This window comes from Papio anubis, chromosome Y (assembly GCF_008728515.1).
Source record: "Papio anubis isolate 15944 chromosome Y, Panubis1.0, whole genome shotgun sequence".
NCBI lineage: Eukaryota > Metazoa > Chordata > Mammalia > Primates > Cercopithecidae > Papio > Papio anubis.
Window position 1 is genome coordinate 7,744,575 of NC_044997.1, and position 72,089 is coordinate 7,816,663.

Genomic DNA, 72,089 nt, shown 5'->3' on the forward strand with positions numbered 1-72,089 from the left:
TTCTCTAAGTTTTAACTTTATTTTTTGTATGCCATTCTTATTCAAGGTAAGTAGTGTGTATAATTTCTTATTGTGAGCGTATCCCTAAAGAATCATTTTCTCATGAGAATCGCTTTCAGCCTAGGTTGTAGAAGCATTCATCCAAGTTGGTTTTACGTTTGCTTCTGCCAGGAATTCTTGATGCCCCATGTCTAGGATCTCTTCAGGCAGGAGATAGGGTGATGGTGTAGGAGGATCAATTTCTTGGCTTGCGGATTCCAATAATTTGTTATAGATTTAAACTATGAACTTTGATGACATGCAGGTCTAGGGTTTCAAAATTTAATCAGAGTTAAATACGTATTTTCTTCATCCAGAGATGGGACAAGCTTCCTCATATGCTCGTTCATGGGTGATTTGCATTTTTCCTACTCCATCCTTTTCCTAAGGATTTTAGGGACAATGGCTTTTTGCACAGTACTCATTTCCAGTTGCCACCTCGAGCCCTTACCTCCTGCTCCTAAACATCCACACCTCAAGTTAGAGAGAGTAACTACATTTTGCCCACATCTGGGGGGACCAATCTTCCTGGTTTCCTTAGGGACGTTGTAATTTCTCAGTGCTAAAACCTGTAAGTTCTGGGCAAACTAGCATGACTGGCTGCCCTATAACCCAGCCCCGATATCCAGGGTGGAAGAAAAATCAGTTGAACAAGTCATTGCTCTTGTTTTCAGTTTATTTTTGGTACTTGGAATTTCCCTTCTTTTTTTATGGGTTTAGCTGCCTATTAAATAAAAACTTTTTTTATCCCGCATTAGTAGGTGATAGTATGAGACACTTCTCACGTTATAGAACTCCACCATTTTGCCAGTTCAAAAAGTAACATTTTAATGCTTTCAGTCAGTACAGAAGTGAAGTCTGAGGATAAAGGTGACAGCCACTTAGCCCTGTGTGTATAACAAGGTGCTGCAGTGGTCCCCAAAGTTATGTGATTGGCTCCACCAACTGCCCCACAGCTTGATGCTGCTCTAGGCCCTCGCGCCAACCTTGAGAATGTTTCAGAATTCTCTAGGAAGGCCTAGCATCTTCCTGTAAGGCCTAGATTTTAAAATGTAAAATCCCTGAGCAAAGAGAGATTCTTTTATTCTGTTCACGCCTGCATCTGCAGTACCTTGTAATCACAAGCACTCAGTAACCGTTTCTTGAAAGAATAAACATCCTGAATGTCAAAACTGGCATATTCTTCCATCCAACCCCTTCTATCTCAAACTTGACAGAAAGTAGTCCAAGCTTCTGGCCCGTCTGTCTCCTTCCGTTTTCCAGACTTGTTTCTATTTATTTCCGCAGGCATTTAAAAAGATTTTGGGGTGGATGTGAAGCTAACAGTGATTGTGCTAACCCTGTGCATTCCAGAAGTCATTTTGAAACTACTGCCTAGTCCCATTAGATTATCAAAACTATACCACATATTTCAGTATGCATACTTATTTCAAGGAAGTTTTGGAGGTGATGTGTGTGTCTCTCGGTCCATGTGAGGGCGGTGCCTCCCTGGGACCCCAGGCACTGGCCCTGCACACATGCACGGCGTACCCTGCGTATCGTACACAACCACTGCGTGGGGGACGCCGTCATCCCCCGCAGGCCCCCACCTAACGCCAGCAGGGGGCGGGGGCGCTGCCACCCATTGGCTGAGGCCGATATCACGCGCCCCGATACCCGGCACTGGAGGCACCTCCCAGAATCCCGCGGCCCACGCCTCAGTCCGCCTGCGCTCCTCAGCCTGGCGGGTCCGCTTTTAGAAGCTCTTTAGCTTTGTCGCCTGCCCTTGATTTAACTTACACCTTCGGCTTTGGCTCCTTTGACTGCTCGAAGCCCCGCAGCCAGTTCCCGCGGACTTCACCAGCAGACCCAGAAGTGGTGGGTGAAGCAAGCGTCTGTTCCTCCTTGAGCCTGTCAGGAACTGCTGCCTGCCGCCATCATGGTGAGTTGAGGGAGAGGCCTGAGGGCCAACGCCTGTGGGGTCTTCACTGGTGGGCGAAACCAGGCCCCGCCTCACTCTCAGATTTCCCATTTTGGGGACACCCGCCTAGACGCACTATGAGTCGTGGCCGGCAGGGTGGGAAGAGGCAGCCTCGCAGTGGTGCGGCCTACAGAGAGGCCGGCACGGAAGTGGCGGGACACCGAGCATGGCGTGATGGTGGGCCCCGGAGAAGCACTGCCTCATAGGCCACTTGGAAGGGCCACAACCTTGGTGCGGCACCCATTTCCTGCCCTGGGTTCTCTCCTGGTAGCGGTTTGGGGTGCCGGTTCCACCACTCCCACGCGCCCCGACCCCCCGCCAACCTCACTTCCTGCTTTCTCCAGGTGGCTCCGCAAGATGGTGGCGGGGCCTCCTGACTGACCTTCTTGAACTGGGAGGGCCGGAACTTCTTCAGGAGTGATTCTCTCCTTCCAGCCTGGGTGACAGAGCGAGACTCCGTCTCAAAAAAAAAAAAAAAAAAAAAAGGAGTGATTCTCTCCTGCTGCTTGTACGGGGTGGGGTGCGGTGGGGTGCGGTTGGGTTTGGGTTTGTGGGGGCTTTAGCGAGTCATGTGGGGTGTCCTGAAGGCACGTCCGGCTAGCTGAGGGGGTGGGTGGAACGTGCCTCTGGTGGAAGTGGTTCTCTCTTGGTCCTTGTACGGGGTAGGGTGGAGTTTGTGGGGACCTTAGCAAGGCGTGTGGGGTGTCCTACAGGCACGGCCCGGTAGCTGAGGGGTCTGGGCGGGAAGTGCCTCTGGTCTCCTGGTGCCTGCCAGCTGCTGTGTACTTGCTGATGGCGGCTCCCTCCTGCAGTGGCGACAGGCACAAAAGCTCGCCTGATGCCTGCCATCTTTGCGGCGTGAGGTCACCTTCAGTAGTTGCCATTGATACTTTAAAAATTTTTAAACTCCAGACACAATTTTTCCCCTCTGGATAAATCAGGAATCTTTGACAGAATGTCCATGTGGTAGATAATGTTGAGTGTGCATTTCCGTGAGTTTGGTAAATGCCCAGCGTTGGTTGGGAGCCACCGCAGATGCGGCTCTGAATGCGCTAACCAACCACTGAGTCACAAACGCGAATTACTTGCTGTGTGTGTGTGTGTGTGTGTCTGCTTTGATAATTCTCTCTCTTCGTTTTTAGAGATAAGAGGAGGAGATTTATACACAGTTTATATTACCAAGTATAAACATTAAAATAAAAATATATAATTAAGCAGCCATTATGTGCAATAAGTGTACTACATGTAGTTATCCGTGCTGATAGAAGTAATCACTTTGAGTTATAAGTAATAAATATTTATAATAATACTTTTCGTTTTTAGAAGTAAAGGGAACAAATCCTAATAGTTTCATCAATTTTTTCTGATTATGAAAGTATGTTTATTCATTTGGAAACAATCACACTAAGAAAATAGTAATCCATCTTAATCCCTTTCATCAGTTTTTGTGTGATTATAATAGTATGTTTACTCATTTGAAAACAATCACACTAAGAAAATAGTAATCCATCTTAATCCCAACATAGATAACCGCAGTTAATTTTTGATACATGAATGGCCTTCCAGCTTATTTTTATGCATGTATTGCAATTGCATATAGATAGGCCAACTTTTAGAAAAGTTACATCATGCTGCTTAATACTGTTTTACAACTTGCATCTTTCAATTAATATGGACGTTATTCTGAAGATAACTTTAATTTTCAATATATGTTAAAAATTATATTATTATTTTACGAAATTACCTTATGATGAATACTTTTTCGGTGTTAAAACTGTCACAGGCTGGGCACAGTGGCTCACGCCTCTCATCCCAGCTCTTCAGGAGAATGAGGCGGGCGGACCATTTGAGGTCAGGAGTTCAAGAACAATGATGAAACCCTATTTCTACTAAAAATACAAAAAAATTAGCCAGGCATGGTGAATGCACTTGTAATCCCAGCTACTCAGGAGGCTAAGGCAGGAGAATCATTTGATCCTGAGAAGCAGGTTGCAGTGAACTGAGATAGTGCCACTCCACTCCAGCCTAAGCAATAAAGTGAGAGTGTCTCAAAAAAAAAAAAAATGCTATGAATATCCTTGTGTAAATATCTTGGCACGCTTGTACTATTAACTCCTTGATATGAATTACCATCAGTAGCATGGTTGGGTGAAACCGCTTTGCCCTTTTATAACAATATTAAATTATGCTCCACGTTAGTGTAGTGGTATCTCCACATATCAAATTATGATACACCTTTTCCAAGGTACTCTTGGTAAAGCATGTATTTTCTCACTGACGGTGTGTACAGTGATCTGTCTTCCACACCCTTACAGTGAACGGTATTAAGATTTTTTAAACTGTCAACCTAATAGCTGGAAAATATTACATTGTATTGATGTGCAGTTTTAAAAATCATCAATGAATTTAATCATGTATCTAGCTTTTTAATTTTCCTTTTTAATTTTCTTTTTCTTACTGATGCATAAAAACTTTATTACTATTCACATTTGTCATACATAGTGGAAAAATACATGTAGTACTAATAAGGAGGTGCCCTGGTGCCCTTAACTTACCCCTATATTCAATGGAGATGGCGCTAGTATTTCACTTTAAGGTTAATGGTAGGATAATATTAGATTGATAGAAAATGAGATTCCTCTATATTTTACTTAGGTTTTTAAAAAATTTAAAAATGAATGCTGTATTTTATTAAATACTTTCTCAATGGTGAATTAAAGTAACATGTCCTGAGAATGGAGTATTCTTGCTTTGCCAATAAAAACTATATTCTTTATTCCTGGAATTTTGCACTTGTGTTGAGGGGAGGGATGGACCATCTTGATTAGGCCTTGTTACTTATATGCTGTTAGCTTTGTAAAATGCATTGAGAAATACTTTTTTCCTCTTTGAAAATTGAAGAGAAGGTTTAAATTTCTTGATCTCTTCTTCTGTGTTTTCTGTCTTTATTTCAGGTTTCTGGTGTGTGTGCACACCTCTCTCTGACACACACACATACACCCAAGATATCTATTTCTAAGTTGAAAAAACTCCCAGGGAAACTGAGCCAGATAACATTGGGTATTCTTTTTAAGACTGTTTGGTAAAAATTGAAATTTCACTACGAGTTTACCATGTCGTTGATTTCCAAATTTATTTGTATAGAGTTTGTGTGTAGCACTTTTATAATGTGTGGCCACAACGCGTTTTTCAGGTCTCATATATACTTTTGCTGTCTTGCTTTTTCTTGCTTACTTTTGCCAGGATTGTTTATTGCTTGAATTTCAGCCTCGCCACCCACCACTCCCCGAGAATCTGCTCTTCGATTTACTTCTGATTTTCACATCATATTTTCTTAAATTTAGCACTCTCTATATTTACTCCTCTTCTTACTGCTGTGAATGTAACTTTGATGGCTAGTGAATAAAACTTTGATGACTACAAATGATAGGCTTTTCAAAGGTCAGTTTATATAAATATCAGTTTGCTTACGTGTTCACATAGTATTTGAAGTAGATTATGCTGGCAAAGGAGTAGGATGTGCAGTAGTATCCCTGGCCTTTAGTATCAGATTCAGGAATACATCTCAGTTGTGACAGCCATCTCTAAACATCACTAAATGTGCTGGAACTCAAAATCTTCCCAGTTGAGAATCAATGCATTTCCTAACCACTAATAATCTGACATAGTTTTCGGCCAGATCTTACACCTCTAAATTAAAATACATCCAACACTATGGTGCAGAGACAATACTGTAATATAGCTTGTTTATCAAAGAAAAACGTATCCAGTTCATCCGCGAAATCAAGGGAATTGAAAAGGAGAAAAAAGAAACTACGGAGTTTCAGAATTCCTTTTTGTTTTGTTTTATTCTGTTTGTCATTTCTGAATGAATTGAAGGGATTGGTAAGAGTATCTATGGGAAAGGAAATCTAATCAAGTTCCCAATAGTTCAGGATAGTAAACTTAATGTCATCTGGATAAGCAATGATATAAGACATTTTAGAAGGAAGAACTTTGGAGCATAGTTTTTTAAGTTTTCTTTCACATCATTGTCATGAAATAGCCCTATTAAAAGGGAAAGAATTAGGGAGTTAGTTACAAACCCAAATAGCAAAATTATAAGCACAAAAGAATAGAAGCAATAAACTCAGCTTTAGATGAGTTTGAGAATTAGAATCATCTCTACCAAAGCTGTGTAGAATCAGTAACCTCTAGCATCTTATTAACAAAGCAGGAACTCTACTTTCTTATTAACTTCTGTGACATCACTGTGCTTTACAAAAAGACGTATAGTTTCTCTTGTCTTTTGTTTTCTTTCAAACAGGTATATGTGTATTAACTCTGTTTTTGCAGCCTTTTATTGCTTACCTTTTGTAGTCCAACAGGCACTTCACAAAGATTTTTAAATTAGCGATGTGTCACAGTTTCGCTGTGGTGTTTCAATTGGTTCTTAATTAAAATTTCTCTAAAATAAGTCAGCTAAAATAGTAAAGCCAAAAAGAAACTTGAAAAAAATTTACTGAAATTAATTCAAATAACAGGACACTAACTTACATTGGCATACCGCTTTTACCACTTTATACGCCACAAAGTGAATTCACAGATGTTATCTCATTTCGTCTCAAGCAGTTTGCCCAGAGATACACAGCTGGCAAGTAAGTGGCTTATAACCACTTACCAGTAAGGAACATAAACCTAGATCTCCTGACTAGATTAATTTTTGTTTCCCTATGCTAGATTGTTTCTGCAACTTTACTTATGAATACTACTTCAGAAAATTTTACATTAATCTTAGAGTTTACTGTGGAAGAAATAAAGACAGTTCTAATCAGAATCTAGAAAATTAATGAATTATATGTGTGTATTTTTCTATCTGAAAATAAAGATGGTATCATATATATCTGTCAGCCCACTGTGAAATTAGAATTACCAGTCCGGACTGATTTGGTGTTACCAGGAGATGTTGGCAAGAGAACATTTCGTGGAGGCTGAACATGAGCATGTGAACAATACGGTTGCATAGACCATTTTCTAAAAGTAAAAACGGGATACTAATACCAAGAAGTGCTAACATTGTAAAAACTCATCTTGAAAGTATGTTGAAAAAAGGCAAAGCAAAGACAAATTGGTTTAAAAGCACGAGAGGCTTATTTTCTTTTGATGCGGCCCTTTTTTTTTTTTTTTAAGGTTTATCCTTAGTATACTCAATAAAAGGTAGAAAGTTTGAATATAGAACAGGGTGATTTTAATAACTTTATATATAAATCTGAACTTTCTAGTTTTGGATTTTTAACTAATTCTGAAATATTTTCTAAATACTAAATAAGTATTCTTTCTGGCATTGTACAAGACTCGGTGATGAGCAACACTGGGCTTAAGAAGTACTATATCCTTTTGGTTAAAAATTCCATCCAGGATGTATCAGTTTAGATCTGAACCTGAACTTAGCTGCAGTGGTGACTAATTTATAATGAAAATACTATAAAATATTTTACACTTAAGAAACACAAAACTATATATTTCACATTATGTATGGGTTTGCCTGTATCTAATTATGATGTCTGCTTTCCAAATTACAGCCTGCTGCCGTCCTGAGACTCAAACTCGGCAGCTCAGAGAGCTAGCACCCAGTCTTCATCTGCTGCAGTTAGCCAAGGCTATGTTTTGCAGAAGGCAGAATCATGCCAAACACACTGTTTTGTTGGTGGGTGATGATAGGGTATTGTATTCATACCTCATTTTTGCCTTAAAGTGCATTTGAACAATGGGTTTTGGGCCCTGTTACAAGCAATTTTTTTTCTTTGTACTTCATGGAGGCTTAGGAATTGGTTTTACTTTTGACCCATAGGTACTAAAAATATCTTTGACAAGAGCTACGGTCATTTTAGGTAAAACTGGGGAGAAATTTTCACCTCATTGTAGTAAAATTGTAGTAAATGGAAATTTTTGAATGCAATTTTTACTCTTGATTCAATTCTTTTCCATAAGATGGATGCAACTGAGATTAAAAGCTTCTTTGGTAGATGGTTCAGTGAAAGAAGTAGAAGATAATCACAGAGTCAACTGGTGTCTCCAAGGGTGAGTAATTTTATCAAAATACCTACAGACTCTAGTCACCTATAGTGTGTCAAAGACTTCAGAAGTGATAGTGTGACACATGTATAAATGAAATTTTTTGCCGTGTTAGTTTCTCTCACGTAGAGGATAAAGGTTATTGCCAACTCTTTTATTTGTCCATTTTTTCTAACAAACATTTTTAAATGTCTCTCCAATTCCTGTTTTTTCCTTACAAACCCGGTTTACCAGTTTTGTCAAATAATTGTTTTCTTCATACACTGCACAATGTCTTAAATTTTAACCGTCTTGTCTTAGATAGTGAGTTAATTTCAAGGTTCACAGATATGAATTCTTTGTTAATCAATAAAAGTTTTCACACTGTCCTAATCTTAGCACATTTGACATAGTTGGAATTAGGAAAGAAGTATTTAGCGCCCAGAGGATGTGTCATGTACATCTTAACAAGTAATTTATGTAATGTGACATCTTTTGTCATGATCACTGGTGTATATAGACTAGCAGAAGTTCTGAACCATGTGTACCCTTACGATGGTGATTTTATACTTCATTTATCTGCCTTTATAGCTATGGTTGTTCATTTTTAATGACGTGGATGTCAGAAGATAGTAGAAGTAAGTAATCTAATAGAAAAATCTATTATTTATTTTATTGATACAACATTTAGTGTTAGTGATATACTAAGTCTTGTGTAAAATTTTGGAGAAAGATACACTCTGTTCAAAATCCAAACTTAGAGTAGCCACATAACTTGTTAGATCCTGTTTATTTTTGACTGGACACTAGGTTCATGAACTACAGGCAGGAAGGGTTGTAGAAAGGGTGATGAAAAGTTTTGATCACCTTTCATGATGCCTCTTGACGCACAATTAGAGTAGTAAGGATAAGTAAGAGTAGCTTCATGATGACCAAATTTTAATTTGGTGTGTATCTATATATACTATATAGATACACTATATCTATATAGAAGATATGCAGGTCTTCTATAATAATAGAAACAAGAAGACTTTATATATTTACAGGTCTTGGAAGACTTGAAAATTGAGTCCTAGTTTTGTTACTGTTTTATTTTCAGTCACAGATCCATATCCAGGGTAAAAAAACTGAAGCTGGGGCCCTGCAATCAGAAAGCAAAATTTGTGTGAGTAGGAAAAGACATTGTTTCTTTTGACGCGTGTAGATGTTCAGATAACTAAAATAGGCTTCTTCCTTTTGCTTTTAAAAGGTGCTTATCATGTGCAGCCCGTGGATTTTGGTATTTAATCCTCCTCCTCCACGCAGTTTCAAAATGTCTGGAGTAATCCAAATGTGAAGCATTATCTTCAACCAGTCACGCTGAATCCTATAACTCAGTACGTTCAGGTGAGAACTGCTTATGTTCCTGTTGTCTTATTTTAGTCATCATTCCTTCTGTGCAGTTGTATCTACACTTCCATAGTAGGTGGCAGTAGAATCCCTGTTTGAATACCTTGAGTGATGGGAAATTTATTGTTGTTAAGAATTTCTTCTTCTTAATGTTTGTTATATGGGCAAAATCTACATACATTGTAAGTCTTTCTATTAGGAATGACCTCTGTAGACACATGAACAAATCTCTTCTTATCTCTTCCTTTTCACCCCACGTAACTAATTCCTAAAGTGACTGGGAAGCAGCTCTCCTCATGTACCTGCCTAGTTCATGTTTCTGTAAGATAGAATTCATCTAGCTATTCTTTACTGGAGATGATTTCCAGATGCCTCCTCTGTAAGAAGTGCTGACTTCTGGATATATTCTGGTTCTGGAATGGGTAGATTTCTGATCTGTTTTACTGTTGTCTATAAAACCCATGAATTTCGGGCATCTAATTTCTCTCATCCTGGTTACTTTGATGTTTAAAGTAGGATTTAACATGTTCTATCACTTACTGTTGATAAATAATATTTATTTTCTTCTTAGTTCATTTTATATTTGTGTTAGTTAAAAGACATTTTCTTTGATGGAAAATAAAGTAAGAAAATATTAGTGGAATAGTTCTTCAGTATCTCTTGTTTGTTAACATTTTCCGTGTATTTGAAACGTGTGGGGACCTCTTCTTCTTTTTCCTTCCCTGAACAATGGCTAGAAAAAAAGCCCTACTTGTTTCTGTCATTTACTATGAGCCATTACTGATTCAGAGTGTATTCTTTTGTGCTGCTACCTGTATGTTTTTAATTAGTAAGTATTTATTGAAACAGCAGATATTACAGTGTCTTTTTTCCAGTTGTGGATTATATACTGCCCTTAGTTTTTTGAAATAAAGTACAGAGAAAGCCATAACATCTGTAGAAGAACTACAGTACTACCCTGTATTATTGTCAGATACAAAACAATCTGGAAGTATTTAGCCAAGGAAATAATAAATGTATTAATTTAACTTACGTTGAAATCTGTCTTAGTAGAGCCTTATTACCAATATAAGAAATAACTGCTGGTTGGGCATCAGTACACAGAAGTAAGGTAAACTTTGAATGGTGAAGTAGTCAGTTATTTTGTCATTTGGCTCTTCCCCCTCCCCACCCACAGGATAGCACTTGACACAGAATATTTTTCTTCCTAAAGTCAGTCATTCATTTAGAATTCTGCATTGTTGTATATAGAAAAATAATTAATATTTTAAAGTTTTTCCTTTTTTTTGTTATATTGGGAATGATATTTCTTTCTTATTTAAAAAAAAATGCTTTACCATAGCTAATCATTCTTTCTGTAAACTTTATTTTCAGGCATATCCTTCTTATCCAAATTCACCAGGTCAGGGCATCACTGGATATCAGTTGCCGGTGTATAATTACCAGGTATTTGAAGAGGGAGTAACATGATTTACTTTCAGATATTATTGAGGCCTTTAACTTGTTTATACAAATTGCCTGAATAGTCAGTCCTTTAAAACTAGTGAAATGTAGCTTAAATTGAAAGAAAACACTTAGAATTGATCAGAATGAAGACCTCTGTATTATTTTGAAGTAATGGAATAACATTTTGACTGGAATACAGTTAGCAGTAACTTTTCTGTAGAACATATTTTTGAGATTTGATGTCTCCTTCTATACTGCAGCATGTATTTTTTTTATCTTTGCTATCAAAGAGTTGAAACATCCAGACTGACTTCCATGAATTTTGTAGAGATACAGAGTGAAATAAAATTATTACTCAAGTCTTAGATCACAGAATTGCAATCAGATTTTTATTTTAGCTTGCTGCTTCATGATAGTAGTTCTCTGGGTCTCTTTTCAGAGATATGACTATATCTATAACCCATTCTTGTATCAATCATAATAAATTCAAAGAACTGGTATCTTTGAGAGTTCCACAATGCAATCTCCAGAAAATCTGGAAAAAAATTGAGGCTTTGTATGTGGAAGTAACAACAAGAACTTCAGGAATTAGTAACCTAAAGCACTTCTTTTTTCCATTCTGTTTCTTTTATTATAATAGCAAACGAGCCAGCATGATACATACTTCAATATTGTATATCTGATGTGTTTTTGAAAATGTATAGGAATATTTGAATCATTTTGGTTTCCATTTTTTTTTTTCAAGATGCCACCACAGTGGCCTGTTGGGGAGCCAAGGAGTTATGCTGTACCTCTGGTAAAGTCAGTTAGCCAAACATATACTCCCTGTTCTTTCCTGATTTTTTTCTGTGTCATATATGCCTATAGATATTTTTAAATCGTTCTTTATATTGATGTGTTATGTTTTGTTACCTTCTTTTTAACGTAATTATAAACTCCCTGGGAGCAATAGTGCCTTTTTCTCTCTCAGGTTTTGTGTGCCTAAGCAATGGCTGGTACACGTAATGATCAATGTTCAGTTACTTGTTGATAGACTGTATAATCCCAGAAAGGTAGTATTAATGTGGCTTTAGAATGAGCACGTATCTGCCTGGAATCTACCTCTGGCTTTACCGTCCTTAAAAAAAAAGTGTTGAAGAGAAACAGAAATGTTTTGCTGTTAATTACTCCTAAATAAGTGTAGGAACAAAAAAGAGTATTACTTCTAAAACACCTGAACTGCTTTCCCCCAATATAATGAGTTCACGAAAATGTTTGATAGCAACTGTCTGTATGTGTCTGCCTGGTTTATTCCTCTCTAAGGTTAGCAATTCGTCCAGCTATTCCTTACTTGGAATGATTTCCAGATGCCTCCTCATATAGATTGCTGGCTTATGAATATATTCTGGTTCTGAATTGGGTAGATTTCTGATGTGCTTACTGTTTCTGTAAATCCCGTGAGTTTCTGGCATCTAATTTCTCTCATCCTGGTTACTTCAATGTTTAAAGTAGGATTTAATGCACTCTATCACTTACTGGTGTTAAGTAATATTTATTTTTTTTTAGTTTGTTTTAATTTTGTCTTAGTTTAAAAGACATTTTCTTTGACGGAAAATAAAGTAACAACATAGTAGTGAAGTAGTTCTTCAGTGTCTCTCATTTGTTCACATTTTCCATGTATTTGAAACGTGTAGGGTATACCTCTGATTCTTTTTCATTATGTGAACAAAGGCTAGAAAAAAAGTCCTACTTGTTTCTAACATTTACTTTGAGCCATAACTGAATCTGGTTGTATTCATGTATGATGCTACCTATATGTTTTCAAACTGTAAGTATTTATTGAAACATAGGAGACATTATACTGTCTCTTTTCCAGTTGTGGATTATATACTGTGCTTAGTTTTTCAAAATGAAGTACAGAAAAAACCATAACGTTTGTAGGGGAACTTCATGTTACTCTATAATATTGGCAGATACAAAACTCTTCATAGTATTTAACATAGAAATAGCAAATGTATTAATTTAACTGACATTCAAACCTGTTTACATTCAAACCTGTCTTAATAGAGCCCTATCACCAGTGTAAGAAATAACATCGGGGTTGGTATAAGTACACAGTATAAATAAAGTAAACTTGTCTGGTGAAATGGTCACTTATTTTGTCATTTGTCTGTTCCCCCTCCCCACCCAAAGCATAGCACTTAACAGAATATTTATTTCTTCATAAAATGGGTCACTCATTTAGAATTCTGCAATGCTATATATAGAAAAATAATGAATGTTTTAAAGCTTTTCATATTTTTAATATTTGGAATATTTCTAATTAAAAAAATGTTTCTCTGTATTCATTTATTCTTACTGTAATCTTTATTTTCAGGCATATCCTACTTACCCAAATTCACCAGGTCAGGTCATCGCTGGATATCATTTGCCTGTATGTAATTATCAGGTAATTTAAGAGGGAGTAAAATGATTTACTTTCAGATATTGATGCCTTTGTTTATACAAATTGCTTTAATAGTTTGTCATTTTAAACTAGTGAAATGTACCTAAAATTTAAGAAAACCCTTAGAATTTGTCTAGAATGAAGAACTCTGTATTATTTAGAAGTAATTGAGTAATATTTTGAAAGGATTGTACTTTGCAGTAACTTTACTGTAGGACAGTTTTTTGAGATTTGGTGTTCTCTTCTGTATTGTAACATATTTTTTTTTTCATATTTACTGCCAAATAGCTGAAACATCCAGACTGACTTTTATCAATTTTTTAGACAGAGTGAAATAAAATTATTACTCAATTTTTAGAGCACATAATTCAAATTATGTATTTTTTTTTAGCTAACTGCTTCACATTAGTAGTTCTCTGGGTATCTTCATAGATACGACTGTATATTGACCCATAATCATATCTGTGGTAATAAGTTCAAAGAGCTAATATGTTTGAGATTTCCACAATACCAACCCCAGAAAATTGGTGAAAAGTTGAGGTTTTATATATAGAAGTAACAAGAAGAATGTCAGGGATTAGAAACCTAAAGTACTCTTTTTTCCGTTTTGTTTCTTTTATTATAATAACAAAGGAACCAGCGTAAGTACTTCAAAATTGTGTATCTCATGTGTGTTTGAAAATGTGAAGGAATGTTTGAATGACTTTTGTTTCCTGTCTCTACTAATAATACAAAATAAATTAGCCAGTCGTGTTGATGCACACTTGTAATCCCAACTACTCAGAAGGCTGAGGCAGCAGAATCACTTGATCCTGGGAAGCAGATTACCTTGAACTGAGATCATGCCACTGTGCTCCAGCCTAGGCAACAAAGGGAGACTCAGTCTAAAAAATAATAATAATAATGCTATGAATATCTTTGTGTAAATATCTTGGCATGCTTGTACTATTAATTTCTTGAGACTAGTTACTATAAGTGTAATTGCTGGGTGAAAACGCTTTGCCCCTTTTATAACAATTTTATCACTAATTCTCCTAATTAGTATAGTGGTGAGTATCCCTGCCTAATTATCAAATTATGATAAACCTTTTCCAAGGTACTCTTGGTAAATCATGTATTAGTATTTTTCTCACTGATGGTGTGTAGAGTGCTCTCTTTTCCATACCCATTCCAAGGAAAGTTACAAGGAATTTTTAAATTTTCAACCTAATAGCTGAAAAATACTACATTATGTTGATGTGTGCTTTTTTAAATCATCCATGAAGCTGATCATTGATCATTAGCTTTTCAAATTACTTTTAAAATTTTATTTTTCTTCTTGATTCATAAAAACTTTGTATTAATATTCAGTTTTGTCATACATAGTGGAAAAAATATTTAGTAATAATAAGGAGGTTCCCTGGTGCCCTTACCTTACTCCTCATTTCAAAGGAGTTGACTCTTCTAGTATTTCACTATAAGTTTGATGATAGAGTAGAATTAGATTGATGGAAAATAAAAGTGCTCTATTTCTGTTTTACTTCGGTTTTTAAAAAATTTAAAATGAATAGTGTATTTTATCAATTGCTTTTACAATAATGAATTAAAGTAACATATCCTGTGAATGGAGTATTCTTGCATTCCCAATATAAACTTAACACTCTATATATTGCTGGAATTTTGTGTTTGTGTTGAGGGCAGGGATGGATCATCTGGATGAGACTTTGTTACTTAGCATGCTTTTAACTTTGTAAAATGCATTGAGAAATACTGTTTTCCTCTTTGAAAATGGAGTTTGCGCGTAGCTTTCTTTTATTGTTTGTGGCCACAATGCATTTTTCAGGTCTCATATAGTTCTGCTTTCTTGTTTTTTCTTGCTTAGTTTTGCTAGGATTATTTATTGCTTGAATTTGATCCTCCCTACCCACAACTTTGCTAGAATCTGCTCTTGGATTTACTTGAATTCTGATTTTCATGTCATATTTTCTTAATTTTAATTTTCTCTTTATTTGCTCTTCTTCCTGTTGCTGTGAATGTAACTTTGATGACTACAAATGATAGGCTTTTTCCTGGTCAGTTTATATAAATACTAATTTGCTTACATGTTCACGTAGCAATTGAAGTAGATAATACTGGTAAAGGAACTAACATCCCAGGAGTTTAAATAATGATAAATTATTCCAGCTTTTAGCTGTCTTTCTCACTTGGTTGTCCACATATAACAGGGAATATATTTGCTATAAATAGCAATGAGAGTTATGTATGTGATGGTCTTGAAGCTCACCCCGTTCCCTGTTCCAACATTTCTCATTTCAAAATTCACCAACTCACTTAAAAGTATGATTAAGAAAATTACTTCTTTAATGCAGTTTCTTTTCAGGATGCTATTGATGGTTATGATGGTACTTACTTTAAAATTAAACTTTTGCTTATCTTAAGAAAATTCATTTATATTTTTGTCCATAGTTTAAAATTAATCACAGTTGTCTATTGATACTGGATTTTTATATGTACATTATATAATTATGTATACATACACACACAGTAGGAATTGAACAATCACTGCTAATCAAGGCAGATAAGTATGAAGTACATTGCTTACTTCAATGTAAGTAAAGCCACCTCCTGACTGAGGACAAGGACATCATGATGACTTCCTTAATTTAAGATGTTATGACACTATTAAAGTGATTCAGTGAATTTATATGTATGATTCCAGTTAAGCAGAGACAGCCAATTTGTAAGATCCAAGCTAAAGTCCAACTTCTCATAATATCAAATGCATTTTTTATTCTTTACCAAACTACCCTTGTTTCAAGCATCTGTTTTACTGTTGTATAGAGTATGAGAATCAGAAGATATCAGAGATGTTTTCCAACCATTTGTTTTCAAGCATGGAAACTGAATCTGAGGTCATGAAAAGATACACTTTACTGACCGATGAAAATCAGGTTCTTCCTAAACAATAATTTTCCTCTTCAGTTCTTGTGGCACTGTCACAAGGTTTCTTAACCCACACCCTTTTGAAATTTGGGACCAAATAATTCCTTAGTGTAGGAGGCTGTCTTTACATTGTAGGATGTGCAATAGTATCCCTAGCCTTCAGCCCATCAGATTCCGGGAATACATCTCAGTTGTGACAGCCCATCTCTAAACATCACTAAATGCTGCCGGGGCTCAGAAATCTTCCCCAGTTGAGAATCAATGCATTTCCCTAACCACTAATAATCTGACATAGTTTTCGGCCAGATCTTACACCTTTAAATTAAAATACATCCAACACTATGGTGCAGAGACAATAGCTTGTTTATCAAAGAAAAACGTATCCGAAGTTCATCCACAAATCAAGGGGGAATTGAAAAGGAGAAAAAGAAACTACAGGAGTTTCAGAATTCCTTTTGTTTTGTTTTATTCTGTTTGTGATTTCTGAATGAACTGATAAGGGATTGGTAAATTATCTATAGGGAAGGGAAATCTAATCAAGTTCCCAATAGTTCAGGATAATGCAGCTTAATGTCATCTGGATAAACAATGATATAAGACATTTTTAGAAAGGAAGAACTTTAGACATAGTTTTTAAAATTTCTCTTTCACATAGTTGTCGTGAAATAGCGCTATTAAAGGAAAGAATTAGGAGTTAGTAACAAACCCAAAATAGCAAGTATAAGCACAAAAGAATAGAGAAAAGCAATAAACTCAGCTTCAGATGATTTGAGAATTTAGAGATCATCTCTACCAAAGTTGTGTAGAATCAGTAACCTCTAGCATCTTATTAACAAAGCAGGAACTCTACTTTCTTATTAACTTCTGTGACATCACTGTGCTTTACAAAAAGACGTATAGTTTCTCTTGTCTTTTGTTTTCTTTCAAACAGGTATATGTGTAGTAGCTTTCTGTTTTGCAGCCTTTTGTACTTACCTTTTGTAGTCAACAGGCACTTCACCAAAGATTTTTAAATTAGCGATGTGTCACAGTTTCATGGTGTTTCAATTAGTTCTTAATTAAAATTTCTCCAAAATAAGTCAGCTAAAATAGTAAAGCCAAAAAGAAACTTGAAAAAAATCTACTGAAAATAAAATCAAATAACAGGACACTAACTTACATAGGCATACTGCTTTTACCACTTTATACGTACAAAATGAATTCACAGATGTTATCTCATTTTGTTCTCAAAGAAATTTGCCCAGAGATACACAGCTGGCAAGTAAGTGGCTTATAAATAACCACTTACCAGTAAGGAACATAAACCTAGATCTCCTGACTAGATTAATTTTTGTTTCACTATGCTAGATTGTTTCTCCAACACACATATACACACACACACACACGTATATGTATATATGTATATAACTTATGAATTCTGCTTCACAAAATTTTACATTAACCTTAGAGTCTACTGTGGAAGAAATAAAGACAGTTCTGATCAGAACCTAGAAAATTAATGAGTTATATGTATGTGATTTTTTTTTCTGAAAATAAAGATGGTATCATTTATATCTGTCAGCCCACTGTGAAAATTAGAATTATCAGTCGGACTGATTTGGTGTTACCCAGGAGAAAAATGTTATTTCAAAAGAAGCTTTGAACACCCTAGTATGAGGGAAGAGGATTATAACCCGTTTTTTAGAAGGAGCTGTGACATGTGAACAATACTGTTTGCATGAGCCATTTCTAAAGTAAAGCAGGGATACTAATACAGGGAGTGCTAACATTGTAAAAACTCATCTTAATTATGTTGAAAAAGGCAAAGCAAGACAAATTGGTTTAAAACTTTGAGGCTTATTTTCTTTTTGATGCGGCTCTTTTTTTTTTTTTTTAAGGTTTATCCTTAGTATACTCAATAAAGTGAAAAGTTTATGAATATAGAACAGGGTGATTTTAATAACTTTATATAAATCTGAACTTTCTAGTTTTGGATTTTTTTTTAACTAATTCACAGAGTATTTTCACAAATACTAAATAAGTATTCTTTCACAGCATTGTACAAGACTCGGTGATGAGCAACACTGGGCTTAAGAAAGTACTATATCCTTTGGTTAAAATTCCATCCGGATGTACTCAGTTTAGATCCTGAACCTGAACTTAGCTGCAGTGGTGACTAATTTATAATGAAAATACTTTTTATAAAATATTTTACACTTAAAACACAAAAATTATATTTCACATTATGTGTGGGTTTTGCCTGTATATCTAATTATGATGTCTACTTTCCAAATTACAGCCTGCTGCAAATCCTGAGACTCCAAACTCAACCAGCTCCAGAGAAACTAGCACCCAGTCTTCATCTGCTGCAGTTAGCCAAGGCTATGTTTTACCAGAAGGCAGAATCATGCCAAACACTGTTTTTGTTGGTGGAATTGATGATAGGGTATTGTATTCATACCTCATTTTTGCCTTAAAGTGCATTATGAACAATGGGTTTTGGGCCCTGTTACAAACTTAATTTTTTTTTCTTTGTACTTCATGGAGGCTTAGAATTGGTTTTACTTTTGACCCATAGGTACTAAAAATATCTTTGACAAAGAGCTACCGGTCATTTAGGTAAAACTGGGGGAGAAATTTTCACCTCATTGTAGTAAAATTGTAGTAAAATGGAAATTTTTGAATGCTGAATTTTTACTCTTGGAATTCAATTCTTTTCCATAGATGGATGCAACTGAGATTAAAAGCTTCTTTGGTAGATATGGTTCAGTGAAAGAAGTGAAGATAATCACAGATCGAACTGGTGTCTCCAAAGGGTGAGTAATTTTATCAAAAATACCTGAACTCTAGTCACCTATAGTGTGTCAAAGAAGACTTCAGAAGTGATAGTGTGACACATGTATAAATGAAATTTTTTGCCGTGTTAGTTTCTCTCACGTAGGGGATAAAAGGTTATTGCCAACTCTTTTATTTATTCATTTTTCTAATGTTTATTTTTAAATGTCTCCAATTCCTGTTTCATACAAATGAGTTACCAGTTTTGTCAAATAATTGTTTTCTTCATACACTGCACAATGTCTTAAATTTTAACCGTCTTGTCTTAGATAGTGAGTTAATTTCAGGTTCACAGATATGAATTCTTTGTTAATCAATAAAGTTTTCACACTGTCCTAATCTTAGCACATTTTGACATAGTTGCGATTAGGAAAAAGAAGTATTTGTAGAGGATGTGTCATGTACATCTTAACAAGTAGTTATCATGGTATATTATTTATCTTTTGTCATGATCACTGGTGTATATAGACTAGCAGAAGTTCTGAACCATGTACTGCCTGATGGTGATTTTATACTTCATTTATCTGCCTTTATAGCTATGGATTTGTTTCATTTTTTAATGACGTGGATGTCCAGAAGATAGTAGAAGTAAGTAATCTAATAGAAAAATCTATTATTTATTTTATTGATACAACATTTAGTGTTAGTGATATACTAAGTCTTGTGTAAAATTTGGAGAAAGATACACTCTCTGTTCAAAATCCAAACTTAGAGTAGCCACATAACTTGTTAGATCCTGTTTATTTTTGACTGGACACCTAGGTTCATGAACTACAGGCAGGAAGGGTTGTAGAAAGGGTGATGAAAAGTTTTTGATCACCTTTCACTTGATGCCTCTTGACACTGATTAGAGTAGTAAGGATAAGTAAGGTAGCTTCATGATGACAAATTTTAATTTGGTGTGTATCTATATATACTATATAGATACACTATATCTGTATAGAAGATATACGGATCTTCTATAATAATAGAAACTTCAGAAGACTTTATATATTTACCCAGGTCTTGGAAGTCAAGACTTGAAAATTGAGTCTAGTTTTGTTACTGTTTTATTTTCAGTCACAGATCCATATCCAGGGTAAAAAACTGAAGCTGGGCCCTGCAATCAGAAAACAAAATTTGTGTGAGTAGGAAAAGACATTGTTCTTTTTGACACGTGTAGATGTTCAGATAACTAAAAATAGGCTTCTTCCTTTTTGCTTTTTAAAAAGGTGCTTATCATGTGCAGCCACGTCGTTTGGTATTTAATCCTCCTCCTCCACCGCAGTTTCAGAATGTCTGGAGTAATCCAAATGCTGAAACGTATCTTCAGCCCCGAGTCACGCTGAATCCTATAACTCAGTACGTTCAGGTGAGAACTGCTTATGTTCCTGTTGTCTTATTTTAGTCATCATTCCTTCTGTGCAGTTGTATCTACACTTCCCATAGTAGGTGGCAGTAGAATCCCTGTTTGAATACCTTGAGTGATGGGAAATTTATTATTTCTGTTAGAAATTTCTTCTTCTTAATGTTTGTTATATGAGCAAAAAATCTACATACATTGTAAGTCTTTCTATTAGGAATGACCTCTGTAGACACATGAACAAATCTCTTCTTATCTCTTCCTTTTTCACCCCACGTAACTAATTCCTAAAGTATTTGGAAGCAGCTCTCCTCATGTACCTGCCTAGTTCATGTTTCTGTAAGATTAGGAATTCATCTAGCTATTCTTTACTGGAGATGATTTCCAGATGCCTCCTCATGTAAATTGCTGACTTCTGGATATATTCTGGTTCTGGAATGGGTAGATTTCTGATCTGTTTTACTGTTGTCTATAAAACCCATGAATTTCGGGCATCTAATTTCTCTCATCCTGGTTACTTTGATGTTTAAAGTAGGAATTGACATACTCTATCACTTATTGTTGATAAATAATGTTTATTTTCTTGTTAGCTTATTTTATTTATGTGTTTAAAACATACTTTCTTTGATGAAAAATAAAGTAAGAAAATAGTAGTGAAATAGTTCTTCAGTATCTCTCATTTTTTAACATTTTCCATGTACTTGAAACATGTATGGTGTACCTCTTCTTTTTTCTTCTCTGAACAATGGCTAGAAAAAAGCCCCACTTGTTTCTAATGTTTACTGTGGGCCATTACTGAATCTGGGTGTATTCTTGTATGCTGCTGCCCATATGTTTTCAGTCAGAAAGTATGTATTTAAACATAGATGATCTTATAGTGTCTCTTTTCCAGTTGTGGATTATATACTGCCCTTAGTTTTTTGAAACAAAGTACAGAGAAGGCCATAACATCTGTAAAACAACTACAGTATTACCCTGTAATATTGTTGAATACAAAACAGTCTAGAAGTATTTTGACGTAGAAATAGTAAATGTCTTAGTTTAACCTACATTGAAATCTGTCTTAATAGAGCCTTATCACCAGTTTAAGAGATAACTTCTGGGTGGGCAGAGGTACACAGTAGGAATAAGGTAAACTCTGCCTGGTGTAATAGGCACTTATTATGTCATTTGTTCTTCCTCCCCTCCCAAAGGGTAGCTATTGAGAGAGAATGTTTCTTTCTTATTAAAGACAGCCATTCATTTAGAATTCTTCATAGTTTATATAGAAAAAGAATTAATATTTTAAAGTTTTTCATATTTTTGTTATATTGGGAATCATATTTCTTTCTAATTAAAAGAATATTTTACCATATTCATTCATTCTTTCTGTAAACTTTATTTTCAGGCATATCCTGCTTATCCACATTCACCCTGTCAGGTCATCACTGGATATCAGGTTCCTGTATATTATTATCAGGTAACTGAAGAGGGAGTAAAATGTTTTACTTTCAGATACTGTGTAGGCCTTTAACTTTTTTATACAAATTGCCTGAATATTTTGTCATTTTAAACTCGTGAAATGTAAATAAATTTAAGAAAACACTTAGAATTGGTCTGGAATGAAGACCTCTGTGTTATTTTGAAGCAGTGGAATAAATTATGACAGGAATATACGAAGCGATATCATTTCTGTAGTACAGTTTTTGGAGATTTGGTGTCCGCTTCTGTATTGCAGCATGTATTTATTTTTTCATCCTTGCTGTCAAAGAGCTGAAATATCCAGAGTGACTTCCATGGATTTTGTGGAGATACAGAGTGAAATAAAGTTATTACCCAATTCTTAGACCACAGAATTCCAATTATATTTTTATTTTAGCTTGCTGCTTCATGATAGTAGTTCTCTGGATCTCTTTCCATAGATACGACAATATTTATGACTCATTACTGTATCTATCATAATAAATTCAAAGAACTAGTATCTTTGAGATTCCCACAATGACATCTACAGAAAATTTGGGTAAAATGTGAGGTATTATATGTAGAAATAACAACAAGAACTTCAGGAATTCGAAACCTAAAGTACTTCTGTTTTCTATTGTGTTTCTTTTATTATAATAACAATGGTGCCGGCATGATAAGTATCTCAATATTGTGTATGTCGTGTATTTGAAAATGTATAGGAATATTTGAATAATTTTGGTTTCCTTTTTGTTTTTTCAAGATACCACCACAGTGGCCTATTGGGGAGACCAGGAGTTACGCTGTACCTCTGGTAAAGTGAATGAGCCAAAATGATACTCCCTGTTCTTTCTTGATTTTATCCACATCATATATGCCCTACATATGTTTTTAAATCTTTAGTTGGGCAGATCACAAGGTCAGGAGATTGAGACCTTCTGGCTAACACGGTGAAATGCCATTGTGTCTAAAACACAAACACCAGTTTAGCTGGGCGTTGTCGTGGGCATCTGTAGTTCCAGCTACTTGGGAGGCTGAGGTGGGAGAATGGTGTGAACACAGGAGGCACAGCTTACAGTGAGCCAAGATGGCATGACTGCACTCCAGTTAGGCTGACAGAGTGAGACTCTGTCTCAAAAAAAAAAAAAAAAAATCCTTCTTTATATTAATATGTTACTTTTTTTCTTTGTTTTTAACCCAATTATAATCTCCCATGGGAGCAACAGTGCCTTTTTCTCTTTGGCTTTTGGGTGCTTCAGCAATGGCTGGTCCACGTAATGATCAGTGTTCAGTTACTTGCTGATAGACTATATAATCCAGGAAAGGGGTATTAATGTGACTTCAGAATGAGCATGTATCTGCTTGGAATCTGCCTCTGACTTTACTAGCCGAAAAAAACATTTCTTGAAGAGACACAGAAATGTTTTGTTGTTAATTACTCTTAAAAAAGAATAGGAACAAATAAAAGGTATTACTTCTAATACATCTGAACTGCTTTGCCCCCATGTAGCTAGTTCCAAAAATATTTGAAAGCAGCTGTCCTTCTGTGTCTGCCTAGTTTATTTTTCTCTGAGGTTAGCAATTCACCTAACTATTCTTTACTTGAGATGATTTCCAGATGCCTCCTCATATAGGTTGCTGAATTCTGGATATATTGTGGTTCTGGAATGGGTAGATTTCTGATGTGTTTTACTATATTTATAAATCCCATGAGTTTCTGGCATCTAATTTCTCTCATCTTGGCTACTTTGAGATTTAAAGAAGGATTTGACATACTCTATCACTTACTGGTGGTAAATAACATTTATTTTTTTCTTAGTTCATGTTATTTATGTCTTAGTTTAAAAGACATTTTCTTTGATGGAAAATAAGTAACAAAATATAGTGAAATAGTTTTTCAGTGTCTCATTTGTTGACATTTTCCATGTACTTGAATAATGTAGGGGTATACCTCTGCTTTTGTTGCCTTCTCTGAACGATGACTAGAAAAAGAGCCCTTGTTGTTGCTAACATTCCATGTGAGCCATTACTGAATCTGGGTGTATTCGTATATGCTGCTACCTATATGTTTTCAATCATTAAGTATTTATTGAAACATAGAAGACATTATACTGTCTCTTTTCCAGTTTTGAATTATATACTGCCCTTAGTTTTTCAAAATGAAGTATAGAAAAAGCTTTAACATCTGTAGGAGAACTTACCTATAATATTGTTACCCTATAATATTGTCAGATCCTGTTTATTTTTGTCTGGACACCTAGGTTCAGTCAAAATAGTGTTACCCTATAATACTGTCAAATACAAAGCAGTCTAGAAGTATTTTGATGAAGAAATAGCAAATGTATTAATGTAACTTACACTGAAATCTGTCTTAATAGAGCCTTATCACCAGTATAAGAAATAACTTCTGGGTGGGCAGTATGTATAAGGTAAACTTTGCCTGGTGTAATAGTGACTTCTTATGTCATTTGTTCTCCCTCCCCTCCCAAAGGGTAGCAATTGACAGAGAATGTTTCTTTCTTCTTAAAGACAGTCATTCCTTTAGAAATCTTCATTGTTGTATATAGAAAAATAATGAATATTTTAAAGTCATTCATATTTTTGTTATATTGGGAATGATACTTTTTTCTAATTAAAAGAATATTTTACCATATTCATTCATTCTTTCTGTGAAATTTATTTTCAGGCATATCCTACTTACCGAAATTCACCATGTCAGGTCATCACTGGATATCAGTTGCCTGTATATAATTATCAGGTAATTGAAGAGGGAGCAAAGTGTTTTACTTTCCGATACTATCTAGGCCTTTAAATTGTTTATACAAATTGCCTGAGTATTTTGTCAGTTTAAAGTAGTGAAATGTACGTAAAATTTAAGAAAACACTTAGAATTGGTCTAGAATGAAGACATCTGTATGATTTTGAAGCAATGGAATAAATTTTGGCTGGAATATACGAAGCAATATCATTTCTGTAGAACCGTTTTCAGAGATTTGGTGCCCGCTTCTGTATTGCAGCATGTATTTTTTTTTCATCCTTGCCGTTAAAGAGCTGAAGCATCCAGGCTGACTTCCATGAATTTTGTAGAGATACAGAGTGAAATAAAATTATTACCCAATTCTTAGATCACAGAATTCCAATTATATTTTTATTTTAGCTTGCTGCTTAATGATAGTTCTGTGGGTCTCTTTCCATAGATATAACTATATCTGTGATCCATTAGCATATCTATCATACTAGATTCAAGGAACTAGTATCTTTGAGATTTCCACCTCCAGAAATTTGGGTAAAAGGTGAGGTATTATATGTAGAAATAACACCAAGCACTTCGGGTATTCGAAACCTGAAGTACTTCTTTTGTCTATTGTGTTTCTTTTATTATAATAACAAAGGAGCCGGTGTAAGTACCTCAATGTTGTGTATATCATCTGTTTTTCCAAATGTATTGGAATATTTGAATAATTTTGGTTTCCTTTCTGTTTTTTCAAGATGCCACCACAGTGGCCTGTTGGGGAGCCTTGGAGTTATGCAGTACCTCTGGTAAAGTGAAAGAGCCAAACATATACTCCCTTTTCTTTCTTGATTTTTTGCCATGTCATATATGCCCTACAAATATTTTAAATCATTCTTTAGGTGGGCAGATCACAAGGTCAAGAGATTGAGACCTTCCTGGCTATCACGGTGAAACCCCGTCTCTACTAAAAATATGAACACAAATTTAGCTGGGCATTGTGGTGGGCACCTGTAGTCCCAGCTACTCGGGAGGCTGAGGCCGGAGAATGGTGTGAACCCAGGAGGCATAGCTTACAGTGAGCCAAGATGGCACCGCTGCACTCCAGTCTGGGTGACAGAGTGAGATTCTGTCTCAAAAAAAGAAACAACAACAACAAAAATCCTTCATTATATTACTGTATTATGTTTTTTTGCTTTGTTTTTAACCGAATTATAAACTCTCATGGGAGCAACAGTGCCTTTTTCTCTCTCTGGGTTTTGGGTGCTTCAGCAATGGCTGGTCCACATAATAATCAGTGTTCAGTTACTTGTTGATAGACTATAAAATCCAGGAAAAGTAATATTAGTGTGGTTTTAGAATGAGCATGTATCTGCCTGGAATCTGCCTCTGACTTTACCAACCATAAAAAAATTTCTTGAAGAGAAACAGAAATGTTTTGTCATTAGTTACTCTTAAAAAAGAATAGGAATTAAAAAAAGTTATTACTTCTAATACATCTGAACTGCTTTGCCCCCATGTAGCTAGTTCTAAAAATATTTGAAAGCAGCTGTCCTTCTGTGTCTGCCTAGTTTATTCTTCTCTGAGGTTAGCAATTCACCTAGCTATTCTTTACTTGAGATGATTTCCAGATGCCTCCTAATGTAGGTTACTGAATTCTGGATGTATTGTGGTTCTGGAATGGGTAGATTTCTGATGTGTTTTACTATATCTTTAAATCCCGTGAGTTTCTGGCATCTAATATCTCTCATCCTGGCTACTTTGAGATTTAAAGAAGGATTTGACATACTCTATCACTTACTGGTGGTAAATAACATTTATTTTTCTCTTAGTTCATGTTATTTGTGTCTTAGTTTAAAAGACATTTTCTTTGATGGAAAATTAGTAACAAAATAGTAGTGAAATAGTTCTTCAGTATCTCATTTGTTGTCATTTTCCATGTACTTGAATAATGTGGGGGTATACTGCTGCTTTTTTCGCCTTCTCTGAACGATGACTAGAAAAAGAGCCCTTGTTGTTGCTAACATTCCATGTGAGCCATTACTGAATCTGGGTGTATTCAAGTATTCTGCTACCTATATGTTTTCATCATTAAATATTTATTGAAACATAGAAGATATTATACTGTCACTTTTCTAGTTTGGGATTATATACTTCCCTTAGTTTTTCAAAATGAAGTACAGAAAAAGCCATACATCTGTAAGAGAACTTCATATTATTACCCTATCATGTTGTCAAATACAAAACAGTCTAGAAGTATTTTGACAAAGGAATAGCAAATGCATTAATTTAACTTACATTGAAATCTGTCTTAATAGAGCCTTATCACCAGTATAAGAAATAACTTCTGGGTGGGCAGAGGTACACACTATGAATAAGGTAAACTTTGCCTGGTGTAATAGTGACTTCTTATGTCATTTGTTCTCCCACCCCTTCTAAAGGGTAGCAATTGACAGAGAATGTTTCTTTCTTCTTAAAGACAGTCATTCCTTTAGAAATCTTCGTAGTCGTATATAGAAAAATAATATTTAAAGTCGTTCATACTTTTGTTATAAGGGAATGATACTTCTTTCTAATTAAAAGAATATTTTACTGTATTCATTCATTCTTTCTGTGAAATTTATTTTCAGGCATATCCTACTTACCGAAATTCACCATGTCAGGTCGTCACTGGATATCAGTTGCCTGTATATAATTACCAGGTAACTGAAGAGGGAGCAAAATTTTTTACTTTCACATACTATGTAGTCCTTTAATTTGTACAGATTGCCTGAATATTTTGTCATTTTAAACTAGTGAAATGTACATAATTTTAAGAAAACACTTAGTATTGCTCTGGAATGAAGAGCTCTGTATTATTTTGAAACAATGGAATGTATTTTGACAGGAATATATGAAGCAGTATCATTTCTGTAGAACATTTTTCGGAGGTTTGGTGTCCGCTTCTGTATTGCAGCATGTATTTTTTTTTTCATCTTTGCCGTCAAAGAGCTGAAACATCCAAACTGACTTTCATGAATTTTATAGAGTGAAATAAAATTATTACCCAATTCTTAGATCACAGAATTCCAATTATATTTTAATTTTAGCTTGCTGCTTCATGATAGTAGTTCTTCGGCTCTCTTTTCATGGATATGACTATATTTGTGACCCATTACCCTATCTATCGTACTAAATTCAAAGAATGAGTATCTTTGAGATTTCCACAATGACATCTCCAGAAAATTTGAGTAAAAGGTGAGGTATTATATGTAGAAAAAACAAGAACTTCGGGGATTTGAAACCTAAAATACTTCTTTTGTCTATTGTGTTTCTTTTATTGTGATAACTGAGGATCCGGCATGATAAGTACCTCAATATGGTGTGTATCATGTGTTTTTGAAAATGTATAGGAATATTTGAATAATTTTGGTTTCCTCCTTGTTTTTTCAAGATGCCATCACAGTGGCCTGTTGGGGAGCCCAGGAGTTATGCAGTACCTCTGGTAAAGTGAATGAGCCAAACATATACTCCCTTTTCTTTCTTGATTTTTTCCACATCATACATGCCCTACATATGTTTTTAAATCTTTTAGATGGGCAGATCACAAGGTCAGGAGATTGAGACTTTCCTGACTAGCACAGTGAAACACCATCTCTTCTAAAAATACAAATACCAATTTAGCTGAGCATTGTAGGGGGCATCTGTAGTCCCAGCTACTTGAGAGGCTGAGGTAGGAGAATCGTGTGAATCCAGAAGGCACAGCTTACAATGAGCCAGGATGGCATGTCTGCACTCCAGTCTGGTTGACAGAGGGTGACTCTGTCTCAAAAAAGAAAAAAATTCTTCTTTATTTTAATGTGTTATGTTTTGTTTCTTTGTTTTTAACCCGATTATAATCTTCCACGGGAGCGACAGTGCCTTTTTCTCTCTCTGGCTTTTGGGTGCTTAAGCAATGGCTGGTCCACATAATGATCAGCGTTCAGTAACTTTTCGATAGACTATGTAATCCAGGAACGGTAGTATTATTGTGGCATTAGAATGAGCATGGTGCCTCCAGTCTGCCTCTGACTTTACCAGCCATAAAAAAATTTGAAGAGAAACAGAAATGTTTTGTTGTTAATTACTCTTAAAAAAGAATAGGAACAAAAAAAGAAGTATTACTTCTAATACATCTGTACTGCTTTGCCCCCATGTAGCTAGTTCCAAAAATATTTGAAAGCAGCTGTCCTTGTGTGTGTGCCTAGTTTATTCTTCTCTGAGGTTAGCAATTCACCTAGCTATTCTTTACTTGAGATGATTTCCAGATGCCTCCTCATATAGGTTGCTGAATTCTGGATGTATTGTGGTTCTGGAATGGGTAGATTTCTGATGTGTTTTACTACATCTATAAATCCCATGAGTTTCTGGCATCTAATTTCTCTCATCCTGGCTACTTTGAGATTTAAAGAAGGATTTGACATACTCTATCACTTACTGGTGGTAAATTATATTTATTTTCTTCTTAGTTTATTTTATTAATGTCTTAGTTTAAAAGACATTTTCTTTGATGGAAAATAAGTAACAAAATAGTAGTGAAATGGTGTCTCATTTGTTGACATTTTCCATATACTTGAATAATGTAGGGGTATACCTCTGCTTTTGTTGCCTTCTCTGAACGATGACTAGAAAAAAGCCCTACTTGTTTTTTTTTTTTTTTTTTTTTTGAGGCGGGTCACAAGCTCTGCTGCCCAGGCTGGAGTGCAGTGGCGGATCTCCCAGCTCACTGCAAGCTCCATACTCGGGTTCCACGTATTCTCCTGTCTCAGCCTCTCCCGGTAGTTGGGACTACGAAGCCGCCACAGCCAGCTGGATTTTTGTATTTTTAGTAGAGAGCCGGGTTTCACCGTGTTAGCCAGGATGGTCTCGATCTCCTGACCTCGTGATCCGCCCGTTCGGCCTCCCAAAGTGCTGGGATTACAGGCTTGAGCCACCGAGCCCGGCCAAAGAAAGCCCTACTTGTTGCTAACATTCCATGTGAGCTATTACTGAATCTGGGTGTATTCAAGTATGCTGCTACCTATATGTTTTTAATCATTAAGTATTTATTGAAACATAGAAGACATTATACTGTCTCTTTTCCAATTTTGGGTTATATACTGCCCTTAGTTTTTCAAAATGAAGCACAGTAAAAGCCATCACATCTGTAGGAGAACTTCATATTATCCTATAATATTGTCAAATACAAAACAATCTAGAAGTGTTTTCACAAAGAAATAGCAAATGTAATATAGCATTGCATTGAAATCTGTCTTAATAGAGCCTTATCACCAGTATAAGAAATAACTTCTGGTGGGGTATGTATAAGGTAAACTTTGCTGGGTGTAATAGTGACTTCTTATGTCATTTGTTCTCCCTCCCCTCCCAAAGGGCAGCAATTGACAGAGAATGTTTCTTCTTAAAGACAGTCATTCATTTAGAACTCTTCATTGTTATATATAGAAAAATAATTAATATTTTAAAGTTGTTCATATTTTTGTTATATTGGGAATGATATTTCTTTCTAATTAAATGGGTGTTTTACCATATTCATTCATTCTTTCTGTGAAATTTATTTTCAGGCATATCCTACTTACCAAAATTCACCATGTCAGGTCATCACTGGATGTCAGTTGCCTGTATGTAACTATCAGGTAACTGAAGAGGGAGCAAAATGTTTTACTTTCCGATACTATGTAGGCCTTTAACTTGTTTATACAAATTGCCACAATGTTTATTGAGTTTAATGAAATGTGCAATGGAAATTTAAGAAAACACTTAGAATTAGTCTAGAATGAAGACCTCTGTATGATTTTGAAGCAATAGAATAAATTTTGACTCGAATGTATGAGGCAATATCATTTCTGTAGTACAGTTTTCGGAGACTTGGTGTCCGCTTCTGTATTGCAGCATGTATTTTTTTTTCTTCTTGCCGTCAAAGAGCTGAAACATCCAGACTGACTTCCATAAATTTTGTAGATCTACAGAGTGAAATAAAATTATTACCCAATTCTTAGATCACAGAATTCCAACTATATTTTTATTTTAGCTTGCTGCTTCATGATAGTAGTTCTCTGGCTCTCTTTTCATGGATATGACTATATTTGTGACCCATTACCCTATCTATGGTAGTAAATTCAAAGAACTAGTGTCTTTCAGATTTCCACCTCCAGAAAATTTGGGTAAAAGATGACATATTATATGTAGAAATAACAACAAGAATTTCGGGGATTTGAAACCTAAAGCACTTCTTTTGTCTATTGTGTTTCTTTTATTATAATAACAAAGGAGCCAGCATAAAAGTACCTCAATGTTGTGTGTATCATTTGTTTTTGCAAATGTATTGGAATATTTGAATAATTTTGGTTTCCTTTCTTTATTTTCAAGATGACACCACAGTGGCTTGTTGGGGAGCCCAGGAGTTATGCTGTACCTCTGGTAAAGTGAATGAGCCAGACATACACTCCCTGTTCTTTCTTGATTTTTTCCATGTCGTATATGCCTTACAAATATTTTTAAATCATACTTTAGGTGGGCAGATCACAAGGTCAGTAAATCGAGACCTTCCTGGCTAACACGGTGAAACCCCGTCTCTACTAAAAATATGAACACAAATTTAGCTGGGCATTGTGGTGGGCACCTGTAGTCCCAGCTACTCGGGAGGCTGAGGCCAGAGAATGGTTTGGATCCAGGAGGCACAGCTTACAGTGAGCCAAGATGGCACCACTGCACTCCAGTCTGGGTGACAGAGTGAGACCCTGTCTCAAGAAACAACAAGAACAAAATCCTTCATTATATTACTGTATTATGTTTTGTTACTTTGTTTTTAACCCAATTATAAACTCCCATGGGAACAACAGTGCCTTTTTGTCTCTCTGGCTTTTGGGTGCTTCAGCAATGGCTGGTCCACATAATGATCAGTGTTCAGTTACTTGTTGATAGACTATGTAATACAGGAAAAGTAATATTAATGTGGCTTTAGAATGAGCATGTATCTGCGTGGAATCTGCCTCTGACTTTAGCAGCCATAAAAGAAATTTCTTGAAGAGAAACAAATGTTTTGTCATTAGTTACTCTTAATAAAGAATAGGAACAAAAAAAAAAGTTACTACTTCTAATACATCTGAACTGCTTTTCCACCATGTAGCTAGTTCCAAAAATATTTGAAAGCAGCTGTCCTTATATGTGTACCTAGTTTATTCTTCTCTGAGGTCAGCAATTCACCTAGCTATTCTTTACTTGAGATGATTTCCAGATGCCTCCTAATGTAGGTTACTGAATTCTGGATATATTGTGGTTCAGGAATGGGTGGATTTCTGATGTGTTGTACTATATCTATAAATCTTATGAGTTTCTCGCATCTAATTTCACTCATCCTGGCTACTTTGATATTTAAAGAAGGATTTGACATACTCTATCACTTACTGGTGATAAATAACATTTATTTTCATCTTAGTTCATTTTACTTATTGTCTTTGTTTAAAAGACATTTGCTTTGATGAAAAATAAGTAACAAAATAGTAATGAAATAGTTCCTCAGTGTCTCACTTGTCGACATTTTCCATTTACTTGAATAATGTAGGGGTATACCTCTGCTTTTTTTGCCTTCTCTGAACAATGACTAGAAAAAAAGCCCTACTTGTTGCTCACATTATGTATGAGCCATTAATGAATCTGGGTGTATTCATGTATGCTGCTACCTATATGTTTTCAATCATTAGTATTTATTGAAACATAGAAGACATTATCCTGTCACTTTCCAGTTTTGGATTATATACTGCACTTAGTTTTTCAAAATGAAGTCCAGAAAAAGCCATAACATCTGTAGAAGAACTTCATATTACCCTATAATATTGTCAAATACAAAACAGTCTAGAAGTATTTTGACAAACAGCAAATGTATTAATTTAACTTATACTGAAATCTGTGTTAATAGAGCCTTTTCAGCAGTATAAGAAATAACTTCTGGGTGGGCAGTATGTATAAGTTAAACTTCGCCTGGTGTAATAGTCACCTCTTATGTCATTTGTTCTCCCTCCCCTCTGAAAGGGTAGCAATTGACAGGGAATATTTCTTTTCTTCTTAAAGACAGTAATTTATTTAGAACACTTCATTGTTGTATGTAGAAAAATAGTTAATATTTTAAAGTTGTTCATATTTTTGTTATATTGGGAATGCTATTTCTTTCTAATTAAAAGAATGTGTTACCATATTCGTTCATTCATTCTGTGAAATTTATTTTCAGGCATATCTTATTTACCGAAATTCACTGTGTCAGGTGATCACTGGATATCAGTTGCCTGTATATAATTATCAGGTAATTGAAGAGGGAGCGAAAGGTTTTACTTTGTGATACTATGTAGGCCTTTAAATTGTTTATACAAATTGCCTGAATATTTTGTCAGTTTAAAGTAGTGAATGTACGTAAAATTTAAGAAAACACTTAGAATTGGTCTAGAATAAAGACCTCTGTATGATTTTGAAGCAATGGAATAAATTTTGACTGGAATATACAAAGCAATATCTTTTCTATAGAGCAGTTTTCGGAGATTTGGTGTTCGCTTCTCTATGGCATCATGTACTTTTTTTTTTTTTATCATTGCCATCAAAGAGCTGTAACATCCAGACTGACTTCCATGAATTTTGTAGAGATACAGAGTGAAATAAAAGTATTACTCCATTCTTAGATCACAGAATTCCAATTATATTTTTATTTTAGCTTGCTGTTTCATGATAGTAGTTCTGTGGGTCTCTTTCCATAGATATACCTATATCTATGATCCATTACCATATCTACCCTACTAAATTCAAGGAACTAGTATCTTTGAGATTTCCACCTCCAGAAAATTTGGCTAAAAGGTGACTTATCGTGTGTAGAAATAATAACAAGAACTTCGGGGATTGGAAACCTAAAGTACTTCTTTCGTCTATTTTGTTTCTTTTATTATAATAACAAAGGAGCCAGCATAAGTACCTCAATATTGTATATGTCATCTGTTTTTCCAAATGTATTGGAGTATTTGAATAATTTTGGTTTCCTTTCTTTATTTTCAAGATGCCACCACAGTGGCTTGTTGGGGAGCCCAGGAGTTATGCAGTACCTCTGGTAAAGTGAAAGAGCCAAACATATACTCCCTTTTCTTTCTTGATTTTTTCCATGTCATATATGCCTACAGATATTTTTAAATCATTCTTTAGGGGGCCGATCACAAGGTCAGGAGATCAAGACCTTCCTGGCTAACACAGTGAAACCCCGTCTCTACTAAAAATACGAACACAAATTTAGCTGGGCATTGTGGTGGGCACCTGTAGTCCCAGCTACTCAGGAGGCTGAGACCAGAGAATGGTGTGAACCCAGGAGGCACAGCTTACAGTGAGCCAAGATGGCACCACTGCACTCCAGCCTGGGTTGCAGAGTGAGACTCTTCTCAGAAAAAGAAAAAAAAAATTCTTCATTATTTTTTGTGTTACACTTTGTTACTTTGTTTTTAACCCAGTTATAAACTCCCATGGGAACAACAGTGCCTTTTTGCCTCTCTGGGTTTTGGGTGCTTCAGCAATGGCTGGTCCACATAATGATCAGCGTTCAGTTACTTGTTGATAGACTATGTAATACAGGAAAGGTAATATTAATGTGGCTTTAGAATGAGCATGTATCTGCCTGGAATCTGCCTCTGACTTTACCAGCTGTAAAAAAAAAAATTTCTTGGAGAAACAGAAGTGTTTTGTTGTTAATTACTCTTAAATAAGAATAGGAACAATAAAAAGAGTATTACTTCTAAAACATCTGTACTGCTTTGCACCCATGTAGCTAGTTCCAAAAATATTTGAAAGCAGCTGTCCTTATTTGTCTGCCTAGTCTGTTCTTCTCTGAGGTTACAATTCACCTAGCTATTCTTTACTTGAGATGATTTTCAGATGCCTCCTCATATCAGTTACTAAATTCTGGATATATTGTGGTTCAGGAATGGGTAGATTTCTGATGTGTTTTACTGTATCTATAAATCCCATGAGTTTCTGGCATCTAATTTCTCTCATCCTGGCTACTTTGAGATTTAAAGAAGGGTTTGACATACTCTCTCACTTACTGGCGGTAAATAACGTTTATTTTCTTCTTAGTTCGTTTTATTATGTGTTAGTTTAAAAGACATTTTCTTTGATGGAAAATAAGTAACAAAATAGTAGTGAAATAGTTCTTCAGTGTCTCATTTGTTGACATTTTCCATGTACTTGAATAATGTAGGGGTATACCTCTGCTTTTGTTGCCTTCTCTGAACGATGACTAGAAAAAGAGCTCTTGTTGTTGCTAACATTCCATGTGAGCCATTACTGAATCTGGGTGTATTCAAGTATTCTGCTACCTATATGTTTTCAATCATTAAGTATTTATTGAAGCATGAAGGACATTATACTGTCTCTTTTCAGTTTTGGATTATATACTGCCCTTAGTTTTTCCAAATGAAATACAGAAAAAGCCATAATGTCTGTAGGAGAACTTCATATTGTCCTATAATATTGTCAAATACAAAACAGTCTAGAAGTATTTTGACAAAGAAGTAGCAAATGTATTAATTTAAGTTACATTGAAATTGTCTTAATAGAGCCTTATCACCAGTGTAAGAAATAACTTCTGGGTGGGCAAAGGTGGTACACTGTATGAATAAGGTAAACTTTACCTGGTGTAGTAGTCACTTCTTACGTCAGTTGTTCTCCCTCCCCTCACAAAGGGTAGCAATTGACAGAGAATGTTTCTTTCTACTTAAAGACAGTCATTCATTTAGAATTCTTCATAGTTGTGTATAGAAAAATAATATTTTTTAATTGTTCATATTTTTGTTATAGGGGAATGATACTTCTTTCTAGTTAAAAGAATGTTTTACCATATTCATTCATTCTTTCTGTGAAATTTATTTTCAGGCATATCCTACTTACCGAAATTCACCATGTCAGGTCATCACTGGATATCACTTTCCTGTATATTATTATCCGGTAATTGAAGAGAGACTAAAATCTTTTACTTTCAGATACTATGTAGGCCTTTAAATTGTTTATACAAATTGCCCGAATATTTTGTCATTTTAAACTAGTGAAATGTACATAAATTTATGAAAACACTTAGAATTGGTCTAGAATGAAGACTTCTGTATTATTTTAAAGCAATGCAATGAATTTTGACATAAATATACAAAGCAATATCATATCTGTAGAACAGTTTTCAGAGATTTGGTGTCCACTTCTGTACTGCAGCATTTTTTTTTTCATCTTTGCCATTAGAGAACTGAAACATCCAGAGTGACTTCCATGAATTTTGTAGAGATATAGAGTGAAATAAAATTATTACCCAATTCTTAGATCACAGAATTCCAATTATATTTTAATTTTAGCTTGCTGCTTCATGATAGTATTTCTCTGGGTCTCTTTTCATAGATATGACTATATCTATGACCCATTACCATATCTATTGTAATAAATTGAAAGAACTAGTTTCTTTGAGATTTACATGATGCCATGTCCAGAAAATTTAGGTAAAATGTGAGGTATTATATGTAGAAATAACAACAAGAACTTCGGGGATTCGAAACCTAAAGTACTTCTTTTTCTGTTGTGTTCCTTTTATTATGATAACAAATGATGTGGCATGATAAGTATCTCAATATTGTGTATCTCATGTGTTTTTGATAATGTATAGGAATATTTGTGTAATTTTGGTTTCTTTTCTATTTTTTCAAGATACCACCACAGTGGCCTGTTGGGGAGCCCAGGAATTACACTGTACCTCTGGTAAAGTGAATGAGCCAGACATATACTCCCTGTTCTTCTTGATTTTTTTTCCGTGTCGTATATGCCCTACAAATGTTTTTAAATCATGTTGGGCAGATCACAAGATCAGGAGATCGAGACCTTCCTGGCTAACACTGTGAATCCCCGTCTCTACTAAAAATACAAACACCAATTAAGTGCGTGTGGTCGTGGGCCCCTGTAGTCCCAGCTACTCGGGAGGCTGAGGTGTGAGAATGGTGTGAACCCAGGAGGCACAGCTTATAGTGAGCCAAGATGGCACCACTGCACTCCAGTCTGGTTGCAAGTGAGACTCTGTCTCAAAAAAAAAAAAAGTCCTTTTTTATATTAATGTGTTATGTTTTGTTACTTTGTTTTTAACCCAATTGTAAACTCCCATGGGAACAACAGTGCCTTTTTCTCTCTCTGGGTTTTGGGTTCTTCAGCAATGGCTGGTCCACATAATGATCAGAGTTCAGTTACTTGTTGATAGACTATATAATCCAAGAAAGGTAATATTAATATGCCTTTAGAATGAGCATGTATCTGCCTGGGATTTGCCTCTGACTTTACCAGCCGTAAAAAAAAATTGTTGAAGTGAAACAGAAATATTTTGTTGTTAATTACCCTTAAATAAGAATAGGAACAACAAAATAAGAGTATTACCTCTAAAATATCTGAACTGCTTTGCCCCCATGTAGCCTGTTCCAAAAATATTTGAAAGCAGCTGTCCTTGTTCATCTGCCTAGTTTATTCTTCTCTGAGGTTACAGTTCATCTGGGTATTCTATACTTGAAATGATTTCCAGATACCTCCTCATATAGATTGCTGAATTCTGGATATATTCTGGTTCTGGAATGGGTAGATTTCTGATGTGTTTTACTATATCTATAAAGCCCATGAGTTTCTGGCATCTAATTTCTTTCATCCTGGCTACTGCGATATTTAAAGAAGGATTTGCCTTCTTTATGTAGTTGATGGACTATATTATCCAAGAAAGTATCTATCACTTACTGATGATAAATAACATTTATTTTCTTCTTAGTTCTTTTTATATAGGTCTTAGTTTAAAAGACATTTTCTTTGATGGAAAATAAGTAACAAAAGAGTAGTGAAATAGTTCCTCAGCATTCATTTGTTGACATTTTCCATGTACTTGAATAATGTAGGGGTATACCTTTGCTTTTGTTGCCTTCTCTGAACGATGACTAGAAAAAAAGCCCTACTTGTTGCTCACATTCCATGTGAGCCATTACTGATTCTAGGTGTATTGATGTATGCTGCTACCTATATGATTTCAATCAGTAAGTATTTATTGAAACACAGAAGACATTATACTGTCTCTTATCCGTTTTGGATTATATACTGACGTTAGTTTTTCAAAATGAAGTACAGAAAATGCCATAACATCTGTAGGAGAACTTCATATTACCCTATAATATTGTCAAATACAAAACAGTGTAGAAGTATTTTAACAAAGAAATAGCAAATGTATTAATTTAATTTACATTGAAATCTGTCTTAATAGAGCCTTATCACCAGTATAAGAAATAACTTCTGGGTGGGCAGAGGTACACACTATGAATAAGGTAAACTTTGCCTGGTATAGTAGTCACTTCTTTTGTCATTCATTCTCCTTCTCCTCCCAAAGGGTAGCTATTGACCGAGAATGTTTCTTTCTTCTTAACAGTCATTCATTTAGAATTCTTCATAGTTGTGTGTAGAGAAATAATTAATATTTTAAAGTTGTTCATATTTTTGTTGTATTGGGAATGATATTTCTTTCTGATTAAAAGAATGTTTTCCCATATTCATTCATTCTTTCTGTGAAATTTATTTTCAGGCATATCCTACTTACCGAAATTTACCATGTCAGGTCATCACTGGATATCAGTTGCCTGTATATAATTATCAGGTAATTGAAGAGGGAGTAAAATGTTTTACTTTTGTATACTATGTAGGCCTTTAAATTGTTTATGCAAATTGCCTGAATATTTTGTCATTTTAAACTAGTGAAATGTACATAAATTTAAGAAAACACTTAGAATTGCTCTTCAATGAAGACTTCTGTATTATTTTGAAGCAATGGAATGAATTTTGACATAAATACACGAAGCAATATCATTTCTGTAGAATAGTTTTTGGAGACTTAGTGTCCGCTTCTGTACTGCAGCATGTATTTTTTTTCATCCTTTCTATCAAAGAGTTGAAACATCCAGAGTGACTTCCATGAATTTTGTAGAGATATAGAGTGAAATAAAATTATTACCCAATTCTTAGACCATAGAATTCCAATTATATATTTATTTTAGCTTGCTGCTTCATGTTAGTAGTTCTCTGGGTATCTTTTCGTAGATATGACTATATCCATGTCCCATTTCCATATCTATTGTAATAAATTGAAAGAACTAGTATCTCTGAGATTTCCACAATGACATCTCCAGAAAATTTAGGTAAAGGGTGAGGTATTATATGTAGAAATAACAAGAACTTCGGGGATTCGAAACCCTAAAGTACTTCTTTTTTGTATTGTGTTCCTTTTATTATGATAACAAACGATCTGGCATGATAAGTACTTCAATATTGTGTATCTCATGCGTTTTTGAAAATGTATAGGAATGTTTAAATAATTTTGGTTTCCTTTTTGTTTTATCAAGATGCCACCACAGTGGCCTGTTGGGGAGCCCAGGAATTACACTGTACCTCTGGTAAGGTGAATTAGCCAGACATACATTCCCTATTCCTTCTTGATTTTTTTCCATGTCATATGTGCCCTACCAGTGTTTTTAAATCATTAGTTGGGCAGATCACAAGTTCAGGAGATCGAGACCTTCCTGGCTAACCCTGTGAATCCCCATCTGTACTGAAAATACAAACACCAATTTAGGTGGGCGTGGTGGTGGGCACCTGTATTCCCAGCTACTCCGGAGGCTGACGTGGGAGAATGGTGTGAACCCAGGAGGCACAGCTTACAGTGAGCCAAGATGGCACCACTGCACTCCAGTCTGGGTGACAGAGTGAGAATCTGTCTTAAAAAAAAAAAATTCCTTCTTTATATTAATGTGTTATGTTTTGTTACTTTGTTTTTAACCCAATTATAAACTCCCATGGGAGCAACAGTGCCTTTTTTCTCTCTGGGTTTTGGATGCTTCAGCAATGGCTGGTCCACATAATGATCAGTGTTCAGTTACTTGTTGATGGACTATATAATCCAAGAAAGGTAGTAGTAATGTGGCTTTAGAATGAGCATGTATTTGCCTGGGATCTCCCTCTGACTTTACGAGCCATAAAAGAAAAATTTGTTGAACTGAAACAGAAATATTTTGTTATTAATTACTCTTATATAAGAATAGGAACAAAAAATAAGAATATTACCTCTAAAACATCTGAACTGCTTTCCTCCCATGTAGCTAATTCCAAAAATATTTGGATATTCTGGATATATTTGGAATTCTGGATATATTGTGGTTCTGGAATGGGTAGATTTCTGATGTGTTTTACTGTATCTATAAATCCCATGAGTTTCTGGCATCTAATTTCTCTCATCCTGGCTACTTTGAGATTTAAAGAAGGATTTTACATACTCTATCAGTTACTGGTGGTAAATAACGTTTATTTTCTTCTTAGTTCATTTTATTATGTCTTAGTTTAAAAGACATTTTCTTTGATGGAAAATAAGTAACAAAATAGTAGTGAAATAGTTCTTCAGTGTCTTATGTGTTGACATTTTCCATGTAATTGAATAATGTAGGGGTATACCTCTGCTTTTTTTTGCCTTCTCTGAACGATGACTAGAAAAAAAGCCCAACTTGTTGCTCACATTCTGTGTGAGCCATTAATGAATCTAGGTGTATTCAAGTATTCTGCTACCTATATGTTTTCAATCAGTAAGTATTTATTGAAACATAGAAGACATTATACTGTCTCTTTTCACTTCTGGGTTATATACTGACGTTAGTTTTTCAAAATGAAATACAGAAAACGCCATAACATCTGTAGAAGAACTTCATATTGTCCTATAATATTGTCAAATACAAAACAGTCTAGAAGTATTTTGACAAAGAAGTAGCAAATGTATTAATTTAAGTTACATTGAAATTGTCTTAATAGAGCCTTATCACCAGTATAAGAAATAACTTCTGAGTGGGTTGAGGTACACACTATGAATAAGGTAAACTTTACCTGGTGTAGTAGTCACTTCTATGTCATTTGTTCTCCCTCTCTCCCAAAGGGTAGCAATCTTTCTTCTTAACGACATTCATTCATTTAGAATTCTTCATAGTTGTTAATAGAAAAATAATTAATATTTTAAAGTTCATATTTTTGTTATATTGGAAATGATATTTCTTTCTAATTAAAAGAATGTTTTACCATATTCATTCATTCTTTCTGTGAAATTTATTTTCAGGCATATCCTACTTACCGAAATTCATCATGGCAGGTCATCACTGGATATCACTTGCCTGTATATAATTATCAGGTAACTAACTGAAGAGAGTGCAAATGTTTTAGTTTCAGATACTATGTAGGCCTTCAAGTTGTTTATACAAATTGCCTGAATATTTTGTCATTTTAAACTAGTGAAATGTACTTGAAATTTAAGAAAACACTTTGAATAAGTGTAATGAAGACCTCTGTATTATTTAGAAGTGAAGAAATAATATTTTGACAGGAATATACTTGGCAATAACTTTTCGTAAAACAGTTTTCTGAGATTTGGTGTTCCACTCTTTATTTCAGCATGTATTTTTTCATCTTTTCTGTCAAAGGGCTGAAATATCCAGACTGATTTTCTTCAATTTTTTAGGGAGATACAGTGAAATCAAGTTTATTACCTAATTCTTATAGCACATAATTCTAATCATATTTTTATTTTAGCTTTTTGCTTCATGATAGTAGTTCTCTGGGTCTCTTTTCAACGATACAAATATATCTGTGACATACAATCATGTATGTGGTAATAAATTCAAAGAACTCATATCTTTGAGAGTTCCATAATGTCGTCTCCAGAAAATTTGGAAAAACCGCGAGGTTTTATTTATAGAAGTGACAACAAGGATGTCAGGATTAGACATCTAAAGTACTTCTTTTTTCCATTCTGTTTCTTTTCTTATAATAACAAAGGAGCCATCACGATAAGTACTTAAATATTAGGTATCTCATGTGTTTTTGAAAATGTGTAGGAATATTTGAATAACTTTGGTTTCCTTTTTTTTTTTTTTTTTTTTTGGAGATTCCACTACGTTGGCCTGTTGGGGAGCAAAGGAGTTATGTTGTACCTCTGGTAAAGCAAATTAGTGAAATGTATACTTCCTCTTCTTTTTTAATTTTGTTCCATGTCATATATGCCTATTAATTTTTTTAAATAGTTCTTTATATTCATGTGTTACAATTTTAACCCAGCTGTAAACTCCCATGGGAGCAACAGTGCCTTATTCTCTCAGGATTTTGTGTGCTTAAGCAATGGCTTATCCACATAATGATAAGTGTTCAGTTACTTGTGGATAGACTGTATAATCAAAGAAAGGTAGACCTAATGTGGCTTTATCAAAGAAAGGTAGTATTAATTTGGCTTTAGAATAACATGTATCTGATTAGAATCTGCATCTGGATTTACCAACCATAAAAAATTTGATAAAGAGAAACAGCAATGTTTTTCTGTTAATTACTCTTAAATAAGGATTAAAAAGTGTATTACCTCTGTAACAACCGCGTTGCTTTCCCCCATGTAACTAGTTCCTAAAGTATTTGAAAGCAGCTCTCCTTATGGTCTGCCTACTTTATTCTTTTCTAAGTTTAGCAATTCATCTAGCTATTCTTTATGTGAAATGATTTCCAGATGCTTCCTAATGTAAATTGCTGACTTCTGGATATATTCTGGTTCTGGAATGGGTAGATTTCTGATATGGTTTAACATATCTATAAAACCCATGATTTTCTGGCGTCTAATTTCTCTGATCCCTGTTACTTTACTATTTAAAGAAGGATTTAACATACTCTTATCACTTATTGGTGATAAATAATGTTTATTTTCTTCTTAGTTCATTTTATTTATGTCCTAGTTTAGAAGACATTTTCTGTGATGGAAAATAAAGTAACACAGTAGTAGTGAAATAGTTCTTAGTGTGTCTCACTTGTTGACAGTTCATGTACTTGAGACATGTAGGGTATACCTTTTCTTCTTTTTCCTTCTCTGAACAATGGCTAGAAAAGAGGCCCTACTTGTTTCTAACATTTACTGTGAGCCATTTTTGAATCTGGGTGTATTCATGTGTGCTGCTACCTATATGTTTTCAAACAGTAAGTATTTATTGAAACATAGAAGACATTATACTGTCTCTTTTCCAGTATTAGATTGTATACTACACTTAGTTTTTTAAAAGGATGTATAGAAAAAGCTGTAACATCTCTAGAACTACATATTACCCTATAATATTGTCAAATACAAAACAGTCTAGAAGTATTTTTACAGGAAAATAGCAAATGTATTAATTTAACCTAAACCGAAATCTGTCTTATTGCAGCCTTATCATCAGTGTAAGAAATAATTTCTGAGTAGACATAAGGACACAGTATAAGTAAAGCAAACTTACCCTGGTGAAATACTCAATTCTTTTGTCATTTGACTGTTCCCCCTCCACACCCAAGGGTAGAACTTGACAGAAAATATTTCTTTCTTCATCAGTCAGTCATTTACAATTCTGCATTGTTGTACATAGAAAAATAATTAGTATTTCAAATTTTTCATGTTTTTGTTATGTTGGGATTGATATTTCTTTCTAATTAAAAAAAAAAGATTTACCATGTTAATTCATTCTTTCTGTGTAATTGATTTTCAGGCATATCCTACTTATCCAGATCCACCAGTTCAGGTCATCACTGGACATCAGTTGCCTGTATATAATTATCAGGTAACGTAAGAGGGAGTAAAATGATTTGCTTTCAGATATTATTGAGGCCTTTAACTTGTTTATACAAATTGCCTGAATAGTTGGTCATTTTAAACTAGTGAAGTGTGCATAAAATTTAAGAAACACTTGGAATTAGTCTGGAATGAAGACCTCTGTATTATTTAGAAGTAATGGAGTAATGTTTTGACAGGAATATACTTGGCAATAACTTTTCTGTAGAACAGTTTTCTGAGATTTGGTGTCCCCTTCTTTATATCAGAATGTGGTTTTCATCATTACTGTCAAATAGCTGGATGAAATATCCATACTGACTTTCATGAATTTTTTAGGGAGATAGAATGAAATGAAATTACCACCCGCTTTTTGGAGCACAGCATTCCAATTATATTTTTATTTTAGTTGGCTGTTTCATGATGGTAGTTCTCTGGATCTCTTTTCATAGATATGACTATCTATGACCCGTAATTATATCTATGGTAATTAACAGAAAGAACTAGTATCTTTGAGATTTCCACAGCGCCAACTCCAGAAAATTGGGAAAAATGGGAGGTTTCATGTATGTGAGTTACAAGAACGTCAGGGACTAGAAACACAAAGTACTTAACGTTTTTCGATTCTGTTACTTCTTTTAAAAAAAGGAGATAGCAGAATAAGTACTTCAATATTGTATGTCTCATGTGTTTTTGAAAATGTGTAGGAATAATTTAATAGTTTTGGTTTCTTTTTTTTTTAAGATGCCACCACAGTGGCCTGTTGGGGAGCAAAGGGGTTATGTTGTACTTGAGGTTAAGTGAATTAGCCAAACATACACTCCCTGTTCATTCTTGCTTTTTTTCCATGTCATATATGCCTATAAATATTTTTAAATGGTTCTTCATATTATTGTTTTATTTTATTTTATTTTTTTACTTTCTTGTTAACCCAATTATAAACTCTAGAGGGAGCAACAGTGCCTTTTTCTCTCTCAGGTTTTTGTGTAGTTAAGCAATGGCTGGTCCACATGATGATAGACTATATAATCTAAGAAAGGTAGTAGTATTGTGGCTTGAGAATTAATATGTATCCCTCCAGAATCTCCCTCTGGCTTTACCAGCAATAAAAAAGTTCTTGAAGAGAAACAGAAATGTTTTGCTGTTAATTACTCTTAAATAAGAGTAGGAATAAACAAGAGTATTATCTCTAAATCACCTGAGCTGCTTTCCCTCCATATAACCAGTTCCTAAAGTGAATAAAAGCAGCTCTCCTTTTGTGTCTGCCTACTTTATTCTTCTCTAAGGTTGGCAATTCATCTAGATATCCTTTATTTTAAGTGATTTCCAGATGCCTCCTCATATAAATTGCTGACTTCTGGGTATATTCTGCTTCTGGAATGGGTAGACTTCTCATGTGGTTTAGTATATATCTGTAAATCCTATAAGTTTCTGGCATCTAATTTCTCTGATCCTGGTTACATTGATAGTTAAAGTAGGATTTGACATACTCTGTCACTTATTGGTGATAAATAACGTTTATATTCTTCTTAGTTCATTTTATATATGTCTTAGTTTAAAAGATACTTTCTTTGATGGAAAATACAGTAACAGAATAGTAGTGAAATAGTTCTTCAGTGTCTCTTATTTGTTGACGTTTTCCATGTACTTGAAACGTGTAGGGTGTACCTCTGTTGCTTTTTTGTTCTGTGAACGAAGGCTAGAAAAAAAAGCCCTACTTGTTTCTAACGTTTACTGTGAGCTATTATTGAATCTGCGTGTATTCATGTATGCTACTACCCACATATTTTCAAACAAGAAGTATTTATTGAAACATACAAGATACTGTACTATGTCTACTCTGGTTATGGATTATATACTGCACTTAGTTTTTCGAAATGAAGTACAGAAAAAGCTATAACATCTGTAAAACTACATATTACCCTATAATGTCTAATACAAAACAGTCTAGAAGTATCTTTACAGGGAAATAGCAAATGTATTTATCTAACTTACATTGAAATCTGTCTTAATGGAGCATTATTGCCAGTGAAAGAAATAACTTCTGGGTGTGAATTAGTACACAGTATAAATAAACTTGGCCTGGTGAAATAGTCACTACTTTGTCATTTGTTCCCCCACCCAAAATGTAGCACTTAACAGAGAATATTTTTCTTCATAAAGTCAGTCATTCCTTTAGAATTCTGCATTATTGTATATAGAAAAACAATATTTTAAAGTTTTTCATGTTGTGATATTGGCAATGATATTTCTAATTTTAAAAAATGGTTTATCGTATTCATTCTTTCTATAAACTTTATTTTCAGGCATTTCCTACTTATCCAAATTCACCAGTTCAGTCACCACTGGATATCAGTTGCCTGTGTATAATTATCAAGTAATGTAGGAGAGAGTAAAGTGATTTGCTTTAAGATATTGTTGAGGCCTTTAACTTGTTTATACAAATTTTCTGAATAGTTTGTCATTTTAAACTCATGAAATATACCTATAATTTAGGAAAACATTTAGAATTAGTCTAGAATGAAGACCTCTGTATTACTTAGCCGTAATGGAGTATTTTGACAGGAATATACTTGGCAATAACTTTTCTGTAGAACAGTTTTTTGAGATTTGGTGTCCTTCTATATTTCAGCATGTAGTTTTCACCTTTCCTGTCGAATAGCTGAATGAAACATCCAGCCCGACTATCATGAATTTTTTTAGGGATATAGAGGAATAAAATTATTACCCAATTCTTAGAGCACAGAATTCAAATTATATTTATTTTCATTTTAGCAGGCTGCTAAAATGCTAAAACAACGATAGTTGTTCTCTGGTTCTCTTTTCATAGATATGACTGTATCTGTGACCAATAATCATATCCATTATAATAAATACAAAATACTAACATATTTGAGATTTCCACAATGCCAAAATCCAAAAAATTGAGGAAATAGGTTTTATATGTGGAAGTAGCAACAGAAGTGTCAGGGATTAGAACTATAAAGTATTTCTTTTTTCCATTCTGTTTCTTTTATTATAATAATAATAAAGGAATCAGCATAAGTACCTCAGTATTATGTATCTCATGTGTTTTTGAAAATGTGTGGGAATATTTGAATAATTTTGGTTTTCTTTTTTTTGTTTTTAAGATGCCACCACAGTGGCCTGTTGGAGATCAAAGGAGGTAAGTTGTACCTCTGGTAAAGTGAAGTAGTCTACCGTGTACTTCCTGTTGTTTCTTGATTACTTTCCATAACATATATGCCTATAAATATTTTAAGTGGTTCTTCATATCAATGTTTTGTTGCTTTCTTTTTAACCCAATTATAATCTCCCAGGGACACCACAGTGCCTTTTTCTTTCTCGGGTTTTAGTGTGCTTAAGCAGTGGCTGTCCACATAGTAAGTGTTCAGTTACTTGTTGATAGAGTGAGTAATCTAGCCTAGAATCTGCCTCTGGCTTTACCAGCCGCAAAAAAAAAAAAAAATTGAAGAGAAATGGAAATGTTTTGCTGTTAATTATTCTTAAATAAGAATACAAATAAAAAGGAGTATTACCTCTAAAACACCCAAGCTTCTTTCCCTACTTATAACTAGTTGCAAAAATATTTGAAAGCAGCTGTTCTTACGTTTCTGCCTAGTTTATTGTTCTCTAAGGTTAGCAGTTCATCTAGCTCTTCTTTACTTGCAGTGATTTCCAGATGACTGCTCATGTAAACTGCTGGATAAATTCCGGTTCTGAAATATGTAGATTTCTGATGTGTTTTACTATACATATAAATCCTGTGAATTTTTGGCATCTGATTTCTCTGATCCTGGTAATTTTGATAATTAAAGTAAGATTTGACATACTCTATCACTTACTGGTGATAAATAATGTTTATTTTCTTCTTAGTTCATTTTATTTATGTCTTAGTTTAAAAGACATTTTCTTTGATGGAAAATAAAGTAACAAAATAGTAGTGAAATAGTTCTTCAGTGTCTCTCGTTTGTTGGCATTTTTCATGTACTTGAAACATGTAGGGTATACCTCCTCTTCTTTTTCCTTCTCTAAACAATGGCTAGGAAAACAGCCCTCCTTGTTTCTGACATTCACGGTGAGCCAATACATGGTGAATCTGGGTGTATTCATGTATGCTGCTACCTATATGTTTTCAAACAATAAGTATTTATTGAAATATGTAAAACGTTGTACTGCCTCTTCTCCAGTTTTGGATTATATACTCCCCTTAGTTTTTCAAAATGAAGTACAAAAAAAACCATAATATCTGTAGGAGAACTACATGTTAACCTATAATACTGTCAAACACCAAACTGTCTGGAAGTATATTGACAAATAAATAGCAAATCTATTAACTTACACTGAAATCTGTCTTAATGGAACCTTATCACCAGTGTAAGAAATAACTTTTGGGTGGGAATAAATACACAGTAAGGTAAACTTTGCCTGGTGAAATAGTCACTACTTTGTAATTTGTCTGTTCCCCCGCGCCACCCAAAGGGACTTAGCACTTGACAGAGAATATTTCTTTTTTCCTAAAGTCATTCATTTAGAATTCTGCATTGTTGTATATAGAAAAGTAAGAAATATTTTCAAGTTTTTCATTTTTTTTATATTGGGAATAATATTTCTTTCTAATTTAAAAAAATGTTTTACTGTATTAATTCATTCTTTCTGTAAACTTACTTTTAGGCGTATCCTACTTATCCAGGTTCACCAGGTCAGATCATCACTGGATATCAGTTGCCTGTATATAATCATCAGGTAATTGAAGAGGGAGTAAAATGTTTTACTTTCAGATATTATTGAGGCCTTTAACTTGTTTATACAAACTGCCTGGATAGTCATTTTAATCTAGAGGAATGTACCTAAAATTTAAGGAAATACTTAGAATTGGTCTGTAGTGAAGACCTCTGTATTATTTAGAAGTAATGGAACAACATCTTGACAGGAATATACTTAGCAATGACTTTTCTGTAGAACAGTTTTCTGAGATTTGGTGTCCCCATCTGTATTTCAGCATCTGTTTTTTTGTGTGTGTTGCTATCAAATAGCTGAAATATCCAAACTGAGTTTCATAATTTTTTTTTAGGGAGATAGAATGAAATAAAATTATTACCCCATTCTTAGAGCAGAGAATTACAGTTTTTTATTATTTTAACTGGCTGCTTAGAGGATAATAGTTCTCTGGGCCTGTTTTCATAGATATGACTGTATCTTTGACCCATAATCATGTCTATAGTAATAAATAATAAATTGAAAGAACTAGTATCTTTGAGATTTCCACAATGTCAACTCCAGAAAATTGGGAAAGTGGTGAGGTTTTATATATAGAAGTAACAACAAAAACATGAGGGAATAGAAACAAAGTACTTCTTTTTCCTACTCTTCGCCTCTTTCATTTTAATGACAAAGGAGCCAACATGATAAGTGCTTCAATATTGTATATCTCATGTGTTTTTGAAAACGTGTAGGAATATATGAATAATTTTGTTTTCCTTTTTTTTTTTTTAAGATGCCATCACAGTGGCCTGTTGAATAGCAAAAGGGGTTATTGAGTAAAGTGAATTAGTGAAACATACTTCATCTTTCTTGATTTTTTTTTTCTATTTCATATATGCCTATAGATATTTTTAAATGGTGCCTTATATTAATGTTTTACATTTTGTTACCTTGTTTTTAACCCAGTTGTAAACTCCCGTGGAGCAACAGTGCCTTTTTCTCTCTCAGATTTTTGTGTGCTGAAACAATGGCTGGTCCACATATCTGATAAGTGTTCAGTTACTTGTTGATAGATGGTATAATCCAGGAATAGTAGTGTTAATGTGGCTTTGGAATTGGCACGTATCTGCGTAGAATATGCCTCTGGCTTTACCAGCCATAAAAAATTTGTTGAAGAGAAACAGAAATGTTTTGCTGCTAATTACTCATAAGAATAGTAATGAAACCAAAAGTATTACCTCTAACACACCAGAGCTGCTGTCTTGCATCACAATTGGATATTTGAAGGGTATAATAAGTGCTAAAATTCTCAAACACTCCCTTACTGCATTCGTTTCTTATAGTCCTTCTAGTTCTGATTATGTTGATTTCTGGAAGACATTTTAAAACAAAAGGCTGCCTTAATGTATTTCAACTTTTCATTTAAAACAAGATTTCTGAAGTAATAATTGAATTTCAACACAGCCTACATTGAAACTTTTGATACCACCTCACCTTTTTGAAGAATAAATTAGTGGCTTTTAAAAGTTTCATGTATCTGTTTAATTATATTTCATTATTTTAAATATAGGCTTATTCAGCTCTTTATTATCACTGTAGTAAAGTTGATACAGGAGGTGATGTTGTGCCAAATGAATGCTTAATTCATGAAACTACTACACCCTCTGGAAATGGCCCACAAAAGGGAAACATCTAATTTTGTTTTTCTTAAATATATAATTTATTTTTTTTTCTAGTTTTTAATAATTTTTTTTGAGAAGCAAACATTTTTGCCCAAATTTAAAGATGTTAGCCATAAATCATGGAGCTTAAATAATAGACTTATTCAGAAGTTAATGTAAAGGTTGCTGAAATTTCGGATACCCCAACTTTTCAATATATACATAAAGTTTCTGATTCAGCCGTCCTTTCCTATATTTCAGTTCCACTAATTTTGAAAAACCATTCTTTAATAAATACGGTATTAATATGATTTTGCAGAATGCTATGGGAGGGCTTCCTCTAGAATTCTGCTCCTCAAAAGAAGAATTAGTATGAATTATGTTTCCCTTTTCTTTTACGACAATTTTCATCTTAAGCAGTGGAAAATATTTATGGCATTCTCTCCATAACGTGTGGCAGAAGTTCCCAACAGTGAAGTCAGTAGTAATTATTCAAATACTGAAATAGACAGGATTGTTTTTTCATTTTATCATTACTGCAAATTTCTGTAATAACAATACTGTCACTCTTGTATCACGTAAGTTCTGTTAAATAGGTAAGAGTGTGGAAGTAGTTGATGTGCTGGTAATATGTATAATACTGAAGAGGTCCCAATGGAATGTAAATTCCTTGATTTGATACCTGATTTAAAAATGCAAATAAATATTAAAACATAATGTTACAGTATAATTGTCAGGTTTTGTCCTGAGTATTTTTTCTTGAAACATTGGAGTTCAATTAGGGATTTAAAAAATTGGGCTTTTTAAACCAGTATTCTATCACTAAAGTTCTAAAGTAATTCTTTGATTTGTCAGAAAACTACACACTGAGTGATGTGTGGTAACAACTGTGAATCTCATTTTTATGAATGTCTGTCGTTTTTTTTTTTGAGATGGAGTCTCACAGTGTTGCCCAGGCTGAAAGTGCAGTGGTGTGATATCGGATCACTGCAACTTCTGTCTCCTGGGCTCAAGCAGTTCTCCCTGCCTCAACCTCCTGAGTAGCTGATCTCAAGTGGTCAGTCTGCCTCGACCTCACAAAGTTCTGGGATTACAGGCATGAGCCACTTCTCAGAGTCTCTTTTAGCTTTTTTTTTTTTTTTTTGCATTTCTTTAGAAATAAACCAATATGTTCATTAAACCATCAAAAAATAAAAGTGAGTGAAAGAAAGAGTTATCTTTATATTACTGAAAACTTCTGTGTTTCAGAAATCTGTGGACCGAAGCATACAAACGGTGGTATCTTGTCTGTTTAATCAGGAGAACAGACTGATAAATTCTGTTGTTACTCAGGATGACTACTTCAAGGTATGAAAGGAACGGTATGCATAATTTAAAAGCACCTGTTAGCCTTAAACTGTTTTCCTGTGGTGTATGTATTTTGAGATTTCTTAGAGCATTTAATTGAACTGTTGGCATTTGACTGTAACCCAGTAAACCAGAGTGGGTTTTACCGGGAGTGCATTTTCTGCTGCCGAACCTTGATACAGTGTAGTGACATTTAGGGAAGAATCTTGCAGCAGAAATTTGTGACTGCAAGGGTTTACTAGAGAAGAGGGTTAATTGACTGCCTTGACCAAATAGTAAAAGAAAATTTTAGATACAGAAAGCAGATCTTGTCCAGGTGCAGCCTGTAATCCCAGCACTTTTGGGGGCTGAGGTGGATGGCTTGCTTGAGCTCAGGAGTTCAAGACCACCCTGGGTAACATGGCAAACCCTATCTCTACAAAAAATACAAAAATTAGCCAGTTGTGATGGTACATGCCTGTAGTCCCGACTACTCCAGAGGAGGCTGAGACAGGAGGATTGCTTGAGCCTGGGAAGTTGAGGCTGCATTGAGCCATGATCGTGCCATTGTACTCCAGCCTGGGCAACAGAGTGAGAGACCTTGTCTCAAAAAAAAAAAAGACGAAGAAGAAGTAGAACTTAATGCATACATATTGAACTAAAGAAAAGAAATGGTTTACTCAGATGATACACCTGAACAATGTGAAGGGATAAAGTGAAGCAGTAAAAAGTTGAGTAAAAAGAAGTATAGGCTGATTCAGAGTTGGTGAATTGGAAGAGAATGTGGCTAGTTGAATTCCAGAAAGATCTGATTTCTGATCCCACTTTCTATGTTGAGTAGATAAATCTTATTAAACCTCCAGTTTTTACAACTCTAAAATGAGAAGGTACAGTACTAAAAGTTTCTGGGTACTTGTAGTTCTAAGTCTATGAATATGAAAAGGAACTAACTTGGTCAGTCCAATGGGAAAGAAATATTCTAATTAATAAAGGGAAGGTGTTTTTTAAATAATAGATTTATTGAAATAATATGAGAAATACAATTTACCTACTTAAAGTGTGCCCTTCACTGTTTTTTCATATATTTGAAGTTGTGCAGCCATGACCACAATCATTTTCAGAATATTTAAATCACCCCAAAAATCACATGCCTACCTTAGCAGTCACCTGCCATTTTCCTGGAACTCGTGTATCCCTAGGCAACCACTAATTTACTTTCTTTCTGTAAGGATTATCCTCTCCTGTACATTCACGTATATGGAATCATATATAATGTGGCCTTTTGTGACTGGATTTTTTCACTCAACATAATGTTTTCACGGTTCGTCAATATTCTAGCATGTATCAGAACTTCTTTTATTTATAGATACTTCCTCATTCTGTTCATCCATTCATCTGTTAAAGACATTTGGATTATTTCCACTTTTTAGCTGTTATAAATAATGCTGTGAACATTCATGTACAAGTTATTGTGTGGATATATGTTCTTATTTCTCTTGCATATACACTTGGGAATGGAATTGCTAAGTCATGTTTAACCTTTAGTGGAACTGCCAGATTTGTCAAAACTGGCTACACACTTGACATTCAAAAGGAAATGTTTAACCATTACTTTGTGCCTTAAAACAGAACTAGCTTTTTTTTTTTCCCTCTATCTGTGACTGGATATAGGATGAAGCTCAGCCTTTTTAAAGGGTTATATTATTGATCTCCTGTATAATGTAGAAGAGTAGAGCCATATGGCAGCATTAAGTTCTTAACATCATTGCAACAGGGAGTAAACATATTTAAAGTTGACATTGATTCTCTTGTTGCTTCATTCTACAATTTAGAAAAGAAAGAACTGGAATTGTACATCAGCTTACCTTGCCCAAAGTTCTAATGATTACATTGGTGTCTACAGTAGTACTTAAATGATTTTCAAAGCAGAAGATAATCTTTTTTTTTTTTTTTTGAGTTGACCTCGTTTGGTCACCTTGGCTGGAGTGCAGTGTCGCAATCACGGCTTACTACAACCTCAGTCTCCTTCACTCAAGGGATCCTTCTGCCTCAGCCTCCGAAATAGTTAGGACTACAGACATGCACCACCACACTTGGCTAGTTAATTTTTTTTTTTTTTTTTTTTTTTCTTTTGAGACAGCACCATCTCGGCTCACTGCAAGCTCCGCCTCCTGGGTTCATGCCATTCTCCTGCCTGCACCTTCCCGGTAGCTGGGACTACAGGCACATGACAGCACACCTGGCTAATTTTTTTGTATTTTCATTAGAGACAAGGTTTCACCTTGTTAGCCAGGATGGTCTCGATCTCCTGACCTTGTAATCCTCCTGCCTCGGCCTCCCAAAGTGCTGGGATTACAGGCATGAGCCACCACGCCCAGCCAAAAGATTTTTTTTTTTTTTTTTTTTAAAAAGAGAGAGCATCTTACCGTATTTCCCTGGCTTGTCGTGAACTCCAGGGCTCAAGTGATCCTTCTGCCTCAGCCTCCCAAAATGCTGGAATTACAGGTGTGAGCCACCATGCCCAGTCCAGAAAATATTTTTAAACTTGAGTTCTCACCCGGTGTTAGACGGAAGACTCCCTTTAAAACTTCAGAGTTTTCTGCTTATTTGGGAGAGGAATCAGAAGTTGGCATCCTGCAGTTGTCTGACATCTAGACCTACTTTGATTGACTACATGTTGTTGTATTGAATTAGAATGCCTGAGGTATTTTTGAATGTACTTACAATTTCCGTAACTAATTTCACTCTTCGTTGTCTTAATTCTCTATCCCCTTCACAATCTTGTTTCCTACATGACCTCTGAAAATACATGTTGGTGACCAGTTTTCTAGATTTTAACCTAAATAGTGTATCACTGTTTTGTCAGATGAGGTAACCTCCAGAAACCACTTTTATTTATATGACAGTGAAACTGAAGTCTTAGAAAAAGGGCACAGTTAGCTTTATAGAAAAGGAAACAGCAAACTATCACAAGAACAGAAAACCAAACACCGCATGTTCTCACTCATAGGTGGGAACTGAACAATGAGATCACTTGGACTCAGGAAGGGGAACATCACACACCGGGGCCTATCATGGGGAGGGGGGAGGGGGGAGGGATTGCATTGGGAGTTATACCTGATGTAAATGACGAGTTGATGGGTGCAGCACACCAACATGGCACAAGTATACATATGTAACAAACCTGCATGTTATGCACATGTACCCTACAACTTAAAGTATAATAATAATAAATAAATTTTAAAAAATAATAATTTAATAAACTATAACTGAAAACATTAAAAAAAAAAAAAGAAAAGGAAATACTATTATATTACTTGTTCGCTGTTTCCCATTCCTCTGTGTAATTCATCTCACTTCTCTCTGCACTGTAGGGAACATAGAGTGAGAAAGTTTTGCCTGTATTTTAAATTTTTATCTTCATTTCTAAATATGATATACCTTTATAGGTTAATGATATGTCTTAAAATGCCAAAAACGTACATATTTTAACCTAAAAACATGAAATTTCAGATTGGAGAGCTGTTTGCAAGCTGTGGTTCCTATTAGATGCAGTTCAATTAGTGAAAACAGTATTCTTTACAATTTCATTTTCTACAGCTGTCTTTGGGACATTACTGCAAAATTATTAACTAAGAAGTAAAAAAAAAAATGACATTGAGTCTAAGTCCTGTTATTCCTGAGTTTACTGGGATTTATTATTGATTTCTTTTTTAACTAAACTGTTTAATAAAATTAGCCATCTTGGTACATTTATTATCCCAGTGTTCAAAAATCCTTCTCAAAAAGAATCATCTTTTTATCTCATTATTTGTAATGTTTAAACCCAAAACAAATGGTTTAAGTTTTGACAATTTTCAGATCCATGGTAGTCATCAGAAATTTTCAGTAAAATAAAATTACTATTTCTATGTTTTCCAGGTTAAAAGAGTGCATCACTTTAGAAGAAGCTGGGCAGTATTTAAATCTGTTTGATCTTCTCAGCTATCCAGTTTCATGGGAAGTTGCTGGTTTTGAATATTAAGCTGAACGTTTTCCACTATTATAGAAATTCTGAATTTTGGTAAATCACATTGAAACTTCCTGTATAAGTTGTATTATTCAACTCTAGTTTAATCTTACATTGAAACTGTTCTTCATTAGATGTTTGTTTAGAACCTGGTTCTGTGTTAAATATATTGCAGAAAGTAAAAATAATTGAGACTGAAAGTAAATTAAGATTTATCTGCAAGGATTTTTAAAAAGTTGAAATTTGCATTTTAAGTGTTAAAAAGGAAATACTGATTTTCCAAAAAAAAAGTTTTTAAAACCGAATTTGAAAGACAAGAATTTTGATAGTCTGAATACAAGCATTTCATTTCTGCGAGTACCTGTGAACAGTACAGTATTTACAATATTGAGTTTTGCATTTATGATTTATCTAGAAATTTACCACAAAAGCAGAATTTTTAAAATGGTATTTTTAATTAGTGGCACTCAATATGTAGTTAGCTTTATTGAAGTTTTCTAATCTAAACCCAGTAAAACAGACTCCAAGCAAACAGTCCAATCAGTGAGTCATACATATGTTTATTAAAAATATTTTATCTTTTATCTAGAATCTACACATACGTATCTAATTTGATTGAGATAGTAATTAAGATAACTAAAATTCTGGGCCCAATTTTTTAAAGAATCCAAGACAAACTAAACTTTACTAACAAACTAAACTCTTTCTCAAGGAGTTACCATTCTTTTTTGTAAAAACATTGTTCTTTGAAATGCTAAACTTAATTACTATGTCTAATTGTGCAAAAACTGGTATTAAAGAATGCTGTAACTTCTTTATGTCACTCAAAGGTTAATCAGAGTATGCGAAAGGAATTGTTTTTATAAAAACATTGAAGTATTAGTTATTTGCTATAGATTTTTATTTTTGTTTTTTAACCTGTTATATTTCTTTTTGTGAAGTAAAATATGTCCAGAAGAGTCAAAGTAGGTAGTTTTAATATTTCTAAACCACGAAAGTTGTTTAGTTATATATAACTATAACTGTATATGAAGTTGTTTAGTAAGTATATCTTAAGAATGTGCTAGAATTCTTAACTGAGTAAGTTAACATTGTTTCTAGATTAGCAGGTGTCCTCATTTTACATTGTGACACACAGCTGGAGCCCCAGAGCTCTTTTGCTATACCCACAGTCTTTTTTCCCCCACCTCTTTTACTAGTCTTTTAGGAGGTTTGCTCTTAGAACTGGTGATCTAAAGAATGGAAGTAGCTGTATGAGCAGTTCAAGGGCCAAGCCCTGGAATGGTAGCCATGGGATATAATACCTTTCTAAGGGAAACAATTGTGTCTTTATCATTTGATCTGCCATGAACATGAGTTTAAAGTGGCTTTCTGGCCCTTCTTTCAATGGCTTCATCCCTAAAACATGGAGACTCTAAATTAATGTAGTTACTATGGGCCATATTACTAGTGCCCACTGGGGTCTATTTTTTCTCAAATTTTTCATTCTGAATCTGAGGGAAAGAGTCTTTTAACTTTAGAATTCCCAAGAGGGCTTTATTACACCTGAGAAATTGAAAGCACCATTTGTCCATTAAAAAATTATCTGTAGCTTTTTTAGTGCTTTGACATTCTGACATATATCATTCTGTGATTAAGTCTCCAGATTTCTATAAATGATACCTGTATTCTAAAGAGCTAGTTGTAATTATTCCAATATGACCTTAAGGAAAAGTTAGGGAATAAATGTTTGCTTTTGTGGGAGTGAAGTATTTAAAAGAGTAAGATAAAAGTGATAAAGTCCTGAACCTTTCAAAATGGAAAATTAATTCTAAACTTAGAAATATGTTTCTGTTACCTATTGCTGATACTGTCTTTGCATAAATGAATAAAAATAAATTTTTTTCTTCAAAAGTGTTTTTTGAAGATTTCTGATGTAATAATCAGAAATGGTGGGGAGTTGGGTGGGAACTGTAACAGGGTTTAGATTTGTGTAACAAGGTTTAGATTCTTAAAATGCAAAAGGGTAAAGTTCAGTTTACTAATCTGGCAGAGTTAGCTTATAAAAGCAAATTTAGGTACAAAGATAAATTTAAGAGGTTCATCAATAGCGGTGTGAAGTAGGAGTGTTGACACATACATCTGACTCTGCTGTCTCATGGCTATTGTCCCCCTCATTTTGGACCCTATGAAACATGCTGTGTTTTTGTACACTTTGGGCCTAGTCTCTACATAATTTATTTTGGGGTACCATATTTGCCTAATAGAGCTGAAATGTTTTATATTGCATATACTTCACGTGGATACAATAAAAAAAATCAATACCACCTCTTATAACTCTAGTTTTAGTACTCAGTTCTGTAAGTGAGTCCAGTGGAGAGGAAACTCTCCTCAGACACTCCTGTATTTCATTAGTTCATAAGCTTACTGATTCATAACCATAAATATGACTCCAAAGTGCTGCAGGGTACCAACCAGTGCTTTCTGCATAACCAAAGGTTAAACTGTGAAGTTTAGTGTCCAATAATAGGCTAAAAATTCATAATTCTTTTATGTGAATATGTGTATATATGTATACATATGTGTGTCTGTATATGCATGTATCTATGGTTACATATGTAATAACCATTATCCAGAATATTTTATTCTAGCTGATCAAGCTGAATAAGTTTATAGTAATTTCAGACCCCAAAACCAGACTATATATGGGTTAAGATAGTTGCTTTACACCAGTTTTGTTATCTCAAGCATGTTTGTATAGTTTAGTATTAAATTATTAACACAAAATCAAGTCTTTGGAATTGAAAAATACAATTCAGCACTTTTTTGTAAAAAGTTCAAGTTACAGCAAAATCAAGCAACTCTGAAAAGGTTGGTCACCTCTGTAAGTGTATTCTACATGTTGGTTTTTTCTTTTTCTAAAATCAGATTGCCTTTAATTCAAAATAACTTCAAAATTGATAGTAACTGTCTTGCAAGGAAGTCATTGACTTTTAAAAATAAATACTCCACAGCACTTCCCTCATGATAAAGCACCTCTAGCCCCTCTTCACTAAAATTTTCTTGGCCTTAAACATAAACTAATAAAAATGGGTTGCCACATTGCTTAATCACCTTGCCTGCATTCATTACTGTTAATTGAGAGTAATTAGGGAACAGGAATGATAAGACAGCATGCCACTCTGCTTTCACAAAGATGGCAATAGAGAAGGTGGAGAAACATATGGGAGAGAAAAGGAGCGGTATTTTCCATTGACCAAGTCTTGCAAATGGGGCCAGCTGTTGAGTATGATCATTTGGAATTCCTAGATGAGGATTGTTACTGGATATATTTTGGTAACTGTAATATATCACTTCCCAGCGTTATTTGTAGTATGTCTCTGTATGTAACTGATGGTTGTGAGCAATTCCTCACCACTTATCAAAGACAATTTTCCATCTGTAAACAGTACATTTTGTAGTAGAAAACAATAGACATAAGTTCAAACCATAAATGGCTGTTTTTGAATGTTCGTGAAATATTCAATCTGCATAGCAAAGAAATGATAGGTAATTCTACATTGCGTTTAGAGTTTAAAACATCTGTCCAATATGGCTGTAGCTGTGGGCCAATCCCAAAAAAATGAAAAAAAAAATTCTCTCTCGATACAGAAATTGAAACTTAACAGTGTACAATTAAATTCTATGGTAGCTTATATTTTACATTTTAACTGGTCTGAAACAAAATTATCTAGTTAAGTCTCTAGTTCATTTTTCCAAGACAAGGCTTTGTATCTTATGTACACCTTCATTAAGGCCACATGCCAGGAATGTGCATTTTTCCACATGTAAAACTTCCAGATACCAGTTCACTAAGTATTTAACAATAGAACAAATGCTTGCATGACTGGGATATTCAGGTCATACACAGTCTTTATAAATGTGAAGCGATAGTAACATTTTAAGCACTTCGGAAAGTTGGAGGTTTTATAATCCTTAATTAGCTCTTTTTATGGAAGAATGTAGCAAAATTACACTAAGGTTCTAATTATGTCTATTGTATTTACCCAAAATAAAATGGATAGAGACACCCTCTCTTCTGGCTCAATCTTAGATGAAACTCTACTGTAGAATAAAGGCAGTTGATACTGATACAACCAGTCCCGCTGTTTAAATGGACAGGTTTCCTCTCCCCTTTTACATTTGTTTAAAATTTTTGATGTGACTCTTCCCGCCTCCACACCCTCCATAAGTCTGACTGGGCCAATAAGAATGGAGAGAGGTACTTTAAAAGGCAGGGGACATTTTCTCTTTGTTTTTGCTCTCTCTATGCTGATCCGCTACCTAGTGTTGGAGCAGCATCACTGTGTGAGTAAAATCTGAACAGTGTTTAAGCAGTAAACCTGCTATATGAGAAAAGTTTGACCTTGCATTTTTTTTTTTTCCTGGACATAACTTGGTTGCTGCTCATCATTCTAGTTGGTGATGTGTCTTCTTTCTTTGACAAACCCATATGCTAACCATCCAATGTTGTGTCCATGATTATATCAGCACAGTATTTCATAGGGCAGGTTTCCTCGATACCAATTTTACAGGGAAATTAAGCAGCATCAGAACTATCATCAGGGGTGTTTTTCAGAGAGGTCAAATTCTGGGCCCCATTCTCAGATGCTCCTATTTTAATGCTCTGTATGAGCCCAGTTATCTGCATTTTTAACATGTGCCCCAGGTGATTCTGACCACTGTAACACATACTTTGAGAAATATGGCCTCAACTGGGGAGCTCTCATATCATCTCAAGCTACCCCTGAATTTAGGATAGAAACAGCCCTGTCAGGTCCATTGTGACTTTCGTAAAGGATTTCATTGGCTTAATTTATCGAATTCATCTTTCCCTGCCTAGCTTGTGCCTGGAAATGCAAGCTGTCCACAAGCAAGAGTGACTCATGAATGGGCTAAACCAGATTGAATAAAAAGGCTGAAAACCAAGACTTGTGGCCAGAAATCAGTGACAGGAGGGAGTGACTACAGAGGCAAAGCTGGATTCCAAGGCCAAGAGCAGGGAAGCCAAGGGTGAGAGACTAGGCTCGAGTGGGAGGGGTGGAGTGGATATCATGGGATTAGACACTCCTTGCCTCCTGGAGTGAAGAACTGTGCCTTTGACCCATTTGACAGATTTTACAAACAGTATTACCAATGGTTTTTAGAAAAGTATGGCCTGTCATTGCTCCTTTTCCTGCTGTGGAATTAACTAATACCTCTTGCATCTTTAATTGAGAATGATAACAAATCAGTATCAAAAATATGTTGAGATCAAGTTCCAGAGACAGCCTTAGCATCTGATATCCATATTCTTTTTGTATATATGTGTGTGTTAAAAATTATAAAAGTATTTATGTAAAGAATAATAAATACCCAAGTTAACTTGAGAAATAGAACATTTGATTAATTAAAACAAAGTGCCCTCCCTGATCACACCTTCTTCCTTCCCAAGAAGAAGAAACCACTAAATTGAATTTTGGTTTAATCATCTGCTGAATAAAGTGTTTCTTTTCACATGATTTTGAACTTTAAAGGAACATATACTGAAACTTTTTTTTTTTTTTTAAATGAAGTCTCGCTGTGTCGCCCAGGCTGGAGTGCAGTGGCGTGATCTCAGCTCACTGCGAGCTCCACCTCCCAGGTTCATGCCATTCTCCTGCCTCAGCCTCCCAAGTAGCTGGGACTACAGGCTTATGCCACCACGCCTGAATAATTTTTGTATTTTTTAGTAGGGATAGGGTTTCACCATGTTAGCCAAGATGGTCTCGATCTCCTGACCTTGTGATCCACCCTCCTTGGTCTCCCAAAGTGCTGAGATTACAGGCATGAGCCACCACGCCGGGCCAACTTTTTTTTTTTTCTTTTTTTCTTTTTGGCACATTGTTAGACTTACGCGTGCTGACTGGGAGATTGTATTTATTTTCACTGCTTTTTAGTTGAGATTGTATTTATTTTCACTGCTTTTTAGTTGTATCAGTTGAAAATTTTATGGTTTATTATTTCCCTTGCTTGGAGGGACAGTTGGATTTTCTGTGTCATTTTAAAATTTTAAATGTTTAAATTGTATTGATTGGTTGATTGCTGTTACAAACCATGCTACTACAAACATTCTTAAATGCCTCTGATCACTTAGATACTATAATGTCATAAAAAACAGTGAACTTTACATCCTAGCCCCAAATACTTCCTGAGTAAGCTTGGACAAGTTTCTCACTGACCCTCTGTTTCCTCCTTTGTAAAACAACAGTACTAATATCTACTTTATAATGTTACTGTGAGATTGAATTAGGCAACACATCAATGTGGTTAGCTTCCTATCCACCAGTCGACCCCCCTGCCTCCCTCTGAAACCCACCTAAATTTTATCTAGCCTTTACATTTCAGTAACTAGAACTTCACAAGTGGTCTGTGTACAGAGCAGCCATAGTTTGGTGAATGACTGTATCCTCAAATGTAGCCTTTTGTGTATGTTCTTTGGTAATAGGAAGTAGCTCATTATGCTAGGCTCTTTGGGATATGTTGTAGAATGATTCCCTTTTTCCAAGAGGACCTTGAATGAGTAGAACACTAATAAATGAGTGAAATAATTGTACATAGTCCAGCATTCCCTGAGTATAATTTCTATTTTTCCTTCATGAAATGCTGGAGGTGGCAGGGAGGATTTCATATCCCATTCTTACTACATTAGCCTACTCTCTGATATTTGCATAGGATATTAGGGTTTTCAGAGCTACTTCATACTTTTAAGTTCTAGGGTACATGTGCACAACATGCAGGTTTGTTACATGCGTATACATGTGCCATGTTGGTGTGCTGCACCCATTAACTTGTCATTTACATTAGGTATATCTCCTAATGATATCCTTCTCCACTGCCCCCACCGCAAAATAGGCCCTGGTGTGTGATGTTCCCCTTCCTATGTCCAAGTGATCTCATTTTTTAATTCTCACCTATGAGTGCAGTGTTTGGTTTTTTTGTCGTTGCAATAGTTTGCTCAGAATGATGGTTTCCAGCTTCATCCATGTTCCTACAAAAGACATGAACTCATCCTTTTTTATGGCTGCATAGTATTCCATGGTGTATATGTGCCACATGTTATTAATCCAGTCTATCACTGATGGACATTTGGGTTGGTTCCAAGTCTTTGCCATTGTGAATAGGGCCGTAATAAACATACATGTGCATGTGTCTTTATAGCAGCATGATTTATAATCCTTTGGGTATATAGTCAGTAATGGGATGGCTGGGTCAAATGGTATTTCTAGTTCTAGATCCTTGAGGAATTGCCACACTTTTTTCCACAATGGTTGAGCTAGTTTCCAGTCCCAACAACAGTGTAAAAGTGCTCCTATTTCTCCACATCCTCTCCGGCACCTATTGTTTCCTGACTTAAGTGATGGCCATTCTAACTGGTGTGAGATGGTATCTCATTGTGGTTTTGATTTGCATTTCTCTGATGGCCACTGATAATGAACATTTTTTCATGTGTCTGTTGGCTGCATAAATGTCTTCTTTTGAGAAGTGTCTGCTCATATACTTTGCCCACTTTTTGATGAGGTTATTTGTTTTTATCTTGTAAATTTGTTTGAGTTCTTTGTAGATTCTGGATATTACCCGTTTGTCAGATGAGTAGATTGCAAAAATTTTCTCTTGTTCTGGAGGTTGCCTGTTCACTCTAATGGTAGTTTCTTTTGCTCTGCAGAAGCTCTTTGTTTTAATTAGATTCCATTTGTCAATTTTGGCTTTTGTTGCCGTTGGTTTTGGTGGTTTAGTTATGAAGTCCTTGCCCATTCCTATGTCCTAACTGGTATTGCTTAGGTTTTCTTCGAGGGTTTTCATCCATCTTGAATTGTTTTCTGTATAAGGTGTAAGGAAAGGATTCAGTTTCAGCTTCCTACATATGGCTAGCCAGTTTTCCCTCCACCGTTTATTAAATAAAGAAATCTTTCCCCATTTCTTATTTTTGTCAGGTTTGTCAAAGATCAGATGATTGGACATGTGTGGAATTATTTCTGAGGGCTCTGTTCTCTATATCTGTATTGGTACCAGTACCATGCTGTTTTGCTTTCTGTAGCCTTGTAGTATAGTTTGAAGTCAAATAGCGTGATGCCTCCAGGTTTGTTCTTTTGGCTTAGGATTGACTTGGCAATTTGGGTTCTTTTTTGGTTCCATATGAACTTTAGTTTTTTTTCCAATTCTGTAAAGAAAGTCATTGGTAGCTTGATGGGGGTGGCATTGAATCTGTAAATTACCTTGGGCAGTATGGCCATTTTCACGATTTTGATTATTCCTATCCACGAGCATGGAATGTTCTTCCATTTGTTTGTGTCCTCTTTTATTTCATTGAGCAGTGGTTTGTAGGTTCTCCTTGAAGAGGTACTTTACATCCCTTGTTAAGATGATTCCTAGGTATTTTATTCTCTTTGAAGCAATTGCGAATGGGAGTTCACTCATGATTTGGCTCTCTCTCTTTGTCTGTTATTGGTGTATAAGAATGCTTGTTATTTTTTGCACATTGATTTTGTATCCTGAGACTTTGCTGAAGTTGCTTATCAGCTTAAGGAGATTTTGGGCTGAGATGATGGAATTTTCTAGATATACAATCATGTCATCTGCAAACAGGGACAGTTTGACTTCTTCTTTTCCTAATTGAATACCCTTTATTTCTTTCTCCTGCCTGATTGCCTGGCCAGAACTTCCAACAGTATGTTGAATAGCAGTGGTGAGAGAGGGCATTCCTGTCTTGTGCTACTTTTCAAAGGGAATGCTTCCAGTTTTTGCCCATTCAGTATGATATTGGCTATGGGTTTGTCATATATATGATTTCATTTGGTCTTCATCAACTCCTTTGAAGGTACTAGGCTTGTCTAGGTTTAGGTGTAATTTTCTTAACTTTATACACCCTGAGATTCAGATAAATGAGAAACAGACTTTACGTCTGGGCCATTGCTCTTTATACTATCTCATAGATAGCAGACTCTACAAATCAAAGTACAGAAATTTTTTTACTGATACATAGTAATTATACATATTTATGGGATGCATGTGACAATTTGATACTTCCGTACAATGTGTGGCGATCAAAACAGAGTAATTGGGATATCCATCACCTCAAACATTTATCATTGTTTGTGTGGGGAGCATTCCTAATTTTCTACCTATTTGGAACTGCACAATACATTATTGTTAATTATTGTCACCCTACTGTGCCATAAAACACTAGAACTTACTCCTTCTAACTATATTTTTGTATCCAGTAAACAGCCTCCCTTAATCCCCATCCCCAGCCCCAACACTTACTCTCCATAGCCTCAGTTAATTACCATTCTACTCTTTACCTCCATTAGATAAATTATTTTGGCTCTCACATATGAGTGAGAATAAAAGCATTTGTCTTTCTGTGCCTGGTTCATTTCATTTAACATAACATCCTTGGTTCCATCCATGTTTTTTTTTTTTTTTTTTTTTTTTTTTTTTTTTTTTTTTTTTTTTTTGTATTTTTAGTAGAGACGGGGTTTCACCATGTTAGCCAGGATGGTCTCGATCTCCTGACCTCGTGATCCGCCCGCCTCGGCCTCCCAAAGTGCTGGGATTACAGGCTTGAGCCACCGCGCCCGGCCTCCCATGTTTTTACAAATGACAGGATGCCGTCCTTTTTAATAACTCAGTAGTACTTCATTGTGTAGATGTATCACATTTTCTTTATCCAATCATCTGTTAAAGGATACTTAGGTTGGTTCCAAATCTTGGATATTGTGAATAGTACTGCAATAAACATGAGAGTGCAGAGATCACTCCAATATGCCGTGCTGTTTTGGTTACTGTTGCTTTGCAGTGTGAAATTCACTAGTGTGATGCCTTCAGCTTTATTCTTTTTGCTCAGGATTGCTTTCACTACTTGGGAGTCTTTAGTGGTTTCATAGAATTTTAGGATTTTTTTTTTCCTAATTTCTATGAAGATGTCTTTGGCATTTCATGGGGACTGCAATAAATCTGTAGATAACTTTTGGCAGAATGGTAATTTTAACAATATTAGTTCTTCCTATCCATGAACATGGGGTGTCTTTCTACTTCTTTGTGTCCTCTTTAATTTATTTCATAAGTTTTTAAATAATTTTCCTTCTGGAGGTCTTTTACATCATTGATTAAATTTATTCCTGGATACTTTGTTTTAGTTTTTGTACCTATTATAAATGGGATTGCTTTCTTGATTATTTTTTTCCTGCTGGCTTGTTGTTGGTACACAGAAATTCTACTGGTTTTCATATATTAATTGTGTGTACTACAAATTTACTGCATTCATTTCACTTCTAAAAGTTTTTTGGTGGTGATTTTAGGGTTTTATATACATGTATGATAATGTTGTCTACAAACAGGGTCAATTTGAATTCTTCCTTTCCAATGTGAATGCTCTTTACTTTTTTATCTTGCCCAATTGTGACTAGGGCTTTGGGTACTATGCTGAATAAAAGTTGTGAAAGTGGGTATCATTGTCTATTCCATATCTTAGAGGAAAAGTTTTGAAACTTTCCCTGTTCAGTATAATGTTGGCTGTGGGTTTGTTATATATGGCCTTTATTGTGTTCAGATATGTTCCTTTTACATCTGACTTATGGAGAGTTTTTATCATGAAACCCTATTGCATTTTATCGAATGTTTTTTCTGTATCTATTGAAATGATCAAATAGTTTTTGTTCTTCACTCTGTCAATGTGATGCATTGTATTTAAGTTGGTTTGCTTTGTTGAACCATCCTGTCATTTTGTTAATTATTTTCTGGTTGTTTTGTATAACCTTTGTTGATTTTTTCTGTCTTAATGTTTCTCGTTGCCATTTAGTATTTTCTTATAGTGATGAAGTTTGATTCTTTTTCCTTTCTCCATTGTATATCTGCTCTACCAAGATGAATCCCTTGCATCCCTGGGATAACTCCCACTTGGTCATGGGGAATGATCTTTTTAATGTGCTGTTGGTTTTAGTTTGTTCATATTTGGTTGAGGTTTTTTGTGTTTATGTTCATCAGAGATACTGTTGTTTAGTTTTCGTTCTTTGTTGTGTCCTTGTCTGGATTTGTTATCAGAGTAATGCTGACCTCAAAGAATGAACTTTGTAGAATTCTCACTTCTTCAATTTTCTGAAAGAGTGTGAGAATAATTGCTATTATTTATTTAAACCTGTGGTATAATTCAGCATTGAAGCCCACAGTTCCTCAGTTCTTTGATGGGCGGCTTTTTATTGCAGATTCAGTCTTGTTACTGATAATTGGTCTGTTCAGTTGTCTGTTTCTTATTGGTTCAATCTTTATGTGTTCAGGGATTTATCTGTTTCTTTCTGCTAGGTTTTCCAATTTTTTGGTGTATGGTTGTTCAGAATAATAGCTAATGATCCTTTATCTTTCTGTAGTAGGAGTTATAATGTCTCCTATTTCATTTCTGATTTTATTTATTTGGACCATTTTCTCTTTTATTCTTGGTTTTTGTAGCTAACCGTTTGCCAATTTTGTTTATCTTTTCACAAAACCAACATTATCTTTTGTTGATCTTTTGTATTTTTGTCATATCTATTTTATTTCTGCTCTGATCTTTATTATTTTTTTCTTCTACTAATTTTGGTCCTGGTTTGCTCTTACTTTTCTAGTTCCTTGAGATGCATCATTAGGTTTTCAATTTTCTTTTCACTTTTCAGATAGAAGTATTTATATCTATAAGTTTCCTTCTTAATATGGCTTTTGTTGTATCTCATGGGTTTTCAAATGTTGCTGTTTTCATTTGTTTCCAGATATTTTTGAATTCTTAATTTTTTCATTGATCTACTTTTCATTAAGGAGCGTGTTGTTTAATTTCCATGTATTTGTGTAATTTCAAAAGTTACTCTTGTTACTGATTTCTGGTTTTATTCCACTGTGGTAGGAGAAGATGCTTATGACGATTTCAGTTCATTTAAATTTGTTGAAACTTATTTTGTGGATGAACATGTGGTCTCTTCTCAAGAACGTTCCATGTACTGAATGTACTGATGAAAAGAATGCGTATTCTGCAGGTGTTGGATGAAACGTTCCAGAAATATCTTTTAGGTCTGTCTGGTCTCAGATTCATTTCCTATTTAATGTTTCTTTATTAATTTCTGTGTATATATCTGTCCAAGGCAGAGAAAGAGTGTTGAAGTCCCCAACTGTTACTATATTGAAGTCTCTCTCTGCCTTTAGATTTAGTAACATTTGGTTTCTGTGTATCTGGGTGCTCTGATGTTGGGTGAATATATATTCACAATTGTTATATCCTCTGGCTCAATTGGACCCTTTGTCATTACTTAATGACGTTTTTGGTCTCTTTTCACAGTTTTTGACTTTAAGTTTGTTTCATTTGATATGTATAGCTACTCCAGCTCACTTTTGGTTTTTGTTCACAAGGAATATCTTTTTCTATTCCTTCACTTCCAGTCTATATAATCACACAAGTATCCTTACAGGTGAAGTCAGTTACTTGTAGGCAGCATACAGTTGGGTCATTTTTGTTTTTTTCCAATCCATTCTGCTAGCCTAAGTCTTTTATGTGAGGAATTTAATCTGTTTACATTCAAGGTATTATTGATAGGTGAGAACTTACTCCTGTCATTTTGTTAATTATTTTCTGGTTGTATTGTATATCCTTTGTTCATTTATTTGTGTCTTCTTGTTTATCATTGCAGTTTGGTAGTTTTCTATGGTGGTAAGTTTTGATTATTTTTCCTTTCTTTGTATATCTGCTCTACCAGTGATCTTTATACTTGTATGTGTCTTTATAGTAGTGATTATCATCTTTTTACTTCCAGATATAGGACTTCCTTGAGCATTTCTTGTAAGGCCAGTCTAGTAGTGATGAATTTCCTCAGTTTTTGCTTGCCTTAGAAAGACTTGATTTCTCCCTCATTTATGAAAGATTGCTTTGCTGAGAATAGTATTCTTGACTGATTTTTTTTTTAGTACTTTGAATTATATCATCTCATTTTCTCCTGGCCTGTAAGATTTCTGAAGAGAAATCCACTGCGAGTCTAATGGAGACTCCCTTTTATGTGACTTATGCTTTTATCTTGCTTTTGTACAGGGAGACATTCATGTGCATCTGAGTTTTAATGTGCCAGTTGAGAAGGGTATAGTGACTGCGTTTCAAGACAGGTGCAGTGGTGTGACTTCATGTAGCTTCTTTGGCTGCATTCAATGTCAGCAGTAGCTGTGGGTACCTCAGTTGCCTAGGCCATAAAAGTTTGTGGTAGTCTTGGTGGCATAGGTTGTTAATATCCTCTGTGTCAAAGGTATTGGGGGGTTTCTTCATTCTCATTTTCCACACATTGGGGAGATTTAGGCTAGAGTATCCCTTTAGGAGACAGATCTGACATGGCCTGTAAGTAGCTATAGCTGGGTTCCACGTTTAGGTGCTCTGAATGGTGCTAGCATCCTAGGCTGAAGGTCTCATGAACTTTTTGCGGCACTTGGGTCTTGGGGTGTTTGTTCTCTGTGGTGAGGCTGAATGCAAGTTGCCCAAAGAGCCAGGATCTGTGACTCTGAGGTACTCTCTAGAAGCTTGGGTCCAAGGATTTGGGTTGTAGCTGTGATTCTATCCCTAGTAGTCAGGGTATAGCACTGGACCAGCTTTGGGGAAGAAATGTTGCTCTGGATGTTTGGGCCTAGGTAGCAGGGTAGTGCTGCAATTCACTAACCCAAGCCATTAGGGATCAATGGCAACGTTGAGCAGGTTGGGGCTGTGGAGGCAGCTCCTCCTCCTCCTCTAGACTTTGTGATGGTGGAGTCAGCGGTATTCAGACTCTCTGAGGCCAGGTGTAGCAGTAGCAAGTACCCTGAATAGTGGAGCACAGCTGTCCTTTGGGCCCTGTTAGGCAGAAAATAGCACCATGGTGATTTTACTTCCCAGAAAGAGGGGTGTCTCAGAGCTCAAGCTCTAAGTGTCTAGTCCAGCTCTCCAGGTACTTAGGGAACTAGAGTTGTTTGGCCCGTAAGCCACATTGTCTCATTTCATCCACTGTTTTGTTTCTCTGGGATGCAGGGTACTACAGCAGTTTAGCCATGAGATATACAGCTGCACAGCTTGGCCAGGGCACTGATTCCCCACTTGGCCCAGACACCATTTTCTGGGATACGGGGCACTGCTAAAACTTACGCACAGGGAGGCATGACTGCTCAAAGTATCTAAGGTATTGTTTTCTAGGAGGCAGAGTACTGTTTCATATCTGGCCTGAGGGGTCAGGGAAAGAGTAGGTGGATCAGCTCCACTTGGCCCCACTAGAAAGGGTGTAACAGCTGCTTACAGCTCACCTTGGGGATGTTCAGTCACTAGTCTGGGGTTGTTTTGGTGGCAGTTTAGCCTCAGGGATGAAGGGGACCTGTGCCTACTTGCACCCTGTTCAAGCCGTAGGTCTAGCTGCAAGATGGTGTAGCACAGTAACCATATGGGCCACAGAGGGGAAAGTAGTGTTAACTGCTTCTCTGGAGAGCACACAGCTTTGTGGGTTTTAGACAGTTCCTTCAACTGGGCTTAGATACTGCCTGTGATGACTACAGGGCACCTCTGCCATAGTGAGGTCTATGCGTGTCCAAGGTGGTGGTGGGGGTTGCTGGGGTTCACTTGCTTACCTCCTCACTGTGTGGAGAAATTCCTCTTTGTTCCCAGCTTATCTCAATTTGGGGAGGGAGTGGCCTGACATTTCCTCCGTTCTCTTTGTGGCTGTTCTGTTTCTGTGCTTATCAGGTTCCTGCTCTTCTCTGATTTTGTCTGGAACTCTCCTTCAGTTATTCTTATTAAAAAGTAGGGGTTTTTTTAGTCATTCTTGTTTCTGATGGAAACAAGCACTAGGGGCTTCTAGTCAGCCTTGCTCTTAATTAATCAAAGAGATAGAAATATTTTTACTGAGCTTTATAAAAGCTATAACTAGGACTATAATGTGAAATTTCAGAACAACTTAAAATTTGAGGGAGAAAAAAATTCACTTAGAATAGGTTGAGCTAAAATTTACCATATGTCAGGCTCTCTACAAAATTTTGTTAAGTAACTCACCTCATTTAATCCTTACAACATCCTAGTGAAGTTAGATACTGTTTTTATTTTTTATGTATGAGAACACAAATACTTATAAAATATCTTACCTAATGTCACAGAGCTAATTAGCTACAAAGCCAGGCATCTGACTGCAGAGCCCCCCAGTTTAACTACCACCCTAAATTCTTCTGTCACTTAAACTTCAATCCCATCTTACTCCATGCTGTTTTCTTAGAATGCAGTGGTTTACACAGAACAGATGTGATATGTTTAGAATATGGAGAACCTTTTTAAAAAATAATATGTTGAGGTGAAATTAAAATAATGAAATTAACCATTTTAAAGTAGTACTAAGTACATGCATAATGTCATAAAAACAGGACCTTTATCTAGTTCTAAAATGTTTTCATCATGCCAAAGTACAAATACTGTTAAGTAATTTTTCCCCATCCCACTACACCTGAAATCCCTGGAAACGACCAATGTGCTCCCTTACGTTTTCTGGATATTTCATATAAATGGAATCATACAGTCTGTGACCTTTTGTCTGCTTTCACTTAGTATATTTTGTTCACTTAGCATACATTATAGCATGTATCAAATACTTCATTCCTTTTTATGGTTGAATAATATTCCATTCTATGAATATACCACATTATGTTTATCCATTCTCCCTGCTGGAAATTTGGACTGTTTCCACCTTTGGTTATTATAAATAGTGTTGCTATAAACATGTGTGCATGTATACTTATTTGAGTCCCTATTTTCTTTTTTTTATACTTTTTAGTTTTGGGTGCACATGTGAAGGTATGTTGCATAGATAAGCTCATGTCATGGGGTGTTTGTTGTACAGATTGTTGCATCAGCCTGGAATTAAGCTCAATACCCAACAGTTACCTTTTCTGCTCCTCTCTCTTCTCTCAAGTTCTCCCCAGTGCCTATTGTTTCCTTCTTCGTATTCAAAAGTTCTCATCACTGATGGACATTTGGGTTGATTCCAAGTCTTTGCTATTGTGAATAGTGCCGCAATAAACATACATGTGCATGTGTCTTTATAGCAGCATGATTTATAATCCTTTGGGTATATACCCAGTAATGGGATGGCTGGGTCATATGGTACATCTAGTTCTAGATCCTTGAGGAATCGCCATACTGTTTTCCATAATGGTTGAACTACTTTACAATCCAACCATGGAATACTATGCAGCCATAAAAAAGGATGAGTTTGTGTCCTTTGTAGGGACATGGATGCAGCTGGAAACCATCATTCTTAGCAAACTATCACAAGAACAGAAAACCAAACACCACATGTTCTCACTTATAGGTGGGAACTGAACAATGAGATCACTTGGACTCGGAAAGGGGAACATCACACACCGGGGCCTATCATGGGGAGGGGGGAGGGGGGAGGGATTGCACTGAGAGTTATACCTGATGTAAATGATGAGTTGATGGGTGCTGACGAGTTGATGGGTGCAGCACAGCAACATGGCACAAGTATAGATATGTAACAAACCTGCATGTTATACACATGTACCCTAGAACTTAAAGTATTAAAAAAAAAAAAAAAGTTCTCATCATGTAGCTCCTACTGATAAGTGAGAGAACATGCAGTATTTGGTTTTCTGTTCCTGCACTAGTTTGCTGAGAATAATGGCCTCCAGACAGTTCCATCCACATTCCTGCAAAAGACATCATCTTGTTCCTTTTTTATCGCATACCACATTTGCTTTATCCAATTTGCCATTGATGGACATTTAGATTGATTTCTTGTTTTTGCTATTGTGAATATTGCTGAAGTGAACATTTGTGTGCATTTTTATTTATGGTAGAATTATTTATATTTCTTTGGGTATTTACCCAGTAATGGCATTGTTGGGTCAAATGGTGGTTCTGCTTTTAGCTCTTTGAGGAATTGCCATACTGCTTTTCGTAAGGGTTGAACGAATTTACACTCCCACCAATGGAGTATAAGCGTTCCCTTTTCTCCGCAATCTCACCAGCATCTATTAGTTTTTGTTGAATTCTTATTTTTAATTCTTCAGTGTATACACAGAGATGAACTTAAGCGTCATATGGTAATTCTCTGTTTAATCATTTGAGAGCTTTCCAAACTCTTTTCCACAGCAGTTTAACCATATTAC

The 72,089-nt window shown here is 35.2% G+C and overlaps 1 protein-coding gene across 3 annotated transcripts; it reads left to right on the forward strand.

The window, feature by feature from the left end:
• Positions 1–1,009: 1,009 nt before the first annotated feature.
• LOC116272366 (deleted in azoospermia protein 3-like) lies at positions 1,010–56,813 on the forward strand. 3 transcript variants are annotated; one of them, XM_031661088.1, is made up of 28 exons: positions 10,801–10,867; positions 11,613–11,663; positions 13,224–13,295; positions 18,493–18,639; positions 18,918–19,009; positions 19,565–19,616; positions 20,088–20,151; positions 20,240–20,379; positions 21,758–21,829; positions 22,574–22,624; positions 24,497–24,568; positions 25,300–25,350; positions 27,172–27,243; positions 27,975–28,025; positions 30,926–30,976; positions 32,784–32,855; positions 33,594–33,644; positions 35,456–35,527; positions 36,269–36,319; positions 38,160–38,231; positions 38,974–39,024; positions 40,725–40,796; positions 41,550–41,600; positions 43,156–43,227; positions 46,349–46,383; positions 47,892–47,963; positions 50,831–50,929; positions 54,830–56,813. In XM_031661088.1, the coding sequence occupies exons 2-27, from the start codon at positions 11,613–11,615 to the stop codon at positions 50,892–50,894; spliced, it is 1,773 nt and encodes a 590-aa protein (XP_031516948.1). In that variant the 5' UTR covers positions 10,801–10,867; the 3' UTR covers positions 50,895–50,929; positions 54,830–56,813. The 3 variants fall into 3 exon arrangements, with proteins under 3 accessions (XP_031516949.1, XP_031516948.1, XP_031516950.1); XM_031661089.1 differs by lacking the exons at positions 10,801–10,867; positions 11,613–11,663; positions 13,224–13,295 and adding exons at positions 1,010–1,960; positions 30,121–30,192; XM_031661090.1 differs by lacking the exons at positions 47,892–47,963; positions 50,831–50,929; positions 54,830–56,813 and adding an exon at positions 30,121–30,192 and having other exon boundaries at positions 46,349–46,658.
• Positions 56,814–72,089: the final 15,276 nt, after the last annotated feature.

Coding starts and splice junctions, on each gene's coding strand:
- LOC116272366 (XM_031661088.1), top strand. CDS start 11,613: ATGCCACCACAGTGGCCTGTTGGGGAGCCAAGGAGTTATGCTGTACCT. Junction 27,244..27,974: donor TGCCTGTATATAATTACCAG/GTAACTGAAGAG, acceptor TGTTTTTTCAAG/ATGCCATCACAGTGGCCTGT. Junction 46,384..47,891: donor CCTGTTGGAGATCAAAGGAG/GTAAGTTGTACC, acceptor ACTTACTTTTAG/GCGTATCCTACTTATCCAGG.